Source organism: Mirounga angustirostris, unplaced genomic scaffold, assembly GCF_029215605.1.
Source record: "Mirounga angustirostris isolate CCGP_5_RB_7025 unplaced genomic scaffold, mMirAng1.0.hap1 SCAF_16, whole genome shotgun sequence".
NCBI lineage: Eukaryota > Metazoa > Chordata > Mammalia > Carnivora > Phocidae > Mirounga > Mirounga angustirostris.
The window spans coordinates 54,384,914-54,447,164 of record NW_026991724.1 but is presented as its reverse complement, the minus strand read 5'-3'; the positions used below and the strand labels follow the sequence as shown (position 1 = coordinate 54,447,164).

Here is a 62,251-nt window from a genome sequence, read left to right as displayed (position 1 = left end):
TCATTGTTTGTGCACAACACCCAGTGCTCCATGCAGAACGTGCCCTCCTCAATACCCACCACCAGGCTAACCCATCCTCCCACCCCCTCCCCTCTAGAACCCTCAGTTTGTTTTTCAGAGTCCATCGTCTCTCATGGTTCGTCTACCCCTCCGATTTCCCCCCCTTCATTCTTCCCCTCCCGCTACCTTCTTCTTCTTCTTCTTTTTTTTCTTAACATATATTGCATTATTTGTTTCAGAGGTACAGATCTGAGACTCAACAGTCTTGCACCATTCACAGCACTTACCAGAGCACACACCCTCCCCAGTGTCCATCACCCAGTCACCCCATCCCTCCTACCCCACCCCCCACTCCAACAACACTCAGTTTGTTTCCTGCGATTAAGAATTCTTTCTGAGCACTTTTTCAATATTACCTCCTCGAAGCTTCATGACATCCTTATTATGTGTGTCTTGCCTTTATTTCATGGATGAGGAAACAGAGACACAGAGAAGTAAAAAAATTTCCCAAAGCCTTAGACGTGACTGAAGATATCTGTCATATGTGTATTTGACAATAAACTAGCAGCCAGAATATATAAAGAACTACTACAAATCAACAAGAGACAACTCATTTTTTAAACTTGGCAGAAAGACCTGAACAGGCACTTCACACACACACACAAAAGGATATCTGATAATCACGTAAAGAGAATATCCCACCTCTCCCAGACCTGGCACAATGAGAGGATAATCATACTACTTGACTATTTTTTTTTTAAAGATTTTATTTATTTGAGAGAGAGAGAATGAGAGACAGAGAGCATGAGAGGGAGGAGGGTCAGAGGGAGAAGCAGACTCCCTGCTGAGCAGGGAGCCCGATGCGGGACTCGATCCAGGGACTCCAGGATCATGACCTGAGCCGAAGGCAGTCGCTTAACCAACTGAGCCACCCAGGCGCCCCCATACTACTTGACTATTGCCTCTATGCTCCAAAGCCACCCTTTGCTACCAGCTCTGCAAAAACAGAGCTGGAATCTTTAAATATCCTCCCTTTGCAGTGAATGGGCTGCTAAGCTTTGTCAGTAGAGGGAGCCTGAGGGACACTGCAGAAGGAACAGGGCTTTTCCCTTGTTCTGACTTTGCCTTGGGCTTCCTCTTGCTCTTATCCTCTGGTCACCAGTGACACACATGGGGCATATTCAGTGGTGCTCACTTCCATCAGGTTTCATCCATGTGGATGGCATCTCATCAAGTTTCAGTGTTTTCCCAATTGAGGCCTTCCCAGTGTGTCCCAGAAGCTGGCTTTCCAGCCTCACCCTGCCAGCACTTGGGAGGGGTGTTCTCTGCTTGCTCAGCATCTGTGGACCAGCTCCGGTCTGGGCAAGCCAGCCACCTTCCCCACCGTCCAGTGATCCACAGCCACATATCTTACGGTGTGGGCTGCGCCCCAGCCTTGGTGGGGAGGGCCCTTTCCAAGTTCCTTCCTTCCTCGGGCATCCTCCCTGAATCCTACAATATTCCTCTACCCCTTTACAGAATATTACCTGTTAGAGTTAATAATTCCTTATATTAAAATTTCCCTGTTCAATTTGAAAAAGAAAATGCTTGGCAGGGCAAGTTACTTAATATTTTTGTGCTTTCGTTTCATCATCCAAAAAACGGAAGGTAATAATGATTCCTGCCCTTGGGGTTGCTTGAGAATGAAGGGAATTTCCTGACATTGCAACAGCACCCATCCCAGCACCCGGCCAGGAGGGAGAGCTCTCATGATTTCTGCTGTGCAGCCGTCTCCCTCTGTATCACCATCCCCATCTGCCCGGGCTTCCCGTGACCGCTGAAACAAATTACCCAAACCATGGCAGCTTAAAACCACACACGTCGTTCCCTCCCAGTTGTGGAGGCCAGCAGTCCAACACCAGTTCCGCCGGGCTGAAAGCAAGATGTCAACAGGGCTGTGCTTCCTTGGGAGGCTTCTGGGGTGGGGCAGGGGAGAATTTTTTGGTTGCCACCTGCACTCCTTGGCTTGTGGCTGCGTGGCCCCAAGCTCTGCCCCTCATGTAAGGGTATTGTGATTGTATTTAGGGCCCACTTGGGTCATCCAGGATAATCCCCTCCCCTCAGGATCCTTCATCTAATCATAACTGAGAAGGTCATTTTCTCCTTCATAAAGTAGCATTCATGGGTTCCAGGCATTAGGATCAGATATCTTTGGGGACCATTACTCAGCCTCTCACTGCATCCCTCCTCCATCCTCCACTCCCCTGACACAGGCCTGGGAGGCTGACCTCTACTGATCACATCAACAAGCTCCCCTGCCCTTTGACTTCAAGGTGGGTTTGGCAAAAGGGAGGCACAGGCTGAACCCTGGAGGGTGGCTGGAGAATGCTGTCTTCCTTGCCCACTGCCCTCCTTGGTTCCTGTCGGGTTGCCCCTCTGCCCAGCACTGGTTCTCAGGGAGGCCCCAGGGGCACATTTCTCCCCCTGGTTCCACCAGGATGCAGCAGAATCTGGAAGGACTCTTTCCTTCCTATGTTGCTGGATCCTGGGAGCCCTAACCCTGAGCACACCTCTGTAAGCGTCATCTGTTATCAGAAGTTGCTTGAGGATCTTACTGGAGGGGACTGTCCCAGTGCTAGCTTAGGCTTTGTTATTACTGAGTGAGTGTTCATCAGGTGCTGGGCATTGCAAGATGTTGAGCAGCACCCGGGACTCGAGCCCTAGATGTCAGGAGCCCTCTTCCTGCCACCCGCCCGTAATGGTCAGTACAACCCAGAGTGTCTCCGGGGAGGGGCAACGTTGCTCCCAGGGAGAACCACTGCTCTGGGGGGAAACACAGGAACCAAGGACAGTGGTTGTCTCTGGGGAGTGGGATGAGGCAGGAGTCTTGCTTTTTCATTTTGTTCCCCTTTGTAACTTGTTTCTGCAAAGCCTCTTTGAAAATGAGGAGCTCATTAAAGCCACAGCTGGAAGTTAAAATAAGAACAGGTGGTGTTGGAAGTGGCCCACGCCTTGTGTTTGTGGGTTCTCAGGGGGCTCTTGGTTGGGTCCTGTGGGAACTGCAGCATCCTTCTGGAGAATTCTTGCATTGGCTTTTTCCCTTTCTGCAAACACACCGGGCACTCAGCCCCCAGACCTTTGCTCGTCTCTACCCTCTGCCTAGGCTCTCTTCTTCTAAGACCTTCACCTCCTCAGAGAGCCTTCCACGGCCACCCTTGGCCCCTAGGCCAGGGGCACCCACTGTTTTCCTTACCACCCCTTACCTGTCACGTATCCCATTTATTTATTCCTGTCCACTTGCTCAGTGTCTCCTCCATGGGACTCTAAGCTCCCTGAGGGCAGGGAACTTGTCTCTCCCGACGGGTGTTATGCCCTCCGTGCCTCACACACAGTAAGGCTCGCAATACATTTTTGAAAGAATAACTCCTTAACCTCTTCACTGGCTTCCACCCCACGGAAGGTCAGCGATGGTCACCCACTTCGTAATACATTTTCCTTTTTCCTGCCACTCTCGGGTCCCTGGCACTGTGCTGGATGTTGGTAACAGCAGCTGAGGATGCTCACTGCCTGGGGCGGGTGTGGGGGGGTGTCCAAGCCCTGGCTCCAGCACCTCGACCTGTGTTCAACCAGGCAGCCTCCTTAATCTGAGTCTCTTTGTGCCTCTCTATAGCATGGGGATAACAGCAGCCACCTCACAGGGCGGGGGTGGGGATCAAATGGTGGGACAGTCAGCTTTACGCGTGAACGTGGCTAGACCAGAGTCCCCTGTCAGTCAAACTCCAGCCACTGTTGCCCTGAAGGTATCCTGTACATGTGACTGACATCTCTCATCAGTTGAGATAATTCTCAGTCATGCGGGTGGGCTTGATTCAGTCAGTGGGAAGGTCTTTAGAGCAGAACGGAGGATTCCCAGGAGAAGAAATTCTGCTTGGGGACAACAGTTTCCCGTGCCTGAGAGTCTCCCGCCTGCCCTGACAGCCTGCCTGCCCGGCGGATGTCAGACCTGCCCAGCCAGCCCCACAGTCACATAAGCTAATTCCTTGCAATGGATCTCTTAATACAGGTCGGCTACTGGTTCTTTTTCTCGGGTTGAACCCTGATGGTACAAATGGGAGGATCTTAACGTGCTTAGAGTAGGATGTGGTGCACACAAAGAGCTCAACAGACACGAGCTGCCATTCCAGGGGCTCAATGCCCTGCTCGGTGCCAGGTAGCCATGAACACATTCCCACCTCACAGTGACGCAAGATGTTATGCTCCCATTCTGCAGATGAAGCTGGGAATGGGGTACATGACCAGCCCACACTCGGGGCGGTGCTGGGGTCCCATCACAGGTAGCCCAGCTCCAGCGCCCCGTGACCGACCACGAAGGTTCATGCTCCCACAGCCCCGCTGCAGTGACCAATGGGGATCCCTACCCTGGAGAGGCAGGGACAGCGGCAGCCCTGTCCACCACCATCTTCCAAACCTAACAAAGTGCAGGCACACAAAGTGTTAACTGAGAATGGAACCCGATTGGGACTGCTGAGAGAATGAGATGGGTGGGGAGCAGGGACTTGCTCCCAGAGAGATTCCTTCTCCAGCCTGCTCCAGCCTTCAGGTCTCCCGCATCAGTAGAAGCCATCCTGATGGACTGGGCTCCCAGGAGTGGGTGGGAAGGACCCTCCCCTTTCTGAATGTCAGCTGCCTTGTGGGAAAAGGTGGGGGACTAGCTCCCGTCTCATAAAGTTGAGGTGTGGCCTTAGGGAGGTTTCTTTCTTTTTATCCCCCTTAGGGAGGTTTCTTAACCTTTCTGGGCCTCAGTTTCCTCCTCTGTAAAATGAACATGACCACCAGACCCGTTCCGTGGTGCTGCTGGGCTATGTGAATGAAGAAGGCCCGAGGGCTTGGAGTGCACTGGGTGCCATCATCATCTCCTGAAGGAACAGGGGAAAGGTATTTATAAAGTCCACTTCCCCCATGATCTCCTCCTCGGGTCGAGTGAGGAAATAGCAAGATTTGGCCAGTGACATGAGTGACTGTTGACCACATAATCGGAGACCGGGAGTTTGTCTGGGGAGTGAGTAGTCGCCTCAGGCTAGATGGGGACGAAGTATCCTCCTCTGATGGATAATGGGTTTCAGCAGCTTAGGCATTCACCTCTGAGCCTCAGTGACCCCCCCCCCACTCTCAGCCCCCCCTCCCCCCGAGGCACCTGTGTCCCAGTCTGGACAGGGACGTGCTGGTCTCACGCCTGTGTCCCTGCAAGGCTCAGCATGAGTGTGGCACCTGGGGGCCTGGGGAAAACGTGTATTAGATGACAAACAGAGGGAACGGGCGAGACAGGGATGGTGACGGAGGCAGAGAGTGACGAGGAGGGGTGGGGGGTGAACCAGAGACTCTGGAGAGAGGTCGGCCAGGCAGCCACTCCTTGGCTGATGATCCACTTTCCAACCTCATCTTCATCTGCGGAGCTGCTCCCTCCACCCACCTGTGGGGACAGCACGTTTTTTCTTGAACTAGGTATCCCTGTGTCCATGAGTCTGTAACTGGCTGGGTGACCACTGAGGCCGGTGAGCAGGGGAGAGTCCTCCGGCAGGCCTGTGGTGCCTTGCCTGGCTCATTCTTCCCTGCTGTCGCCCCCTGTTTGTGCTGTCCTCACTGGAGCATCCTCCCCCCCCCCCCACCCCCGCTTTCCGTCCTGTGGCTTCCCTGCTCCCAGCATGTCTGCCCAGCTCAGGTGGTAATGCTCTGGCGAGGCAAGACCCGGGAGGGCCTTGCGGGCAGGACCTGAACCTCACTCTTCTGTGTCCCCGACCCAAGACCTGCCACATGGGGACACCACAGCTGTTTGTGACAGCACGCGTGAATGAATTCCTGGAATGTCTTTTTCCACCTAAATAATTCTTCCTCATCCTTCCAGACCCAAGCCGCTGCCCAGGGTCTAGGGATTCTTTTTCCACTGGGCAAGGTGCTCGCATTCTGAGTACCACCACCTTTGGGCAGGAGGTGTGTTTAGAGAAAAGGTGTCTCCTCCACATCTATGCTTCTGATCAGACTTGCAAACAACAGGTCCACATATGGCTTTTCGGCGGCCCGTGCTGCTTCTTAAAAACAGTTACTAATAGTTTGAATCCAGAAATTTCACACTGGAATCTAGATTTCTGGATTCTTCTGAAAACAAACAAATGAATAGATGAAACAGAAACCAGAAGACCCAGCAGATCTCATTCCTGCTGGGGTAGGGGGCAGGTAAGAGTTGGAGCTGAGTTCGCTGCTGCTGGCGCCCCCTTCAGGTGGGGTCCCTGCTCTCAAGACCACCTGGTTCCCATAGGGGCCAAAAGCACTCACTTTGTTACCTGCCGGACCCCTGTGGGCTTTTGAGTTTGCAGCCTCCGCACTATAGTCTTATAAGGTCAGGAGAAAATAGCCAGGGGACAGGGACGACTGCTCCAGGGAACAAGGGTCCTGGGATGGAGGGGTCCTGAGCAGTGCACAGTCTTGCTGTGTGGTCCGAGGCACTGTGAGCCTCCATTTCCCCGTTTGCAATGTGGGGGGTGTGGAGGGCAGGCCTCATGATCCCCAGTGTCCCTGCAGAAAACCTTTGGGGTTTCTTTAGTGTTTCAGGCGCTTCCCTCCCGCGGGTCTCAGTTTCCCTCTGTAGAGTGCAGAGCCTAGCTTTGCTTGGCAGTGCCCAAGGCTGCAGGAGGGTCACTGTCACTCTGGGTCACAGTGCCCATGTGGACAATGGCTTTAGCCCATTTGCTAGTGCTGTCTCCCCCCAGGCTCCTCTGTATGTCATCTGTGCTCCTGCAGGTCGGCCTGCCTGCCCAGACCGCGCTGCTCAAGGGCAGGGAGCAGGCACGTCCCTGGCAGGGGAACGGGCTGACAAACAGGCCCGGCTCATGGGAGTCCTTGTGGGGTGAATGCGTGAGCTCCTGGCGCTGGTCTCTGGTCTTAGAGTCTCACATGGAGTTGCTGCTCCAGCTCTGTAGGTCTGTGAGGTCTAACTGGGCCGGTGGATCTAGGCGTCTGCAAGCCAGGCGTCGGTCTTGATCTGTGTGGGAGTTTTCCCGTCCATGGTTCGTCCTTCTGGCTCAAGAGCCCTAGACTGTGGGGGAACCAGATCCTGGCATTCTTCTGTCTTGGCCAAGCCCTTCCCCTCTCTGGGTCCCCACCAACGGAGGGATAGGATTAACTCCTTGATGCCTCTGTCACAGGCAGACCCGTGCCCTCCCCTCGTGGCCCCCTTCTCCCCCACAATTCATATGTTGAAGTCCTAACCCCCAGTACCTCACACTGACTTTATTTGGAGACAGGGCCTTTAAAGAAATAATTAAGTTACCATCCACCATCTCACCATCCACAGCAAAGGGGGCTCTGCTGCTGGGAAGGGGACTTGGCTTGAGGAACCGACAGACACTCGGGGAAGGCCCAGTCCTGCCAGTGGCCACACCTTGGAATGAGGAGGAGAGATGGCCGGCAGTGCAGAGAGGGTCTCTGACCCTGAGGGGTTGGGTTTGCAGGTCCAGGGGCCCCTGACAATCTTTGTTTCTAAAGAGTGTTCCCTGGTGGTGCCAGTGGGCAGTGGGTGAGTTCAGGCAGCTTGTTGAGTTCAGCTGGCCTCAGCTGTGCATCAGCCTGGCTGGTGGCCAGTCCCAGCCCAGGGACTTACCTCCATCTGATGCCCGGCGGTTTTGGCTTCAGACTTCACGGCTGTTTCTGGCTCCTCCAGCAGCTCTGGTTTCTGAATGATTGGGACCTCTTTGAACTTGACACTGGGCCTGTCCTCCCACCACTGAAGTATCTTCATTCTAAGGTAATGAGCCCTGTGGTTAATACTGTGCTCAGTCTCCCTGTTCCTAGAAGGAACCCTGGGCTGGGGGGTCAGAAGACCCTTTCCCTCCACTTCCTGGTTCTGTGACCAGCACCCCCCTCTCCTTATCAAACAGGCATACAAATCCCTACTCTCTTGGCCCGGATCCTCTTCCTAGCCTCTTTTCCAGCCTCCTGCCCCAGAGCTGGCCTGCATTTCCCTGCCCAGTCATCCCATGGCTCCCCAGCACCCCCACAACAAAGTCCCAGCCCTCCAACCAACCCAGTGGCCCTTCATGGTGGTGCCTTTCCTCAGCTTCTCTCCCAGCCCTGTAATGTCTCAGTATGTATATGATTTTTTTTCCAGACTAATTTTTTTTGCACCTTTCCTCTTTCTCTTAATATTTCCACTGTATCTGGGCATATTAGTACATTGACAGCTTCCTCAGTCTTTTTCACAGCTGCGTAGTGCTCTGTTGTGTAGATGTACCACTGATTCCATAACTGGTCCCTTTCCTTTCTTGCCCTGGCAACTGCAACTGCCCTGCTCCCTGGTCCCTCTGCTTTGCCCAGTCTGTCTCCTCCCCAGGAGTGGGATTTTGTTTGTATTCAAGTGTGGTGAAGCCAACAGATCGGGGGATGGCTGCATTGAAAAGATAGTTTGTTATTCAAAGTTCCCAAGAGGTGGGAACCCCTGGGTGGCTCAGTCGGTTAAGCAACTGCCTTCAGCTCAGGTCATGATCCCAGGGTCCTGCTTCTCCCTCTCCCTCTGCCCCTCCCCTTGCTTGTGCACTTGCTCTCTCTCTCTGACAATAAATAAAATCTGTTAAAAAATTTTCAAAGTTCCCAAGAGGGGGCACACCATGCCACACAGGGCCACACAGGGAAGCACCAGGGTTGGTCAGGAGGTAGGAGTGAGGGGGAAGCACGTGTGGGAGCTTTTATTGTGGTTTCCATGGGACTGGAGTTGCACAGTAGGCAGGTTTAGGCCTGGCCCACACAAGTACCTCACCTACCTGGACATTAGTTGAGGATGACCCTGTGACTGAAGCAGGGACAATCAGAGTCTTCTCTGGAATTGATGTGTCTCCAAGAGGAAGACAAGTCCTGTTTCAGCTAGAGTTGCTGAGATAGGATACAATCGTGTGGCTGCTCCTGGCCATTTTGCCACTAGGTGGAGAGAGCCTCCAGAGGTCAAGTAAACACAGAAGGAAGCAGAGCAAAGGCATAAGGATGGCAGACTCTTAATAATGTCATTTGAAGGGGCGCCTGGGTGGCTCAGTTGGTTAAGCGACTGCCTTCCAGCTCAGGTCATGATCCTGGAGTCCCAGGATCGAGTCCCGCATCAGGGTCCCTGCTCAGCAGGCAGTCTGCTTCTCCCTCTGATCCTCCTCCCTCTCATGCTCTCTATCTCTCATTCTTTCTATCTCAAATAAATAAATAAAATCTTTAAAAAAATAATGTCATTTGAATACCTAGATCCAGTCATGCTTGAAGTACAGATACTCCCTGTTATAGGCTGAATTGTGTCTTCCTCATCCCATCCAATTCATTTGCTGAAGTTCCAAAACCCAGTACCCCAGAATGTAACTGTATTTGAAGACAGGGCCTTTAAAAAGGTAATTAAGGTAAAATGAGGTCATACAGATGGACCCTAATCCATGTGACTGTATTTGGATAGGGCCTTCAGTGAGGTGATTAAGTTAAACTGAGGCTGTTAGGTGGGTCCTAATCCAATATGACTTGTGTCCTTGTAAGAAGAGGGATGGGGTGCCTGGGTGGCTCAGTAGGTAAGTGGCAGACTCTGGATTTCGGCTCAAGTCATTATCTCAGGGTTGTGGGATCGAGCTCTGCACTGGGCTCTGCACTCAGCACAGAGTCTGCTTCTCCTTCCCCCTCAGCTCCTCCCCCCACTCATTCTCTCTTGTTCTCTCTCTGAAATAAATAAATAAAATCTTTTTTAAAAAGAAGAAGAAGGACAGACAGCAGGGGTGTGTGTGCACACAGGGATGACCATGTGAAGAGGCAAGAGGGTGGCCATGTGCAAGCCAAGGAGAGTCTCAGGAGAAACCAATCCTGCTGACACTTGGATCTTGGACTTCCAGCCTCCAGAACTATGAGAAAATAAATCTCTGTTGTTGAAGTCTTAGACTTAACAGATGGTCAATATGTTCCTGTAGCAGATTACATACAGATGGCTACAAATTTCTGGCATTCCTCCCATGGAGAAATGGGGTCTATTCTCTTCCCCTTGAATCTTGGCTAGTCTGTGACTTGCTCTAAGAGAATATGATGGAAGTGACATTATCAATTCCAGGCCTAGCCTTAAGAAGGACGGGCAACTTTTGCCTTGGAAGAGACCATGATAGACAAGGCCCTGACACTGCATGGAAAGCGAGAGGGGCCCAGCTGAGCCCAGCCCTCTGGCTGTCCACAGCAAAATGCCAGGCATGTGAGTGAAGGCATCTTGGACCCTCTGGCCCAGCCCGGCCCAGCCCAGCCCAGCCCAGCCCAGCCCAGCCCAGCAGCTAGCTAAGTATCACCAAGTGACCTCAGTGGATACCACAGGAAGCTGAAGAATCATTCAGTTGGGCCCTACTCAAATTCCTGATCCATGAAATTGTGCTATATACTAAAATAACCATTGTTTAAAGTCACTAAGTTTAGGGGACTGTAATATAGCAACAAATAACCGTAACTGTTCCCTTTTTCCTTAAGTTTGCTGAATTCAGCTCTTGTCACTCACAACTGGAAGAGTCCTAACTAATGTGACTTATCTCCTTTAACCGTTATCCCTTATGCAGTATTCCCCAAAACTTTTCCACCTATGACGGTTTAAATCCCAATACCCCATGCTCTGGCCAGTTCTGTCCTATTCAGCTTTCTCATGCTCCCATCCAGTCTTGTGTTCCTGTTCTTTGATCTCACAGATGGAGGCTTCAGATCCAAGACACCACATTCCCTAGCCCTCATGAAAGCCTTCTTGTTTTTTCTTCCTCACCTCCCTGCCCCACAGGGTACAATGGCTACCCACTCAAAGTGCTCTTTCCCTCCAGCTTTCACATCTCTCTTGTCTCCCACCCCATCATCCTTTCATGGCATCCTGCCTGCAAAGACCCAAACCTAGATCAATGCCACCATTCACTTTCTCTTCCAACGACCACTACCGGGAGGAAACATCACACAGCGATGACATTGGTGTCGCTAACAATGAGCAATCTCCAGTCACTGTTGGACCTTTGCTGCTGGTCACCAATTATTTTCCTTGTCCTCATGTGCATCCCACTCATTCTCCTCAGCGGCTATTCCAATCGCCTCATCACCATCACCACTCTTCTTTTTTTTTTTTTTTTTTTTAAAGATTTTTATTTATTTATTTGAGACAGAGAGAATGAGAGACAGAGAGCATGAGAGGGAGGAGGGTCAGAGGGAGAAGCAGACTCCCTGCCGAGCAGGGAGCCCGATGCGGGACTCGATCCCGGGACTCCAGGATCATGACCTGAGCCGAAGGCAGTCGCTTAACCAACTGAGCCACCCAGGCGCCCCACTCTTCTTGATCCCTTCCCCTCACCCCTGCTCCCACCCACATCACTTTCAGCAGATGGCCTCACCACCCTCCTTCACTGTGGAAAAAAAAAAGCCCATGGGGAGGAAGGCCTCACCCCACCCACCAGAATCATCAATGTTACCTAAAGCGAACAAGAAAAATATAGAACATCTGCCATTGGATTTTGAGAATAATTTTGAGAGTAAGGATAACTGACTGCTTTAGGCAGTGCCATTTTAGTGGCATGGTGCTGGAGAGCAGATTGCAGGAGACTGACGAATGTGAGGGTGATGAGAATCAGGCAGTGGGTGTAAACTCTTCTCTCAAAAAAAAAATTGGATGGTACATAGAGGGAGTTTGTGGGGCTGAGGTAGGAGAGGTTTGGGCATGTTTATATCCTTCAGAGAAAGAGCCAGTGAAGAAAGAATGATTGAAAATTTAGGAGACAGAAGGGATGATTAATGGGGTGTGGAGGAGATGGATTCCCAGGCAAAAGAGGTGAGGCTAACCTTGGACAGGAAGAGGGATGCCTCTTTCTCTGAAAAAGGCAAGGAGTAAATCACCAGTGCCCGTGGCAATAACTCTGTAGGCGTTGGGGAGTTGCTTTTTTCCTGTGAAGTAGGTAAAACTTGTTGCTGAGTAAGGGGGAGGAGATAAGAGAATCGGGGAAGGAAAGAAAACGTCTGTAATACAGACAGGGCACCACGTTGGGGAAGGAAGGCTCTTAGGGGTGTGTGGGAGGATGTCTTTCTTTTTTTTTTTTAAGATTTATTTATTTTAGAGAGAGAGAGTGGGGGGGATGGGGGGGATGGGCAGAGGGAGAGGGAAAGAAGCAGACTCCCCATTGAGCAAGGAGCCCGATGTGGGGCTTGATCCCAGGATCCTGAGATCATGACCTGAGCTGAAATTGAGAGTCAGACACTTAACCGACTGAACCACCAAGGCGCCCTGTGTGGGAGGATTTCTAGGCAGTATGGATGCTACCCTCCCCTGCAAGGATGGAGATTCTGAAGGCTGGGGTCCCCTTAGTATCTCCCTTGTATGGATCTCTAACCTAGCACTTGCTTACTTGTCTATATCCTTGGAAAATGCAGGACACAGGGCAAGAGGAAAAACAGAGAAAAAAAGAAAGCCTGAGAAATATTTTTTTTGAAAGTCTGAGAAATATTAAATGAGAAGCCCACAGTGAAAGGCAAGGGTGGAAGCAACATATGAAACAATGATTGAAATTTTCCAGGGTTGATAAAAGACACCAGAGCACAGATGAAAGAGGCCAAAAAGATGTACATAACAGCAAACAAACAAAAAAAGATATCCACACTTAGTCACATCAGAGTAGAACCATTAGCACCAATAGTATCCAAAAGCCCAGATGGCTGTGGGGGCCCTGAAAAGGCGCCCAGCCCAGTGCCAGGGAAGGGTTTCTGGAGCACATGATGGAAGGGCTGTGAGCTGAGCCCTAAATGATGAGTAAATGTCAGCCAGGTGAGAGAGGGGAGCAGGAATGGGAGGTGAAGTGCAGAGAATGGCACTGAGCAGAAGTCACAGTACAACCAGAAAAGATGACCTTGATTTAAAGGCTAGGTATCTGTGGAACACTGCCTTCATCAAGTGTAGAATACACACTCTTTTTAAGCCTATGTGGAATATTTATAAAAACTACACAAAAATTGTGCCACAAAGAAAATAACTGAAATAATGCATAGTATTAAATCCACTTACTGGATTTAAGCTAGAAATAAAGAAAACAGGATTATTAGAAAACACTGGTGTGTCTAAGAAAAACTCTCCTGGGTCAAAAATCATAATGGAAATTAGAAATATTGTAACCAAGTGATACTAAAATCGTTTAATTAAACTTTGTGAGATGCAGCTAGAGTCATGCTTAGAGGGAAATTTATAGTCTTAAATGCAAATACTGGAGAAGAAGAACGGCTAAATTAAATGATATAAGAGACCATGTTAAGAGGGCAAAGAAGAACAGACTGGAAGACTGATGATGAAGGAAATAAAGAACATAAATAAATGTAGTAGGTGTTGGAAAAGGCTTGATATGAATTTTAACCTGATACTCACGTGAGGAGGACAAGGAAGAAGAAGAACAGTGTGGAGACAATGGATCCATACACAATGCCCTGGGTCAGCCCTTTCACGAAGGCACTGGAATCTGAATGCTTATCTGGAATCAGAGGGAAGTGAGAGTTGTTTTTTTTTTTCCCCCTAAGGCTGTGAAGTCTGAGCCTGCACCCATCCTCATTTTGATCCCCATGTGTTGTCGTTCTAGCCCAGTCAGTAGACCCCTGTGTACCTACCTGGTAGGAGGAAGATACGTGCAGCATGGATTCCATATTGGTTCCTCCCCTCACAGCGGAGACTCATGAGTATGTCTGGCTCCCCGATGAGGCTGATGGTGCTGTTGTTCCAGGTGCCAAATATGGTGGAAGTCACCTGGAGGACCTTATCTGTGTTGTTCACACTCACAGGGACACCTTCCAACAACCACTGCATAGAGGGTGTGGGGAGCCCATGGAAAGAACAACTGCACTGCAGAGTCTTCTCCAAGGAACAAGAGGAATTGAGCAGTCTTGTGGGTGCTATGGGGAGAGAAGGTCAGCAGTCAGCAAGGCATCCTGACTTCCTTTCTCCACTTTCTCTGGGACCCAGCTTTTTCCTTATTCCTGATTCCCAAGTCGCTTCGGAAAGACTTTCTGGAAGCCCACAGAAGCTGGGCTTCTCAGACCAGCTCCCCTTCATCCTCTTCCTCATCTGTGTCTAATTCTGGCTCAGCTCTTACCTCTGGTCTTTCAGCCACAGAAGCCCGGTAAAGATGCGACAGCTTCCCAGACTCCTCCCACCCAACCCCACCCCAGGACTAAGGAATTTCTCCTGGGCCCACCATTTCCCCCAGACTCTGGATCTTCCTTTGCCCACCAGCACTCACAGACCACTTGGAACGTGACCACAGCATTTTCAGTGAACATAGCTGGGGAGAAATTCAAACGACATCTGAGGGTGGTGCTATAATCCTAAGGCTTCAGGGTGAAGTGCAGCAATAGGAGGAGGAGTTGCTGGAGCCATCTGTGTTGGAGAACATGGTGGGCCAATTCCAAGAAAGGAAAGGGGCTTTGCTTTCTTTTCAGGTGCCTTTGATGGTACAAGTCAAGGTCATAGGATCCCCAGCCACAAGAATCTCTAGGATGTGGAGCTCTGGTTTCTGGGTCTGGTCTGAAGGGAAAGACAGATTGGACTGAAAAGAGGCACTCTCACGGATACTTCAATGATGCACAGTGTTTCCAGGTTACAAAGTGCTTTCTCACCCGTAAGTTCACTTGGTACCCCTCCCCTACTCAGATAACCTCATGGAACCCGAGACTGTTACTGTTGGTTAGATTTTCACAAGTATATTTCCCTTCTCTGCACGGTCTAGGTGAGCAAACTGAGAGGAGACTTGCTTAAGGAGGCAGAGCTTGAACCTGAACCCTGGACTCTCAAGACTGAGGGTGAGAGAATTTTCCAAGATCTACATTGCCTATGATTCCTTACCTGTCCCCTAGCTCAGACCTCCTAGGGTCAGCTCCTACGCTGCATCTTCCCTCCCAATCCAACTCTCCCCTCAGGCTCTGCCCCTTTCCAGCAGATCTGCGATCACTTCCGCCCTCTACCTCTTACTTGCTGGATGCTGTGGGGTAAGTCACTTCCCCTCTCTTTGCCATTTCTATTTGGAAAAATAAAGTTATCAATTGCACCTATATCACTGTATTATTGTTGTAAAAATGAAATGCCTAGGATTTTATAAAGGCCTATGAAGTAAAAACCACACAATTACCAGAACATCTTCTTTACAAACCACCCATTGAATGAGATTGAATGTCATCTGATATGGAGAGTTTGATATCCTCCTACAGGAAGGACTCTTGTGTTCTAGATCTGCACAGAGTAAATATGTCATGCTGTTCCTTTTAAGTACATTGTGGATCAGCAGGGTACAGTCTTGTTCTTCAAGATTTCAAATAGTGCGGAATCTGCCCTTGGTGTTATTATCTATGGTAGCACTGGGTTGATTTATAGCTGCATGGGAGCTGATATTTTTATTGAGCCAGTAGGCTATGGGTACAGAATTGCTTGGGGATTCCTTGGGAAGTTCAAATATTCCAAGGATTATACCTCTTCCACTGGTATCTTCTTGACTTCCACCAAAACATGAGAAAGTAACCCTGTGGGGAGGGATTCAAGTTGAAAAACTGACGTACCTGGTGTCTGTCCTCCAGTATCCCACTTGTGCATTAAAGGATTAACCTTACCCTAGGAAGGTCTGACCCTTTCCCAGCTCTAGGGAGGTAACCTCTAAGCCCTTGGAATGTCCTCCTGATAAGAGTGTCTGTTTACCTAGGGCCATGGGTCATGCCAGATAGGCTATATGAACAAAGTGATTTGTGGTGGGGACCTTGGGCCACATGTGGTATCAGCCTGACCTCTGGAGAAGCTGGAGACTAAGGTCAGCCATGCCTATGGGACCAGGCCCCCAATAAAAACCCTGGACACTAAAGCTCAGTGAGTTTCCCCCTTGGCAACACTGGGCATATCGCCAAACATTATTGCCAGGAGAAGTAAACACTGTATGCACAACTCTACTGGGAGAAGACAACTGAAAGCTCACGCCTAGTCTCTCCTAGATCCTGCCCTACATGCCTCTTCCCTCTGCTTATTTTAATCTCCATTTGTTTGTTGTAATCAACTGTAACGGAAAATACAACAGTTCTGCTGAGTTCTGTGAGTCCTTCTTGCGAATCATTGAACCTGAGGGTGGTCTTGTGGACTCCTAAGTGTGCCAGCCCAGTTTAGCCTGCTGGGGTTTTTTGTTGCTCTTATTGTTGGTAGTAATTTTATCTTGTGAAGTTGGCCATGTAGCTCCATTTCTGAATCTCAGTTTCTCAATCAGAAAAATGGGCACAGTACTAACAGTGCTGCAATGTTGTGAGAATTAAGAGATGTTAACTACAAAAGCACATGGTGCCCTAGAATAATTGTAGATTGTAACTTAGCTTTTGGCTCTCACTGAACAATTATTCTTTCCCCTGCTTTCTTCATTTCCCAGGTGGCAGCTCCCTTATGTACAAAATGGAGGGAGGCTGAACTTCATGGCTCCTGAGGCCACTTTTAGAAATGCCATCCTAAAATTATGGTAGTAACACTGACCTGTGTAAGTGTTTATAGATTTTCCAACACCTTCATAGAAATTAGGTTAAGCCATCCTTATAATGGTTTTTTATAATCCCTTAGACAGATGGAAAACTGGGGTTCGGAGAGGTTAAGGGCCTGCTTCAGGTTATAGAGAAAGGAGTAACAGCATCAGGCCCAGAACCTGGCTTTCCACATGTTAAGTCCAGTATTTCAAAACATCACCACCGGGGTCTCAGCAGTCTTGGTTCTGGAGCACCATGCAATTTCTCTTCTCTAAGATGTGACTTAATTAACACCCACCATACAGATGATGGTGTTGAGAGAGCAGATGTGTATACGTTTATCACTGAAGTTCTAGAGTGGCATGGGCTGGCATTAAAATAGAACTAAGAGGGGCGCCTGGGTGGCTCAGTTGGTTAAGCGACTGCCTTCGGCTCAAGTCTGATCCTGGAGTCCCGGGATCGAGTCCCATATCGGGCTCCTTGCTCGGCAGGGGGTCTGCTTCTCCCTCTGACCCTCCCCCCTCTCATGTGCTCTCTCTATCTCATTCTCTCTCTCAAATAAATAAATAAAATCTTTAAAAAAAAAAAAAAAAGAACTAAGAGTCAGAAGAGCTGGGCACTCCAATAGTGAAATTTCTAGTGACTTGTGGCAAGTTGCTGAATCTCCCAAGGCCTGTTTCCTCATCTGTGAAATGAGAACAATAATTCCTCAGGGAGTTGTTGGGTAGATGAAATGGGACACACTGTGGGTCACAGAATAGGCACATTGAAGACGTTCATTACTTATCATTTATCAAGTACTTAATTCTCTATGTCTTCACCTCTTCACCTTACTTCAGCCCTTGCCCGTCTTCCACTCCCCACCCATACCCACCTCACCCCTACCCTTTTTTCTCTTCCTCAGACCCGTCCCACCCTGCTTCTCATTCCATTTACCCCACCATAACAGCAGCAATCACATCAGCACCAACAGGATCTCAGGGACAAGAGAGGGCCAGGACCTATCCTGCTGCTAACTCTGGCCTCATCCATGTTGTGGAGGACAGGATTTGGAATGGATGAGGAGAGGGTCAGCAGTAAGAGGCAGTAAGGGGAGGTAGAGGTAAATTCATGGCCTACTGGGGGCTTTTGTCTCTTCGATCACTCTTAAATTCTGTTCACCTTGAAAATTAGGAGCCTCCTGGGAACAGATGTTAAGGAGCTTCAAGGATAGAACAGTGTCTCCGAGACTCTCTCTGAAGCTTCAATACCATGTCTTTCTTCTTTCTCCTCCAACCTTCACCCCCAGGTCCTTCCCTCTTTGAAGAGCCTTAACTGCCAGGCTGAGAAGCTTGGCCTCTCTCCCAAGTCGATGGGGGAAGTCATGAAAATCATTTTCAAAGGTTCTGAACCATGGGGAACAGGTTTGGGTGTCATAAAGACCACTATGAATCTGCATCAAGGAGAAAGAAATAGTTCAAGAGGAAGATAATGTGGCCTGGGTTGAAATAGTGGCTATGTGGGTGGAGAGGACAGGATATATTTAAGGGGTATTTGAGCGATAAAGGACATTTCTATGTCTACAGGATAAATTCCAAACTCCTTTGCCTTGCCTTTGAGGCTGTTCATGATTTTGCCCCACACTTGCCCTATCTCCACTGCTTCCTTCCCTAGCCTCTGCTATTCTTTGCTTGCCAAAGAGAAAAGTACCTTTCCACATATATTCTATACATTCCTGTCTCTGTATGTTTAGTCAGGCCACTCTTCTTTTCACGACATCCTTCTGCAACTCTCCCCTCTGCCCACGTTCAAATCCTATCTCTCTTTCTAAGTCCAGGTCAAATGTATCTTCCTTCAGGTAGCCTTCCAGGATCTCCACAACCAGAAAGAAGCCTCCATTCCTAGACTCACTTCAACACCCCTATCTGTCCATCGCTTTTAGGGCAATGTCTCAGACAAACTCTGAGAGTTGCCCTACCTGATAACCACCCTCCTGTGTATCCTTATAATTTCAGATTTGTTCAGGTGATCAACCCCCAGTTAAAATAAAAAAAAAATAAATAAATAAATAAAAAACCTCTATTTCTCTGCCTCCTCTACATCCAGGAATGGCTCTATGACGTAGTTGTGGCCAATGAGCCAAGTACAAGAAAAATGTCTTGTGCAAATAAAAGCCTATTCAGCCTTTACCCCACTTTCTTTACCATTACAATTGAGCTCCGAAGGTCTGTTTTTTGCATATAATATTAGCTAATGGAATTCCAGACCCTGGTTTTAAAAAAATAAGTTTTCATAATAGAAGGAAACAAGTCTTAGAAAGAATTGAAAAAGATGTTCACGTCCCCTGAAGCTATAAATCAGAAGATATTGTTCTGTGTCATAAAAGGGTTCAAGGAATCTGATTTGATATTGTACAAAACTGAGAATGTTTATTAGAATATAATTTATGTTCTCCTTTACAATATACAGTTTTGTATGAATATTCATGACTGTTACTGACTTGTTCTGTTCTCCGTTGATACAAATCCGCCCTTGGAAGAACAATTTAAACAAAGTAGTCTTATGAGACTCTAAAGACATTAGAAATTATTCCATGTCTTATGAAAATGATATCCAGATAAAATGGAATTCTGACCAGTTGTCTTATTTGATAATTTATTGCTCTGGTAACAATAATATTAAAACTGACATCTCTGTTTTCTTATATTGTACACCTATCTGTAAGATTGTACTCTTCTCCCACATGTGCTATGCAAATAAAAATCTTGGACTCTGCTAGATTTATTATTAAGCAAATATTTTGAGAGACTTGTCTACTTAGAATACCAACCATGAGGCTACCTGCTGAAGACTTTGGGGACTTCTGCCTTTCTGATATCAGCACCACTTTCTCTTTGTTGTTTTCTTCTTTTCCAAAACGCGTCCCCTCTTTCTCCTCCTCCTCCTCTTTCCCTGGAATATGGATGGGATGCTGGAGGTGGAGCAGCCATTTGGCAACCATGAGATAACCATAAAGATCAAAGCCACAGACTAAGGATGTCACTGACAACAGTCTAGGGGTTCTGGTTCCCTGACAGCCTTGTGGAGCTGCTACATTCACCTTGTACGGCCTACTAACATGCTTCCTCTTCATTTGGTTGTCGCTCTAGTTGGGAAATTGATGAACTATCCTACCAGTGGAACTAGCCAAGAGTGAGATTCTTGAAGAAAGATCCTACATCAAAGAGATCTTTGTGTCCTCCACGGTCTTAGAAGCTTTCTTGTCTGATAAATATTCACTGAAAAAACTGTATAAGCACAAGTCTTGATGATTTTCCAACTATTAGTTTCCAGTTTAATTCCACTGTGATCAGAAAACATACTTTATATGATTCCAATTCATTTAAATTTGTTACTGGTTTTATAGCTCTGAACATGGTCTAAGTGTTCCAGGAGCTGATGAGTACAATGTGTATGCTACTGTTGTTGGATGGAATATTCTATAAATGTCACTTAAGTCAATTTGGTTGATGGTATTCTTTTTTTTTTTTTTAAGATTTTATTTATTTATTTGACACAGAGAGAGAGCCAAGCACAGGGAGTGGCAGGCAGAGGGAGGAGGAGAAGCAGGCTCCCTGCTGAGCAATAAGCCGGACCTGGGGCTCGATCCCAGGACTCTGGGATCACGACCTGAGCTGAAGGCAGATGCTTACCAACTGGGCACCCCAGTTGATGGTATTCTATATCCATACCAATTTTTTCATCTGCTTGCTCAGTTACTGAGAGGGGAGAGTTTATTTGCCTAGTTCTCCTTTCAGTTAGATTAGGTGTTTTTTTTTTTTTTTAATTTTTGAAATTAAAATTTTTAAAGATTTATTTATTTATTTATTTATTTGAGACAGAGAGAATGAGAGACAGAGAGAGCATGAGAGGGGGGAGGGTCGGAGGGAGAAGCAGACACCCCCCCGCCCCCCCCCCGCTGAGCAGGGAGCCCGATGCGGGACTCGATCCCGGGACTCCAGGATCATGACCTGAGCCGAAGGCAGTCGCCCAACCGACTGAGCCACCCAGGCGCCCCTGAAATTAAAAATTTTAATAAGAAATTAATTCTCAGAATCTAATTGAATATAGTGATTTATTTACAACCTCAAATCAAGGATTGAGGAGAGCTCTGGGGTGGTTCCAGACAGGGCTTTGCCAGTAACTTGCTGGAAACTTTAGACAAGTGCCGTCCCCCCTCTTGTTTTCCCCCATGTTCCCCATCTGTAAAATGAGCAGGTATTACTGCCCAGTGTGTAACGGTCCTTCCGACTTCAGAATTCTGATTTCTTCCAAGTTTCGTTCCCTTTTCCAGGGCTTGGCGCAGCCATGGGTTTTCTCCACAAGAAACCTCTCTCCTCTTCCCGCTAAACAATCATTTCCTTTTCCAGACTTACCACCTCGTCTTGGGTGCCCACAGCTCCACCCTGGGCTGTCCTCCGCTGGACAGTGGAGACGTCTCCACTCCGCTATTTCCTTGACAACTCAACGTCCTCTTTGAGTTTGGTTACGTGTATCACGTGCCCGTAGCCAAACTCACCGATTGGCTGACTTGCTCCTTACAGGCGCTTACTTTCCAGAGGGATGAATTGATTGGCTGGTTTAACGCCTCCCGACGAGCCGGGTCACCTGACACATGCAAGGAGCATGCGTACAACAACTGAGTGACTCACTGGGAAGAGGTGACCTGTGAGTCTCCAGCCTCGCCAACGTCCCGAGGGCCAGAGGTCACGTGGGGCTGCCGCTCCCCGAAGCCCCGCCCCTCAGGCATAGCAGTGAGCACGCGCGAATCTGTCCAGAGCCAATCAGGGCCTGGGGATGCGTGTGGGGGCTGCCGGGACACGGAGACACGGCGAAGTGGAACCGTTGGTCTCCCGGGCTTGAGGCCGTTCGGAGCAACCGGCGCTTCGTTTATCTTGAGCCAGAAGTTCTAGACCCCCACCGGTCCTGGAGACGCAGGACCGTCAGTGTGTAAGGGACACTCCTTCCTCACGCCAGTACTTGTGGGAAAGCGGGTGGTGGGGTGGATTGGAAGCCATCGACCGAAGAGCGGAATGCCAAGTGCTTGACCCTCAGGGCCCATCAGAGGGCATCTTGGGGCCCCTTTCCCTTCCCGCGAGCAGGGTCCCATCCCCGAACAAACCGAGATGCGGGAGGGAGACCCAGTTCTCCATTCTCTGTCAGAACCTATCCTTGACCTAGTCCCGACCCGGTTCCCATCCTCTATCCCGTCTCTCTTCTGGATGGCATTCTCCAGTCCTTAGGAGCCCGCTTTCCGAAATGGCGAAGCCCGAGAGGAAATAACCCTCCCTCCGTGAGTGAGGATAAAACATAAACTTCTCACCAGAGTCCTTGAAGCCCTGAAGGGTCTGGCACCTCGGGATCTCACCCTTCCATCTGAGCTCTGGTGCATAGACCAGACCCGTCTGGGCTCTTGGACTCGCATCCCAGAGCCTGGCATCTCCTGTTGTGCTGAGCAGCCCCTAATAATCCGTTCGGTCTCAGCACAAATGTCACTTTCTCAGAGGGGCCTTCTCTGATTCTCTAATCCAAACTCGGTTCCTCCCCTGGTCCCTTACACTTCCCCACAGTGTTAGGTCCTTTGTCTTCCTAGCACTTGTCAACATTTTAAGCGGCAGTTTTACCTTTATTTCTTCATTGTGTACCTGTGTAGACCGCGAGCTTCACGGAGGCAGGGCCAGTGTCTGGCTTGTTCACCTCCTTATCTGGCACAAAGTGGATGCTCCTATTTCTGTGGAATGTGTGAACCGCATGCCAAAAGGGTGCCTATACACGTGAGGACTTATGTAAACAGCTGCTCGTGAGTACGGGATGACCATCACATTGTGCTGGATGGAGAACCACTGGATTTACACGCAAATAATGCCCCAGGGAAGAGATGACCCTTTTTGCAACCTCTGAAAATTACCAGCATCTGGCTCCGGAAGGGAGTATCATCCATTCTGAGGGGAACAGTACACAGCTACGGTCCATTCTCACGCCAGATTCCTGTTCTCATTCCTTGTATGCCTGCCTTTCAGCCTGGCCAAGAAGTATTGCAATAACATCCTAAGTGGGCTCTTTGCGTCCAGTCTTCCAAGTACATCTTCAATAACGACTCCTAGAATGATCTTTCACTATGTATCTAGCCACTCCTTTTTTTTTTTAGTTTCAGTGGTAGAATTTAGTGATTCATCAGTTGCATATAACCCCAGTACTCATTACATCAAGTGCCCTCCTTAATACCCATTACCCAATTACCCTTCCCCCCACTGACCTCCCCTCCAGCAACCCTGTTTGTTTCCTAGAGTTCCAGTGTCTCTTATGATTTGCCTCCCTCTCAATTTTCATTTTACTTTATTTTTCCTTCCCTTCCCCTACATCCATCTGTTTTGTTTCTTAAATTCCACATATGAGTGAAATCATACGGTATTTGTCTTTCTCCAACTAACTTATTTAGCTTAGCATAATACCCTCTAGTTTCATCCACATCATTGCAAATCTGGCCACTATTTCTTTGCTTCAAACCTTGCAATGGCTTATCCATTCATTCATTCATTCATTCACTCACTCACTCAATTATTCAACAAACATTTTTGAGAGTCTGTTATATTTTAGGAACCATTCTAGGTGCTGGTGGCAAAACAAGACAGACAAGACCCCTGTTCTTGTGGAACTTACATTCTAAGGGAGTCAAGATTAACATCCTACCAGATAAAGCTCCAGTGCCTTATCTTGGCATTCAGGGACCTCAGGAGCTCACTGTTCATCCTGAGCTCCAGTGCATAGACCCCCCTGTGGGCTCTTGGACACATTTTGTGTCTTTTCTCCACCTCCACCTCTGGACACCACTTTTCACTTACTCTCCACCCATGTATGCCTCAGGGCAGTGGTGAAAGGTCTTATCCAAAGACACATAGCCACTAAGCACTGAAGTTTGTATTCAATCCATAGACGATGGCTCTAAGCCTGGTGTTCTTGTATGTATGTTCCAGGTTCTGGGCATACAGTAGGGACTCCAAAGCTGCTTTCTGGTGGACCATGGTCTCATATTTATTTTCCCTTCCTTTGACACCATCCCAGGCCAAGGCATATTTCTTCTAGTTAACCCGAACAGCAGATCATAGAGTTTGCTTTCAAACGTTCTAAGACCAGGTCCCAGAGTAACCCTATTCAATGGAGAATCAGTGTGAGGGACAGGTGGGGCTTGAGGGGTCCTTGTGAGATGAGGAGACTCCGGGGGCTTTGGGTTTGTCATAGACTCCAGGGTTGCTGAGTATTCTGTAGACTGTGGTAATTCCATGGACAGTGGGGACTCCAGGTAGGCATGTAGTCTTCACAGGCTTCATCAGTTCCAGTTTATTTTGCTTTTTTCTGGAAGTTTAGGGTAAGGGATGCTACAGAGCAGGGCAAAGAAAGAGGATGTTAAACAGGTCTAGAAGTGAAGTATCCAAATCTTAAAAAGAAAGAATCCTGTCTCTCTCTTTGAGCACAGAATTACAGTAATGTGGAGCAGGCACTGGCTTTACCTTTTTCAGAATCTCGTGATTGGAGTCTGCAACTCTGTCTTCTCCTGCTGGTCCTCCGTGTGCATTCCCAGCACCAGGAGCCCACCCAGTGTTCCCCAGACTCCTCTGGGAAGTTCTGCTTGACTTCCCCAGGTAGGGTCAGTCCCTCCTTCCTCTGGGCAACCATAACCCCCATCTCGGCCCTGTTACTGTAAGGCTGCCTTTCCACCAGCCTGATTGCTCTCTGAGGGCAAGGCCTGGGTCTCACCCATTTCTGAGACACCAGCATGGAGGTTAAGAGATACTGTAGGACATTTTGGTGGAATTTAACAGATGCATGATTTACCCACAAAGTGTATAAACCAGCTCCTAGTGCAGAGTGCAAGGAGGGCAGCAGGGCATTCCTGGTTCTAGAGAATTATAAATGGTAAATAACAGCGAGGCCTGTCTCTTCCAAGTCCTGCTGAGGATATGGGGTTCAAGGTAAATGAAGGAGTACCTTGGCTTTGGGCTGGTCTCCAAGCACTTCAGGCTAACACGGGCCTGTGGCATCTACAGACTGTGTTGACCACAACCTGCCAGACACTCAGAGTTTGGTTTGGTTTCTACTCTGATGCCACAACCACTGTTCGGGGCTCTTTTGACCCCCTTCTCAATGTGGATTCAGTGTGAAGGGGGGTGTGTACACACTGCTGATTCTAATTAGTCTTTATTTCTCTTAATTTTCATCCTTCTTCCCTTTATCATCTGTAAGATAATCTGCCAGCATATTCTGGCATTCTCGATGCCCTATAAGATTGAGGATGATGATTCCTTTAAACACTGTATGTGTCTCTCCTTGTGAGTCTTACTGCCATTATTCTGATAGACTAGACTCCAGGCACAATGGATACCCACCAATATCTGCTTCTCTGAAGATGGGCTGATGGTGGATTTTCCTGGCTCTTGAGGCTTCAGAGGCATCTTGGCTTCTTGGCTTGCTCTGACTTTAGGGTTGTTTGTTGCTTTGACCGCTGCAACTTTCTTTGACAGCTTCACTCTGATATATTTCATTCTAAGGAAATGACCCCCCTGATCAGTTCTGGCTCTCTGCCCCTCAGTGGGCTCTAACCTTGACCAGAAGTTCTGGTTTAGAGCTTCAGTGACACCACTGGCTTGCTGTGTTGTTGAGGGCAAGCCACACAGCCTCTCTGGGAATCGGTTTCATCCTCTGTAAAATGGGGAGACCTTGCTTATCAGGCTGTGGGGCTCAGATGAGGTCAGCGCTGAAAGGGCTTTGCAAACTGTAAAGGGTTGTTATTGGTCTTTAAGTCCAGCTGACTGTACTTTAAAAATAGCTCCCCAGTTTGCCCTGCTGCCTTGTGCCTCTTTCTTCTCACCCCTTACAGTCAATCAGTCCCAAGTCCCATCTCTCTGACTGCCCCTCATCACTTGCCTGGCTCAAACCTGGCTCTTCGCTGTGTAGTCTGTGGCACCAACTTCCTGCCTGGTTTCAGGCCTTGGGCTCTTGCTCTTTGGTCTGCGTACAGACACCTTGCCCTAGGAGCTTTCCTTCCCACTTTAGCACTGTTCCATGGCTCCCAACTGAGGATCGAGTCCGAGATGCTCGGACTGGCCAGAGGCCCCTCTGCCAAACTCTCTGGCCTGACCTCTGGCAACTCTGCCCTTCTCATTCTGGGCTTCTAGCCAACACATTTAGCCAACTTTCAAGAGTCTCTATGAACTAACACCAAGAAGCCTTTTCAACTTCATCTTTAGCCATTTCTTTCACTCTCTACGCACCTGACATTGCACAAAGACACTGGCAATTCCTCAAATGTGTCTCTGGGGTACGCATATACTACTTGCCACCAAACAAATGACAGCCCGCTTCAGACAGCACCCCCCAGGACTCCGCTGTCTTCTCCAGGGCTGCCACTTCCTCCTTTATGCAATTTGCTGAAAACCTCTGTCCTTTGAACCTCTTAGTGGCTCAGCATAGTGCTGATGGCCCTGGACTGTGGTGACCACATTAGGTGCCTTCTTCCCTTGCCAGACCCTAAGCTCCCTGGGGCAAGGGCCCTGTCTTTCCCCTTCCATGCCAGCCTTGCAGGGCCTGCCAGGTAGAATTTCATCCCTGGTACTCACATGAGTGGGGTGAAGCAGAGGAATAGCAGGGCAGTTGCGATGGCTCCATAGACAAGGCCCTGGATCAGCCCGTTAATGAAAGTCTTGCCCGGCGAAGACCTCTCTCCTGGAAAAAGATAGCCTATGAGAAAGACTTCTCTTCTGAGGCCTTGGAATCTGAGCCAAAGCTCTGCTCCCTCCCCATCCCACTCTTCCTCACCCAGTCACTGGCCCCCTGGACCCTCACTTGGTAGTAGCAGGATGCTCAAAGCGTGGGTTCCATTTTTGTTCTTCCCCTTACAGAGGAGCCTCGTGCTCATTCTTGGCTGCTCTGTCAGGCTGATGGTGCTGTTGGCCCAGGGGGCAATTATGGTGGAAGTCACCTGGAGGACCTTATCTGTGTTGTTCACACCCACAGGAGTACCTCCCATCCACCACTGCACAGAGGGTGTGGGGATGCCATGGAAGGAACAGCTGCACTGCAGAGTCTTCTCCAAGGAACAAGAGGAATAGAGCAGCCTGGCCGGTGCTGTGGGGAGGGAGGGTCAGCCGTCAGCAAGGCATCCTGACTTCCTGTCTCCACTTCCTCCAGGACCCAGCATTTTCCTTATTCGTGATTCCCAAGGAGCTTCGGAAATACCTTCTGGAAGCCCAGAGGGGCGGGGCTTCCCTGATCAGTTTCCCTTCATCCTCTCTCCTCACACTGGACCTAATGGCAAGGGAGCTTTCTGAGGATCTACACTGCTTCTGACCCCTTACCTGACCCCCCGCCAGCCCCAGGCTAGACTTCCTCATCTCAGCTCCTACTTTCCTCTTCCTCCCATCTCTCAGGCTCTGCTCCTTCCTAGCCCCACCTGTGATCAATTTCTCCTTTGTCTCTTACTGTCTGGATGCCATTGGCTAAGTCACTTCCCCTTTCTTTGTTCTTTCCCAGTTTGGAAAACAGGGGTATTCATTGAACTTGTATCCTATTATCATGGATGTAAGAATGAATGCCCTAAGGTTGAGAGTGTACCTAGCTGAATATATGGTAAAGTGCTACCCATTCAGTAAACAGAACACCTTTCTAGACTTCTTTCTTCCCAGTCCCAGGCGGCCTTTGATTGAGTATTCATCCTAAGCAGAGATTGCTTTGGCATTTTCTGGATAAGAACATTCACGACTGCCTCACTCTACATAGAATAGGTAGGATATATTGTCCACTTGGTGACTTTTGTCGGTTAATAAGGAATAGTCACACTCTACAGGGTTTCCAATGAGGAATCAGTTCTTAGCATTTCCTACTTTTTCACTGGAGTTGTTTGAGGTTACTGGAAGAAAGGGGTTAATTTTCTCTTAAACAGTAGCCCTTGATTTTGACTTTTCATCTGGGTCACTTGGGGGGGATGAGGAATTTGCAGGGATTCTCCCCCACTGCTGTCCTCTGGATTATTTATTTTTACCATCTGGGAAAGCATGCCTATGGACAGTGGCTGACAGATACGGGAAACCTGACTAACCCTGGGCCTTCCAGCTCCTAATGCTCTCATACCTTCAACCACCTTGTCTGAGTGCCCACCCTTACCCCCAACTCCACTCCCTGGCCCACTCTGCTATTCACCTCAGCCACTCCCAGCCCTGCCAGGACCCGGCACACAGATGTTTCGTCCATGTTGGTTATTTGGTACTCTACACCCTTATGTCCTCTCTTCTCATACCCTTGCAGCCCAGCCCGCCCCAGTCCTGGAGCCTCAGGCACCTCCAGCACTGTCTTTCGTCCCACTCACCCAGCTGCGGCAGTGGTCCTGCCATCTACAGCGCGGCAGTGGTCCTCAGGATGAGGAGGGGCCAGGGCCTTCGCCGCAACCGGCTCTCACATCAGAGCCGTGTGGTTCAGAAGATGAGATGACGAGTACCTGAAAGAGGATGTGGGGATGGGAGAGCAGAAAGTATTCTTAGCAAGCCAGGGGCTTCTGTCTCTGGTCATCCTAGAGGACTGTTCACCCTCAGAAGCAGGAATTATGTGGGATGAGACGTTCAAGAGCATCTAGGGACAAGCAGCACTCCTACGATCTCTGTGAGGCCTCAATTCCATGTGTCCTCTCTCCTCTGGTCTTTCCCTCCCAGTCCCAGCCCACTTGGGAAAAGCTCAATTACAAAGTCTTTGGGTTCTGTCTCAAAGCTAACAGGGATTCATGGAAGGGCTGTGTACCTCAGAGGGACAGGGCCAGTCTGGGTGTTTGGAATAACCCACTGGGGACACAGGAGAAATGGCTTAGACTGGAGCGACTCAGGCCAGGTGGCCAGGGAGGAGCCTGGAGCGGTGGTTGGGAAAGAATGACATGCTTGAGTTAGTGTGTGGGTCGTGAGGGATGGAGAGGATGGGACAGCCTTAACAGATCCTTTGGGAAAATGAAAATGGACAGGAATTCCTACTGCTGATAGGAAAAGTTCCAAACTTCTTTGCTTTGCAAATGAGGTTCTCTACAGTTTTACCTCACCCTTGCTTTCTGTCTCCCTGTGCCTTTCCTAACATTTTCCATGCCGAAGGGAAAATGCTGCCTTCTCCAATTTCACCCTAATCATCCTTCTCCCGTCATTCAGGGATTTCTCCTGTTCACAGCTTTTCCTCTTGCAACTCGGCTCTATCCACATTCACATCCTACTTCAATTTCAGAGCTGAGTTCAGTGCCACCTCCTGCATGCAGCCTTTCCTGATCTCCCTACCCAGTCAGAAGTGAGTAAACCTCTCCCCTTCCAGAATTACCAACTTGTTTCATTTGTTGTTTTTTGAGGAAAGAAGCAGTTTTTTCCTTCTACTAGAGTTGTTTGTTTTTGTGCAGCCAGATACCAACTACTTACCCTGCTCTTCGTTCCTAACAAATCCAGCTTTGCTTAGGGGTGCAATGTTCTAAGCCAAAGCACCACTTTGTCTAGACTCCTTTGTAGTTAACGTGGGGCACGTGATGTTGTTTTAGTGGAAGTGAGCTGGGGATTCCTGGGAAAGTTTTCCTTTCCTGATATTCTCATTTCCTTCTTCCTTGTTCCTTCCTCCCCCTTCCTCCCTAAAATACGGATAAGATCCTGGAGGTAGAGCAGCCACTTGGCAACCATGAGGTAACCGTGAGGATGAATGCCACTCCTGAAGGGCATTCTTGCAGAACAGTTTGAGGAGCCTGGTCCCTGATGGCCTTGTGGAACTGCTACACCAGCTCCACACAGCCTACCTCTGTGCATCTCCTTACATGAGGAAGACACACTCTTACTTGGTTAGGTCACTTTGGTTGGGAAACTAACGAAATATCTTAGAAGAGAATCTACCTGAGACTGGGCTCTTTAAGGGAAGGCCCTACATCAAACAGACCTTTGTGACCTCAGAAGACCTTAGAAAATGACCTTTGATAGCCACTGATAAAATGTCCAAATGTCAATCTCACTTTTCATGAAACTATCCTCCCCCACCCACTTTTTTTGGCAAAGCATTGATTTAAGAGCATGAGCCCAGGATTTGAGCACCGATTATGTAACCTAGGTCACTGATTCACTGGAGGACCACAGACGAATCCTTTCCCTCTCTGGGCCATGAGTCCCTCATCTCTTCATCAATTCCTGGACAAGGTAGGATGAGGGGACGTTTCCCCAGTCTATAATACCTTGTGGCAGACACTGCTGGCTTCTGACCCAACAGGTTTCCCAGCACCATTGTCCCTGTTGCCTCCACTGCAGAGACTGAAGATAATAAATATTAATGTTCCCAAGTCCCTTACAGGTGTGTCCTGGTAGTCAGGTGACATGGTTCTGGTCAAAGAAAAAAACCTTCCCAACCATATTGATATTTTACTGTCCAGAAAGGTCACTTAAACCGAGAAGGGAAAAAGAAAGCGAAACCCTAAAGTTGAACACAAGCAAGAAATCTAGCAAACAAATGAAAACAACGATAACAGAACGATTCTGGAAGAATATCTATTTCATGTAACCTTTGAACGCAGGGCTCTAGCTGTATGGTCTTAAGGGAGACAAAGAAAGCTACCAGTATTGATATTGTAATTTTGAACCTATTTGTGTTTTAAAGACTTTCACAGTAAGGAAAAAGAGAAACAATATAAAATAAAATAACTTAAGAGAAGAAATTAAAGTTTAATTTAATTAAATTAATTAATTTATTTATTTTTTCTTTTTAAGATTTTATTTATTTGACAGAGAGAGACACAGTGAGAGAGGGAACACAAGCAGGAGGAGTGGGAGAGGGAGAAGCAGGGTCCCGGCCGAGCAGGGAGCCCGATGCAGGGCTCGATCCCAGGACCCTGGAATCATGACCTGAGCAGAAGGCAGACGCTTAACGACTGAGCCACCCAGGCGCCCCTAAAGTTTAATTTTAATTGGCAATATTGGTACAAACACTTGGTTTAAAAAAACGAATTCTATTTCCATATTCTGTTCATTGAAAGAGCCTAGGAGCAATGACACATCCGTAGTGATAAACATGCCTAGCACCTATATCTTGGTTTCTAAATAATGTTCATCAGTGTGCTGGAGCCCGCATAAACCAACTTAAAAAAAAAAAAAGCTGATCATTAAATTTTTAAGAATATTGCAAGCTGGTTATCAAACACAGTCATTATTATAATTTAAATGATATAACTCATAAGCACATTATATTAAAAACAAAGATAATAATTAGGGGCACCTGGGTAGCTCAGTCAGTTAAGCGTCTGCCTTCGGCTCAGGTCATGATCCCAGGGTCCTGGGATCGAGTCCCACATCGGGCTCCCTGATCAGGGGGGGTGTCTGCTTCTCCCTCTCCCTCTACCCCTCCCCCCTGCGCATGCTCTCTTTCTCTCTCTTGCTCGCTCGCTCTCAAATAAATAAAATAAAATCTTAAAAAAAAACCCTAAAGGTAATAATTACTTGAAACTGATTACTTCCTAATTTTTCTAGTACATCTCACTGTTATCTGTGTTCTTGAGGTTATTTACATCTATTGTATTATATCTATTGTATCTGTAGGATGGAAATACTACATAATGGTATGTTACTGGATCTCTTCCTAACTCATAACAACATGAGCTGGTAGCTTGAAACTGTCTATGGTGAGTGTCTACACGGCGGAAGTTGGCAATGCTACAATTCAGGACTTATTTTTCCCTTTGAAGATCTCGTTATTAGATATTAGCATACCATTGCTAATATTTCCCACTCAAAGGAAACCACTCATCTTGCAACAGTCTTCCATAAACCAAACAGCTCTTTGTTGGTGATTTGAGAGCTATTCACTGCTACCACCCAAGTGGCAACAGGATCTGGCAGCTCCTCAGGTGTTAAAAGAGGGGAAGAAAGACCACCTGCTCCTGAATACGTTGAGTACCTCCTCATGTTCCCTTGGTAGCTTGTTCCTCTATAAACCATTTCCATTTTATTACTGAGCTCTTCTGGGCGTGGCCTTCCTAATTAGCATGTTTATCCAACACTGCCAAAGATAATCACGAGTATTTCAGGTTTCAGGATTATTTTACTTCCTTTAGTCCCACGGGCAGTTTCAATCAAAGCCCAATAGCCAACTCGTGGTGTCTCAAATGGAAATTTTCTGATTTAAAAAAAATCCCAGTGGTCGCCACTGGGTGGTGCTCACTGGCTTTTGTCATAAACTGCAGTCTGCATAAGGACTCCAAGACTTCATTCTAGTAATTTTATGGTGAGGGGCTAGCCATATTCCGAAATGTAAAATATGTGTCATCCAAAATCCAAATAAACCAATCAAACACTAGGCTTCTGACATGTTTTTTTTTTTTTTTCCACCAGATATCCTATATTTTTCAAATTAATAACCTGTGGGGCTTGGGCAAGTTTATTGGTTCCCATTTAGCATGTCCAATCAATAGTGGTTGAAGGGAGAATTTACATGCCTCCTGTTTCATAATACTAGGTAAGGGAAACGTTCCCCAGTCAGACACAGTATCTTTTTTTTTTTTTTTTAAAGATTTTATTTATTTACTTGAGAGTAAAAATGAGAGAGAGAGCATGAGAGGGGTGAGGGTCAGAGGGAGAAGCAGACTCCCCGCTGAGCAGGGAGCCCGATGCGGGACTTGATGCGGGACTTGATCCAGGGACTCCAGGATCATGACCTGAGCCGAAGGCAGTCGCTCAACCAACTGAGCCACCCAGGCACCCCAGACACAGTATCTACTTATATTTAGATAAAGGAGGAGACACAATCGCTTTACATAAAATCTGTTTAAGTATTCCATTTTTCATCTAAAAATCACTTTAACCCCCTCAATCCTTGTATTCTCATATCTTCCCAAGCTAACTACAATTCTCACTAGGACTCACAATGCATGGGCCTCCCAGCTTAAGGAATCCCAGATATATCTCTTCTCCAGACCACTTTACCACTAATGTGCCTATGGCTTTGAGTCTCCAGCTGGGCATGGAGCCAAGGAAACCTACCAATTTTTATCTTGATTAGATAATGGAATCATCATCTCAGGCAATCTGAAGTTAGGGTCCCATTGTCACATTTGCGTTCTGGCTTTTGAAATTCCTCTAACCTAGGGTAACTAGAACAGACTTGATTAGGATCCTTCAAAGTTGAGGGACCAGCTGGTCCACCCAAACTCCAAGAGCCCTGCACTAAGACCTTTGTTTTGATCCCATCAATGTCCACTCTATTTCTTAAGAACTGTTTAAAGATTTCCCTCTCCATTGGGATGAGTCCCTTTGACACTCCCTTCATCTTTCCTGTTTTTTAAAAAGATATTTATTTATTTAAGAGAGAGATTGCATGAGTTGGGGGAGGACCAGAGGGGGAGGGACAAGCTGAGTGTGAAGCCCAACATGGAGCTTGATCCCACGACTCTGAGATCATGACCTGAGCCAAAATTAAGAGTCGGATGCTTAACCGACTGAGCCACACAGGGACCCCTCCCCTACATCTTTCTTCATTCTCCTGTGAATCACTCTAATTTTCCTTGCTACCTATTGTTTCAACATGGCTTTTCCCTTTAGTAGCAGCCCTGTGGCTAGCAGCCATAGCTCAGACGGGACAGAACCCAAGCTTGGCCCAGTGTCAGGATCCACCCCAGCCCTTTTCTTTACTTTCATTTTAGCAATTACGGATAAAAATAACCAAAGGATTGTATATTTAGCTTGTTTCTTAAGATTTTGAATTTCTTTATGCATCCAGTGAGTCAACTCTTCCAGAGTTGGATCCATAATTTAAAAAAAAAAAAAATTGGTAACATTAACCTCCTGTGACTCATTGCAGAACAGTTGCATTTTCATGCCCATAAGTGACTTTGGGGACATGAAAGCTTTATCTTCCCCTGACTTCATATCCTTGCTCTTCCCAAAATTTATGTTTCACTGAGCCAGGTTTTCACAAATCTAATTTCTGATGCCAACTGCAAAGTTAGTGAACAGTCCAAAAAGATGCCCTCACTTCTGACACCAACTGCAGATTTCAAAGGCCTCTAAAACCACCCTCACTTCTAACACCAATTGTGAGTTTTAAGGTCCTCAAGACTACTCAAGCTGTTGTACTCACGATTATTGTTTATTGCAACTAAAGGATACAGATTAAAATCTGCCCAGGGAAGAAGCATATAGGGCAGAGTCCAGGAAATTTCCAACCAGAGAGTTTCCAGCTGCCCTCTCCCTGTGGAATCATGGTCAGTATAACTAATATTTCCTGGTAATGATGTGTGACAATATGCATGGAATATGACAACCGGAGAAGCTCACCTGAGCCTGGTGCCCAGAGTTTTTATTGGACCTTAATCATATGGGCATGATTGACTGCCCCCATGGCTGACCTTAAGTCTCCATCTCCAGCTCCTTCTTTAAAAAACAAAAAAGATTTTATTTATTTGAGAGAAAGAGAAAGCACAAGCGGTGGGGGTGGGGGGGGGCAGAGGGAGAGGGAGAGAGAAGCAGAGCCTGACATGGGGCACGATCCCAGGACCCTGAAATCATGACCTGAGCTGAAGACAGCCACTTAACCGACTGAGCCACGCAGGTGCCCCTCCCTCTCCAGCTCCTTCTTGGTGAGCTGATACCGCATGATCCAAAGACCCCATTCTAAATCATATGATTACATGATCTGGTGTGGCCAGCCCCTGCCCCTAATCACACTTTCAGACTATTCAGTGTGATGCCCCCCAGGCAAACAAAGACACTCCTGTCAGGAATGACATTCTAGGGACTTGGAGATTATCTTCCAGAAGCCAAGGGCAAAGGCCAGAACTTTCTTCAGGCTAGGTTAAATACCTTTCTACACAGAGTGATAAATGCCAAATCCAAGGTAGCAGTTATTTCCAGGTTTGAGTGGGAAATATATTTGGGGAAAGGATAAAGAGGCAGTGTTTTAAATTTTAAGTTGGGTAGCAGATACATGCTCTTGTAATACCATTTTACACCTTTCTATTTGTCTGAAATATTTCATAATATGTAAATGAAAATTTGATCATTGTCACTTATATGAAAGTTGTATATATGTGTATTATATGTAAATATATATGCTCATATATAAGTTATATGTTCATATATAATACATAAATACATAAACATAAATAAAGCAAAGATCTGGAAAGATACAGAGTATGCTGGTGCATACTCTTGACTTGAACCAACCAGGAGCGGCGGGCAGTGCCGTGAGAATGTGGGTTCCCGTTTTCTTTCTAGGGAGGCTTTTCTTGATGTTGCTAACGAAGACCCCTCCACTCTCTTCACTCTGATGGCTCAGTTCCTCGTTCTACTCATTAAACACTTTTCTTAACCATTGAACATTGGTATTGTTTGACACATAAGTATGCATTCATGTATTACAACCAATTCTTTTCATAAAGATGACTCAGTAAATGAGAACAAAGACAGGATTGCATAAGTAGGCCATCACGAAATTTTAGAATATTTTAAACTAATCTATTTAGCTACTAATACCCACCAATTTCACATGTACATCATCCCATTTATCCTCCCAAGAACCTGAGACACTGAATATACAGACAATGGCCATACCATATATGACCCTCGAGCCTCAGCTATCTGGCATATATGACTCTGATTTTGCACTTCGAGCAAACGAGTCACTTTGCAGCAACGAGTTCAGGAAGCCGAACCACAATCTCTGCAGCAACTGGCCCCGAATGGTCAGAACTTGGTCAATGAGCACCAGGTTCCCTATTTTTTGCCCCTGCTTCCAGCTCAGAACCAATCACAGAAAGTCAAATCTGCGCCCAATCCAATCACATAAGATGCCCCCACTTCTAACTGGCTAAACTTTAGCTTCCCCATGATCACAATCTCTAATCCGACCCTATCTGAAACTTCTTTTTCCCACTGTGCTGCCTGCCTTTGAGTCATTGGCCGAATGCAAGGGATGGTGGCTGACTCTCTTGTTACAGCAAGCTCTGACTAAGTAATTTGTTTGTTCTCATTTGGGTAGTCTTCATTTATTTCCAGAAACCCTGAGGAATTAAGTCTTATGATTTCCTCCTTATGGGGGAGGAAACTGAAGCTTGGAGAAATAAGGCATTTTCTTTTCTTTTTTTTTTTTTATTCTTATGTTAATCCCCATACATTACATCATTAGTTTTAGATGAAAAAATAAGGAATTTTCTTAATGCACTGAGCAAGTGTAGTTGGAGACAGATTTAAAATTCAAGTTCCTCTTTCTCCACACCAACTTTTTTTTTTTTTAAGATTTTATTTATTCATTTGAGAGATAGCACGAGTGGGGCAGGGGAAGGGCAGAGGGAGAGGAGAAGCAGAGGTCCTGCTGAGCAGGAAGCCCAATGTGGAGCTCAATCCCAGGACCCCGAGATCATGACCTGAGCCAAAGGCAGACGCTTAACCGACTGAGCCACCCAGGCATCCTGGCACTGTTTTTAAAATATATTCAAGATCTCAGCACTTATCAGTCCCCTCCACTGTGGCCACCCTGGCCCAAACCACCATCCTCTCTCACCCAGATTGCTACAGTAACCTGCTCACTGGCCGTGCTGCTCTACCTTTAGTCCCTGTCCATTCTATTCCCCACAGTGGCAGCCAGAGGGAACCTATCAACGTCTCAGCAAGATCCTGCCCCTTCTCTGCTCAAAACTCTCCAGTGGCTCTCATCTCACTCAGAGTAAAAGTCAAAGTGCTGCACAAAGCCCTCTCCCGTTGCCTCTCTGTCCTCACCTCCTGCCACTCTGTGGAGGCTCTCTACTTCCAAACACAGTCTGCTTCCTCTAATGAGTCTCAAGAAGCACAATACCTAGTGACAGCACTCTCACTCATTCCCTCCAGCAACCAGCACTTTGAGCTTTATGCCAGGCACTGTCCTAGGCATAAGGCGGGTAACCAAGAATGAGACAATCCCTGTCCTCATTCTAGTGTGGAAGGCAGACAATAAACAAATTGGCAATCAAGATAATCTGATAGCCATTAAGTACTACAGAAGAAAAATAATGCAGGATAATAGGATAGAGGGTTATGGGATGGGGGACAGTGGGGAAACAGTCTAGGTAGGGTGGTCAGAAGAGTCCTCTTTGAGGAAGTGACATCTGAGCAGAAACCCAGAGGGAGGAAAGCCACATCTGCTCCCTTTTTGCACTGCCAAATCCCCCCCCTTCTCTGATTTAAAGCCCCGTTTTAGATGTTGGAATGAGCCCTGTCTGGGTCCTGTCCCAGGCTTTGCAAGTAAATCACTGAATGGCCTTGGTCCAATATTTTCTCCTCTCTGCTTCTCCTTTGATCTCCTCATCTGTAACACGAATGGGGTTTATGATTTGAGATGCAGTGATCCGTCCAGCTCTAAAATTCTGGTTTCTTCTTGCTCTTCTCTGCCAGGCTTTAGACATGGCATGACTCCTCATGCACCCTCTCTTCTCCCCCCACCCCTTCCATTTCCCTTTGCCCATCATTTCTCCTCTCCATTTACCTTTGGCTCTGTTCCAAGGGCTCCAGAAGATTCTTTGTCCTCAGCACACTTCCGACGGTGCGTTTCCTTGCCAGAGCCCAAGTGGTATAAAGGGCTTTCCCGACTTGCTGTGGAAAAGACTCACTTGTGGATGCCTGACCTACTCAGGCTGCCTGGAAAGCTGATTTTCTAGAAAAACCAAAGGCTAACAGTGAAGCTGATTAACTGGCTTACTCTTGGGATAACCGTGGCACCAACGACTGAGTGCCTTACAGGCGGATTAACTGATTAAGAGACTGATCCAGAGGGAGCATAATGAACTGACCAACAGGGCAGGCTACCAAGGGGGTGGATTATCTGACTAGCTCATTAATTGGTCTGCGAGGGGACTACCTGTTGACTCCTAACCGCACTAATCCCATCATCAATCAACAGGCCACCTGGTGATCCGCCTGGCTGCCCTTGAGGCTGACCAGGTGACCCACTTGATGGCAGGCTGGACGCTGTCGGGCTCCCGGTGAACGACGGGCTCCAGAGCCAGCGGCGGCTCTCGAGGGGCCTCCGCGGCTGACTGATCCCGAGGAGGTCTCCGTCCCCACAGCGAGGCTCGAGGGGCCGCTCGGGAGCCTGACCGTGTCTCTCTCCCACGCCCCCCCCCCCCCCCCCCCCCGCACAAACCTGACTGTCGAGCATGGGATCGCCTGACTGACAGAGAAGCCCCGCTCTCCTGGGAGCCCAGTTGGGGCAGTTCCAACACAAATCGCGCGCTCAACGGTTGCCAGGAAAGCCAACTGGCCCGGACGGCTCGCGAGGCCAGCCGCCTTCCACCTGCGGGGCGCGGAAGGCTGCGCAGCGGAGGGAGTCTCCCTTGGTCCTGCCCCCCGGCCTTGCATGGGCGTGTCCACCCTGCAGCCAATCAGCGGTTGCATGGGCCTATGCTACAGCCAATCAGCGTCCGGACAGGCCTATACTGCAGGCAATCAGCGACTACACACCTATGCCTCAGCCAATCAGCGGTTGCATGGGCCTATGCTACAGCCAATCAGCGTCCGGACAGGCCTATACTGCAGGCAATCAGCGACTACACACCTATGCCTCAGCCAATCAGCGGTTGCATGGGCCTATGCTACAGCCAATCAGCGTCCGGACAGGCCTATACTGCAGGCAATCAGCGACTACACACCTATGCCTCAGCCAATCAGCGGTTGCATGGGCCTATGCTACAGCCAATCAGCGTCCGGACAGGCCTATACTGCAGGCAATCAGCGACTACACACCTATGCCTCAGCCAATCAGAGGCTGCACGGGCCCCTACCCTGCGGCCAATCAGTGAGGCAGCTGCAGCCCGGCAAGCAGGACTTGAACCAACCAGGAGCGGCGGGCAGTGCCGTGAGAATGTGGGTTCCCGTTTTCTTTCGAGAGAGGCTTTTCTTGATGTTGCTAATGAAGACCCCTCCACTCTCTTCACTCTGATGGCTCAGTTCCTCGTTCTACTCATTTTTTTTTTAAGATTTTATTTATTTATTTGAGAGAGAGAGAGAATGAGAGAGAGAGAGCATGAGAGGGGGGAGGGTCAGAGGGAGAAGCAGACTCCCCGCCGAGCAGAGAGCCCGATGCGGGACTCGATCCCAGGACCCTAGGATCACGACCTGAGCCGAAGGCAGACGCTTAACGACTGAGCCACCCAGGTGCCCCATCTTTTTTTTTTTAATAAAGATTTTATTTATTTATTTGAGAGAGAATGAGATAGAGAGCATGAGAGGGGGGAGGGTCAGAGGGAGAAGCAGGCTCCCCGCCGAGCAGGGAGCCCGATGCGGGACTCGATCCCCGGACTCCAGGATCATGACCTGAGCCGAAGGCAGACGCTTAACGACTGAGCCACCCAGGTGCCCCATCTTTTTTTTTTTAATAAAGATTTTATTTATTTATTTGAGAGAGAATGAGATAGAGAGCATGAGAGGGGGGAGGGTCAGAGGGAGAAGCAGGCTCCCCGCCGAGCAGGGAGCCCGATGCGGGACTCGATCCCCGGACTCCAGGATCATGACCTGAGCCGAAGGCAGTCGCTTAACCGACTGAGCCACCCAGGCGCCCAGGCTCCCTGCTTATGGGGAGCCTGCTTGTCACTCTCCCTCTCCCTCTGCCCCTCCCCGCGCTCATGGTCTGTCTGTTGCACTCTGTCTCTCTCTCAAATAAATCTTTTTATTTATTATTTTATTTTTTATTTTTTTTAAAGATTTTATTTATTTGACAGAGCACATGTGCACACGCACAAGCAGGGCGAAAGGCAGGCAGAGGGAGAAGGAGGAAGACAGAGGGAGAAAGAGAAGCAGGCTCACCGCTGAGCAGGGAGCCCGATGTGGGGACTCGATCCCAGGACCCTGAGATCATGACCTGAGCCGAAGGCAGTCGCTTAACCAACCGAGCCACCCAGGCGCCCCCCTCGTTCTACTCATTAAGCACTTTTCTCAACCATTGAACATTTTCAAAGCACTGCTACTAAATTATAGTTTTGCTTACGGTCTGACTACCTCACTAGAATGCAAGCTCACTGTGGGCAAAGTTTTGTTCTTTTTTCACTGTGGTTTCTTGCATGCTTGGAATGTTGCAGATATTTAATATTCATCAATACGTTTTCATTTAATCATGAACAGGCCGAGGGGGAAGGAACTCAGAGTTTCCTATTAGCAGTATTAGACTCATCTTGCTGAAATATAGCTCTGACCATGTATCCCCTGTATGTCTGTGCTCTATCTCCCCTACTAGACTGTAAGCTCCTTCTGGGCAGGATCTGTGTCAGACTCGTCTTTGTATTTCCCATAGTACCTATCAATAAATATTTCTTAAATGGACAACAACAACAAAAAAGTTTCATGTTAGCCATGTGTTTAGTTGGTCAGATACTGCCAGAGAATTTTCCAAAGTGGACAAACCAGTTTATACCCGTGGAGCAACCCATGAGTTACAGATGCTCCACATCCTTGTCAACACCTGATAATAACTAATCTTTGATTTTAGCCATTCTGGTGTTTGTGTAGTGATACTTTATTGTAGTTTTAATTGCACATCCCTGAGGGGTAATGTTATTTTTATGTTTTTTTAATTGAAGTTTAATCAACATACAATGATATATTAGTTTTAGGAGCACAATATAGTTGTTCAACAATTCTATACATACTCAGTACTCATCACCCTAACTGTGTATTTTAATTTTTTTTTTAAGATTTTATTTATTTATTTGACAGAGACACAGCGAGGGAACACAAGCAGGGGGAGTGGGAGAGGGAGAAGCAGGCTTTCCGCTGAGCAGGGAGCCCGATGCGGGGCTCAATTCCAGGACCCTGAGATCATGACCTGAGCTGAAGGCAGATGCTTAATGACTGAGCCGCCCAGGCACCCCCTAACTGTATATTTTAATTCCCATTCTCTATTTCACTCATCCCCCCCCACCACCACCTGTAACCACCAGTTTGTTCTCAGTATTTAAAAGTGTATTTTTTGTCTTTTTTTCTTTGTTTGCTCATTTGTTTTGTTTCTTAAATTCCACATATGAGTGAAATCATATGGTATTTGTCTATGTCTGACTTATTTCACTTAGCACTGTACCCTCGATGTCCATCCATGTTGTTGCAAATGGCAAAATCTCATCCTTTTCTATGGCTGAGTAATGTCCCATTGTATACATGCACCACATCTTCTTTATCCATTCATCTATCAGTGGACACTTGGGTTACTTACACATCTGAGCTATTATAAATAATGTTGCAGTAAGCACAGGGGTGTATATATCTTTTTGAATTAGTGGGTTTTTTTCCTTTGGGTAAATACCCAGTGTGGAATTACTGGATATATGATAATTCTATGTTTAATTTTTTGAGGAAATTCCATACTGTTTTCCACAGTGGCTGCAGCATTTTGCATTCTCATCAGCAATGCACAAAGGTCCCAATTTCTCCACAACTTTATCAACCCTATTTTTTCTGGTTTTGATAATAGCCATCCTAATAGGTATGAAATGGTATCTCATTCTGATCTTGATTTGCATTTCCCTCATGACTAGTGATGTTGAGCGTCTTTTCATGTGTTTACTGCCCATTTATATATCTTCTTTGAAGAAATGTCTATTCAAGTCCTTCACCATTTAAAAAATTGGGTTATCATATTTGTTTTTGAGTTGTAGGGCCTCTTTCTATATTGTGGATGTTAATCCTTTATCAGATATCTGATTTGCAAATGTTTCCTCCCATTCTGTGAGTCCTTTTTCACAATGTTAAAAGTATCATTAGAAGCACAAAAATGTTCAATTCTGATGAAGTTCAATTTATCTCCTTTTTCTTTTGTTGCCTGTGTTTGTTGTCATATCTAAAGGATATTGGTCTGTAGTTTCATTTTGGTATCAGGATAAACTTGACCTCATTGAATGAGTTAAGAAGTATTCCTTCCTCTTTGATCTTTTTGGAAGAGTTTGAGAAGGGGTGGTATTAATTCTTCTTTATTATTTTTTTTCTAAAGATTTTATTTTTAAGTAATCTCTACAGCCAATGTGGGTCTCAAACTTAGAACCCCAAGATCAAGAGTCACACACTCTACCAACTGAGCCAGTCAGGCATCCCTAGTTCTTTAAATGTTTGGTAGAATTCACCCATGAAACCATCTGGTCCTGGGCTTTTTGATTACTGATCAATCTTACTAGTTATAGGTCTATCAGATTTTCTATTTCTTCATGATTGAATCTTGCTAGATTGTGTGTTTCTAAGAATGTGTTCATTTATCTAGGTTACCCAATTTGTTGGTATACAATTGTTCATAGTATGCTTTTATTATCTTTTTTATTTTGATAGAATCAGTAGTAATGTCCTCACTTTTATTCCTCATTTTGTAATTTGAGTCTTTTTCTTTCTTAGTTGATCTAGCTTAAACGTAGGCCAATTTTGCTAATCTTTTTCAAAGAACCAACTTTTGGTCTTGTTGATTGTCTCTATTGTTGTTTCATTCTCTTTCAATCATCTCCATTTTAATCTTTTTATTTTGATCCTTCTGCTAACTTTGGGTTTAGTTTATTCTTCTTCATCCAGTTCCTTAATATGTGAAGTTAGATGGTTTATTTTATTTTATTTTATTTTTTTTATTTGAACCTTTCTTTTTTTTTATTCTTATGTTAATCCCCATACATTACATCATTAGTTTTAGATGAAGTGTTCCATGATTCATTGTTTGTGCATAACACCCAGTGCTCCATGCAGAATGTGCCCTCCTCAATACCCACCAGGGTAACCCATCCTCCCACCCCCCTCCCCTCTAGAACCCTCAGTTTGTTTTTCAGAGTTAGATGGTTTATTTTAAATATTTCTTCCTTTTTAAGGTAAGCATTTACAGCTTTACATTTCTCCCTGAGCACTGGTTTCACTGCATCCCATGAATTTTGGTATGCCATGTTTTAGTTTTCAGTTGCCTGAGGTATTTTCTAGTTTTCCTTGTGCTTTCGTCTTTGACTCCCTGGTTGTTTAGGAGCATGTTTTTTATTTCCACATATTTGTGAGTTTTCCAGTTTCCCTTCTTGTCATCAATTTCTAGTTTCATTCCACTGTGAACAGAAAAGATGCTCTGCATAATTTCCATCTTTTTAGATTTATTCAGACTTGTTCTGTGGCAAGAGGAGTCCTCCTTCCTCTATTGCAATAATCCTCCTTTTTTATTGCAATAATCCTTTTGAACAAAGTCTCTATTTAAATCCATTCATTTTTTATGTGGCAGACTGAAGGATGAAGCCCAGCCTCCTCAGCCTGGCTACAGGGGGCTCTTGGAGAGCAGATGCCAGCCAGAGTTTCCAGGGGGAAAATTAACCTTGTGTCTACCTCAGGTTCCATCTATTGCAGACTGACTGTCCTTGCTCAAAAAGCTGCCGAGTCAACCTCCACTTCCTTGCTTTGTACCTGATGTTATCACTCCCTGGGCTGCTTTTCCTCTCCTCAGCTTGGCCAACTCCTGCTTGCCCCTCAAGGTGGAGCTTGAAAGGAGTTTCCCCTCAAAAGCCTTTTCTAACCCTCTTCCCACCGCTGAGGCAGAGGTCAGAGCTTTCACCCTTGTGTCCTCAGACCATGGGCTCTTCTTATCTGCTTAATATCCTATGCCCATCTTATAGTAGCCTCATCGCACTGTCCCTTCCCTGAACCCCACCGACGAACTTGAGCTCTTCTGAGGCAGAAACTGTATCTTCTTCCCCTTGGTGTTCCCAGAATATAATAGGCATGCGGTAAAAATTTGGAGAATGAAGAAATGGGGAGAAAAGTAGGGATTTCTCAAGGCTTCCTTCATGAATGTTATGCAAAGGAATGGAAATGTACTTAATTGTCTTGTAACTGACCAGGAGTGAAGTGGTGTTTGTGGTAACCTTGAAAAGAAGAACTAGAGAAAGTTGGCCATTCTGTTGAAACATCTGTGTGAGTGCAAAGGAGGGTGGCCCTAACCCAGTGGTTCTCAACCGGGGAACTTTGTGCACCCTCTCCCCCTCCACAGACATTTGGCAATGTCTGGAGATATTTTTGGTAGTCAAAAATGGGTAGGGGAAGCTCCTGGCATCTTGTGGGTAGAGGCCAAGGCCGCCGCCTACCATCCTACAGTGCACAGGATAGCCCCCCCCCACCATGAAGCCTCATTTAGCCCCTTATGCCCAAATATCAATAGCACTGAGGTTGTTAAGCCATGCCCTAATCCAATGCATGGGAAACTGCAGAGCTGGGGCGGGGGGTGTGAGATAGGGAACGCAGCTTGTCTGAGGAGGTGGATTTGAGCTGGATCTCAAAGGATAAGTATGTGCGATAAAGATAGAGAAAGGAGACACTATCACAGTGAGATGAAACCGTGCGAACAAAGTAAGGAGAGCATAACAGGGCATGGGATGTTCCGGGAATGGCAAGGATGTGGCTTAGGTGTGTGAGGGATGGTGGCTGAGAGAAAGGGGTGAGGCAGGTGACAGTGAGATTGTGGAAATTCCTGAGTAGCTCTCCCTGGAATTGACCCCTCATCTGGAGGGAGAGGGGCAGGCATAGAAGGGTGTTTAGCAGGGAAGGGACAGATGGGCTGACAGGGAGACCAGAGGCTGGGGAGGTAGCTGTTTTAATGGACCTAGGGAAGAAAGGTCAAGTGAGACCTGATCTGGGCATGCAAAGGAGGGGGCAGATCAGGAACTTGGTGACTCATGGGAATGGGCGTTGAGACAGGGGGAAGTGAAACAAAACCTTGATGTGAACACCTGAAATAGGCCTTATACTTCTCCTTTGCTCACTTGCACATTAATGGCCTTTCCCTGGGACCACAGGGTTGGTCGCCCACTTGATTAGGGTGCAGTGGAGAAACTGACAACATGCGTCTACAGGTTGAAGCCTACAGGTTGTTCGACCAGTCGAATGATTACCTGGGCAGCATTTGGCCCTTGGCTGAGTGCTCTTTGACCAGGATCCAAGAGCTGCTCACCGCACACCGGGCACAGAACCTCCCCGTGTGCATTAGGTCAGTGCATTCTCAAAACCGCCGAATGAGCTAGGGAATGTTGTTATCCTCATTTGAGGGAGAAACAAGTGGAAGCAGCAACAGGTTAAGTGGTGAAGTGGGCGTTTGAATCCTGGCAAAATGACTTTGAAGAACTTAAATTATTATTTTTTTAATTAAGGGGAAATTCATGTAACATAAAATCAGTGATTTTAAAGTGAACGATTCAGTGGTATTTAGTACATCCACAACGTTGTGTAACCACCACCTCTATCTGATTTTAGAATATTTTCATCATCCCAAAAAGAAACCCTACACCCACAAAACAGTCACCCTCTCCACAGTCCCTGGCAGCCCATAATCTGCTTTCTGTCTCTATGAATTTACCTATTTTACATATTTCATATAAATGAAATCGTACAATAAGTGACCTTTGTGTCTGGAGTACTTCACTTAGCATATTTTTGAGGTTCGAGTATGTTGTATGTATCAGGGCTTCAGCCTTTTTTATGACTGAATAATATTCCGTTATATGGATAGACCACATTTTGTTTACCCATTCATCCGTTGATGGGCATTTGGGTTGTTTCCGCCTTTTAGGTATTATGAAGGGGCTTAAACTTTTAATCACTGTCCCCTACCACCTTCACAAAGACCACTAAGACGGTCTCTAGACCCGTGGATTAAAGCTATGGTGGAGAGATGAATGGGATCTGTGGGGTTCCAGAAGAGGGAGTTCCAGAGTCTTCCCCAGGATAGCAGGAAGGGGGGCAAGAAGGCTTCATGCTGGAAGTTGAGCCTTGAGTACTACTGGACCTGGTTTCTCCTTGGGGCACTTTATACCACGCCCAAGGGGACCTCACGGCCTCCAGTGGGGGAGGAAAAGTTGCAGACTCACCAGATTCAGGAAGTGGTTCAGATAGTGTCCTCTTAGAGGAACAGCCAGAGAGGAGTGTAAACTGGTGCCTATGAGATTGGAGAAGAGGAAGAGGCCTGTTTCACAAGAGCCCAGTGAGTACCAGGCCAGAAACTGTGTTCTGGTGGGAAGCTGCAGTTAATGGAGGCATGGGAGCATGATGCTCTCCTTGCCAAGATGGTGGGTATCAGGCGGCATGCCCTGTGGAACATTCCCACATCCTGGATGGAGAACCAAGGGGAGAACCAGACTTGAGGGGAGACATGGAGCCAGTTTGGGATGCATTGAAATTGAGGAGCCTGTGGTCCTTCAGGGAGACATGTCCAAAAAGACATAGGGATTTAGAGTCCAGGAGAGAGCCCTGGGCTGGAAATACAAGCTGGAGGCCCCAGCAGAGCCCAGGCATGTCGTCCCCTTGCACTCAAGTGCAAGGCATTTCAAAGGTCTCCTGAGCCCACTTCATGTGCTGTGTCCAAGGCTGGGCTCTGAAAACACAGGGCCGGACATAGTCCCTGCCCTGGGGGAGCTTTTAGTCTGGTAGAAATCAGAGTTAGGTAATTACAAGATAATCTTTTAAAAATCTTTTTTTAAAAATGATTTTATTTATTTATTTAAGAGAGGGCGCACACGCGAATTGGGGCGGGCAAAGGGAGAGAGAAGGGAAGAGAAGCAGACTCCCCTGAGCCCGGTGCTGGGCTTGGTCCCGACCCTGAGTTCATGACCTGAGTGGAAACCAAGAGTCCTACGCTTAACTGAATGAGCCACCCAGGTGCCCCATCTTTTAAAAAAATCTTAATGTAAATTTTGTTGAAGAGTACTTTTCACAGAAAATACAGAAAAGGGCACAAATCACAAATGTTTTACTAGAAAATCTTTCAGAGAGTGACCACATCTGAGCAGTTAGGACCCAGATCAAGATACAGATCTTTACCAAAAAACCCCAGGAGGTCCTCGCTGGCCCCTTCCTTTCACTACCCACCGACGGTAATCAGTATCTGGACTTCAAATACCAAAGATTAGTTTTGTCTGTTTCTAAACCTGACATCAAAGATGTCACATAGTGAGGACTCTTGTGTCTGGATTCTGTCACATTATGTTTGTAAGATTCTTACATGTTGTACAAAGTTGCTATTTGCTTCTTCCATTGCATGAATACTCTGCAGTCTGTCTACCTGTCTTACTGTTATGGGCATTTGGGCAGGTTCCATTTTTTTATGGCAACCATGGCAGCCATGAACATTCTCGTACACATCTGGCGAACATTTGTATGCACTTCTGTTGGATACACACCTTGGAGTGAAATTGCTGGCTCCGTGCTCAGTTGTTAGTAGAGAATGACAAACATTTTCCCAAGGGGGTTGTACCAATTCTCACTCCCCCCACCCCTGGCAATGTATGAGAGTTCCAGATGCTCCACATCTTCACCAACACTTGATATTCTTGCACAGGGGCCATGCTAATCTTCTCTGTATCTTTCCAATTTTAGGATATGTGCTACTTAAGCATACTTGATACTCTTTAAGAAAAAAATGTTATTGTGGCAAAGTATAACATAAAATTTACTGTGTTTTTTTTTTAAGATTTTATTTATTTATTTGACAGAGAGACACAGCGAGAGAGGGAATACAAGCAGGGGGAGTGGGAGAGGGAGAAGCAGGCTTCCCACGGAGCAGGGAGCCCAATGCGGGGCTCGATCCCAGGACCCTGGGATCAGGACCTGAGCCGAAGGCAGACGCTTAACAACTGAGCCACCCAGTCTCCCCTAAAATTTACTGTTTTAAGCGTACAATTAGTGGAATTAAGTGCATTCACATTGGGCAACCATCACCATCATCCATTCCCTAGATGGATGAAATTCTGTACCCATTAAATATTAATTGTCCATCTACCTCCAACCGCCCAACCCCTTGGTAACCACTACATATTACTCTTTTTTTTTGTGGTAAAAAACAACAACAACATAAAATTTACCATCTTAAATATTTTTAAGTGTGTAGTACAGTAGTGTTAACTACATGCACATCATTAAGCTCTAGGAAATCTTCATCTTGCAGAACTAAAACTCTACCTACTGAAAAGCAGCTTCCTACTTCCCCTCCCCTGGAGCCCCCTCTACCTTCTGTTTTAAGAATTTGATTACTTTTGGGGGGCCTGGGTGGCTCAGATGGTTAAGCGTCTGCCTTCGGCTCAGGTCATGATCCCAGGGTTCTGGGATCGAGTCCCACATCGGGCTCCCTGCTAGGCGGGGAGCCTGCTTCTCCCTCTGCCTCTGCCTCTCTCTCTCTGACTTTCATGAATAAATAAATAAAACATTTAAAAAAAAAGAATTTGATTACTTTAGATACTTGGTATAACTGGAATCATGCAGTATTTGTCTTTTGGTGATGGCTTATTTCACTTAGTGTAATGTCTTCAACACTTGATATTCTTGATAATTGCTTTTTTTTTTTAAGATTTTTATTTTTATTTATTCATGAGAGACAGAGAGAGAGGCAGAGGGAGAAGCAGGCTCCCAAGGAGCAGGGAGCCCGATGCGGGACTCGATCCCAGGACCCTGAGATCATGACCTGAGCCGAAGGCAGACGCTTAACCATCTGAGCCACCCAGGTGCCCCTTGATAATTGCTTTTATTATTTTAGCCAATGTGGTGGCCTTTCAGTGGCCCAGCACTGGAGTCTTTACTCACATTTCCTTGACAACTACTGACGTTACCCACCTTTCTATATGCCTATGGGCCCTCTGAATATTTCTTTTTTATTGGGTTGTCTGCCTTTTTTTTTTTTTTACTGATTTTCGGAAGATCCTTATGTATTCTTATTACACTGCGGATGAATCGTTTGTTAGATACATGTATTGAGAAATATCTACTCCTGCCAGAGAGTTACATTTAGAAATAGATTTACTTTTAAAAATAATACATGACACCTCCCCCCCCAAAAAGAGAAAAGAAAACAAAAGACAAAATAATATATGTTCAAACGTTGATATCTCCCTCCATCCTGAGGTAGACTTGACACATAAGGATATACTTAACAATGCCAATGATGCATTTTTTCCCACTGAACAATGTGCCCAATGAATATTATCCCCCATTTTACAGAGGAAGGAACACAGGAAGGCATGGGGAGGTGAAGTGGCTTGCCTGATGTTTGAACACAGGAATCTGTGACTTTCAGCCACTCCAAGGAGTGTCACATTCCCATTTATAAACTTTGGCTCAGAGGGCTGTCAACTTCTAAGGAATCAGAGTCTGACATACATTTCTTCAGAGATGTCCTGTCCAGGCTCCAGTCAGAGCTGGCCCTCCTGGAGGCAGGGGGCGGGTTGGGGTCGTCATTTCTGGATCTTGATCTCTGCATACTCAGGGGTCTCCCGCTCCTGAAAGTTGTGTGGTTTCAGCCCGTGGAAGCTGAGGCTGGCGTAGTAGAGCTCCTGCTCCTTCTCAGAGGGAGAGGTGGCCCCAGCTGCGGGCAAAGGGTCTGAGGGGCTGTCTGACCAGGGTTTGCTCAGGTGATCCTGAGTGGAATGAAGGGAAGGCACTGGAGTTGGCCTTTGAGTCTGGAGAAGGGAAGTGGGGGCTGGGGGGCACTTACCCATTTATCCACTTCATGCCCATTTCCTGAGCATCCATCCATCCATCCATTCATTCACTCATTCATTCATTTGTATCTTTAACACATTTTCATCATAATGGCATTGAATCCTTACAACTCCCCCCACTCCCCTGTGGATAATATAACTGTTATCCCCATTTTACAGATATGAAAACAGAGTAAGCAAGGTCAAGAAACTCTTCAGCACACACGACCTCTGACCTCAGACAACCTATCAGGGCAAGGAGAGAGTATCCAATTGTCACACATACACACACATACACGCAAATGATCTAATTGCAATTTGTGATCTGATGCACAGAAGCAGCACTCACCCAGGGGCTCCCAGGGTGCTGGGGACAGGCCTCTGATTATTACAGGGAGGCGTGATGACAGTCTGCCTGCATAGGGCAGGGGAATATTTAAACTGGAGCGTGAAAAGTGATTAGGGGTCTGGCCAATGCAAATGCGGAGGGTCAGAGGAAATCATGCATGCAAAGGCACAGAGTCACAGAGAACGAGCCCTGCCTGGGGATAAGGAGCTAATTTCGTGGGCAGGGGCAGGAAGTGGGCTGAGGACTTGGCAAGGGACAGGTCACAGAACACCGGACCAAGGAAACCAGACTACGTGTCTACCAGTCCACATGTGGCTACTGAGTACGTGAAACATGGCAATTCTGAGCAGAGGTGTGCCACGAGTATGAAATAAACCCTGGATTTCAAAGACTTAGTGTGAAAAGAAGAAGAAAACGAAGGAAGAATGCAGACTATCTCATTAATAATCTGTACATTGATTCTTGATGATATGATGGTGAAATAATATTTTGAATATATTGGGTTAAATAATATATTACATTAAAATTGATCTCATGCTTCTTTCTACTTTCTACAGGGGTTACAGGTGTTTGGGGAATTTCTTGCCCAAATCTTGGGAGGAGAGGTGGAGAGGTGGAGTCGTGGAGGTGAGGCCAGTGGCCCAGGAGGGAGACAGTGAGGGCTCAGCAGAGAAGGGGCTAAATGGAAAAAAAAGCTTTGCTAAAAAGGGAAATGGGTGGGACTTGGCCCATCACTGGCTCTGGTGGTTGGAGGAGAGGGGAGAGGAAAAGGTGGCTCTGGGGTCTCTGAGCTGAGTGCAGCCAGAAATCCTGGGGAGGACCAAATTTTGGGGGTCGGTGAGGGACTCATCTTTTGGCATGCTGAGTGAGCTGCCCCATGGTCCATCCCAGGAGAGGTGTCCAGGTGGGACGCTAGATAGAAAGAGAGGCCCTGGCCACTCACCTGGGAGACGGTATTCAAGGCTGGATCGACGCCATCCCTGCACGCTGCTTTCTGGTTGGATTTCTGCCTGTAGGTCTTCACTCTGAGGGGAGAGATCGGGGCCTTTCAGCCTGGCTGCTCGCTGCTGGGAGCCTGGAAGGATGACTGACTGAGGCAGGGCATGAAGAATGATGTTTGGCTGCAGACACCAGGAGGAGAACGCACGCTCCCTCCTCCCTGACAGAGGGAACCCCTGTGGGGAAGAGACCACTCCCGGCCTCCATGTCAGGAGGCTAGATTCCTGATGCCTCTTGGACGAATTGTACTCTTCTCTGGCTGCATCACCTCGCCAGGTTTCTTCAGCTCTGGGCTTTGAGTTTGGGAGATTCTTTGAGTCCCCTCCCTGCCCAACCTCATGAGGCCTTCACCCAAACCAGGGCCACCACTCACGCGAAGAAGATGATAAGGCAGATACAGAGAGCAAGCAGGGCTGTGACTCCAGCTCCCCAGATGGCCCCCTGAATCACACCTGTCCTGGGCCCTGGTCTCCCTGCAGGTAAGAGACCTGGGGTAAACTCCAGTCCCGCCAAGCTGGCACCTGAGCATCCAGCCTTCTGGAATCCATGACCCAGGGGTGTGCCCTCTTCTACCCAGGACTGGCTCCTTTGTCCCCCACCCCTCTCCGTGATCCCAGCCTCCTGTTTCCCTGGCCCCTTCCTCAACCCCTCCCCCGCCAACCTACAGATGACTCTGACCTCTAGTGCCCCTTTGTCTGAGTCAGAGCCACTTCTCTCCTCAACGTCTTCTAGGGTCCTGGTTCATGCGCCCCCCTCCCCTGGGCATCACCCTTCATACCTCCCTGACCTGGCAGCACCAGGATAGCCATGCTCTGTTTCCCGTGGGCGTTCCGGGCCTCGCAGCTGAGTCTGAGGCCAGAGCCCAGCGGCCCGCTGAGGCTCAGGGAGCTGTTGGCCCAGGGCCCCGCCGAGCTGGAGGTGATGGTCCAGGAGGCGTTGCTGTGGTTCCCCTCCAGCAGCCCCTCCCCCAGCCGCCAGCGCAGGGTGGGGGCCGGCTGGGCTCGGGAGGAACAGCTGCAGTGCAGCCCCTCGCCCTCCCAGGAGCAGGAGGGAGCAGACAGCTTCGGGGGGTCTGTGGGAAGACAACAGAGTATCAGAGGAAGACCCCTCCCCAGGGCCCAAGCATCCTTCCCAGGTATGTTCCAACTCACTCTTCACAAGGAGGCTCAGGGATGCTTCCAGGGACCCCAACAGGTGCTGAGCTCTGCAGACGTATCTCCCATGGTCCCCCAGTTCCACCCGGGGCAACTCCAGGACCCCAGGATTTGAGGGTTGTGAGGGCTGCAGGGTCAGGCTACCCCGGGTCCAGCTCACCCTAGCAGAAGGGTTGCTGTCGTCGGTGCAGACCAGGTGCAGGGGCTGGCCCTCCTGGACTGGGAGAGACGAGCCGTTGCCTAGAGCCTCAGGTCCTGGAAAGACAGAAAGAAAGCTAAGCCCTGGCCCTCACTAGGGGTGTTCTCTCTCTGTCTCTCTGTCTCTTTCTCTGTCTCTCTTTTCCTCACATCATGTAAATCTGTTTCTTCTCTTCCACCGCATGATCATTCGGTCAGCCGAAGGGGACAGGGCTGAGAGCAGGCACCACAGCCTTTGCAAGAGGCCTGGGTGCGTTCTGTCTCTCACTAAGTTCACTAAGACCTGTCTAATTTAGTTGTGTCTGAGAGTCCACGGTCTTGTGAGCGAGACACCCAGAATCAGGTGTCATCAAGCAGCATGATGTGTTTTGTGATGGGGGTACAGTGTGCTCGGGGAACCCTGAGGATGGGAGTTCAGTGAGATTGTCAGGTCAGGGAGGGCTTCCTGGAGGAGGAGAGGCTTTTAAAGTGGAGCATGAGAGGGTCCGGGAGCTGGCATGGAAGGACATTGCTGGAGGCAGGCACAGAAAGTGCAGCTACAGCTAGGGTGTGAAACGGCCCTGCATGCTCAGGGAAGAACAGATAGTCTGTAAGCCTTGAGCGAATGTGTATGTTTGGGAGTGTTGACATATGATGCTACTGAGGATTCAAAAATAATAACAGATTGGGGAAAGACAGAGGTATGAAAGGAAATATTGATGCATGTAACTGGTTTACTGGTACGTGTTTAACAACCAACTCATCGGGGAGGGGAGGGAAAAAATTTCTGATTTGCCAGTTTCCTTGGCATAAATACTTCCTTCTTGGCCGATTTCAAGCACCCAACTAAATGTCACTGAACGCAGAATTGGGAAAACGTGGACACAATTGGCTCTTGCCAGCCAGTGAGAGCCAACTCCAGTACGCCACTGAATGCAAGACCTCCCCTCAAAAAACCATGTTTTTGTCTAACAAAGTCACCATATACTAAGTCAAAAGGCCATTATTAGGCTGGAAATAAATCCCTTCAACTAACACACAGCTGACTTCTTTAATGTAAAAAGAGCTTCTTCAAATCATTAAGAAAAAGTCCACAAAGAAATACAAATGATTCTTAAACATAATGAAAGATACACAACCTGTTTACAAAATGATAATTCAAGTTAAAAGGACAGTGAATTCACTTAAGATCTCAGCAAGGATGAAAATGTTCAGTAGGTTGGGATTATAAACAGAACAACTTCCATACAGTGTGATTTGGCAGTATCTGTAGAAATCACAAACCTACCCTTTGATTTGGGACTTTTCTAGAAAAATTATCTTACAGACACATGCACACATATGGGGAATGTTTATACAAGTTATTTGTTGCAGTATTATTTGCCTTAACAGAAATCTGGAAACTCCATGGCTTTCCACCAATGGGGACTCATTAAGGAGTTTACAGTATAATATACTTCTAATTGGAAGACCATGGAATCTTCAGTAAGAACGAAGAAGTTTTCCTATGTACGCATGGAGACAGTAATGTACCAGCGTCACATACTTAGTTGGGACAAATGCGTCGTGGCAGTATTAAGATTTTTAAAGACAAGGAAAGCTAGACGAGGGCTTTATGGAAACTCTCTGTACAATGTAAACCTAAAATTACTCCACCATGAAAAATTTATTAAAAAATAATAGCTAAGTGAGGGGCACCTGAGTGACTCAGCCGGTTAAGTGACCAACTCTTGATTTAGGCTGAGGTCTTGATCTCAGGGTCCTGGGATCAAGCCAAGCCCTGTGTCATAGGGCTCTGGGCTCAGTGGGGAATCTGCCTGAAGATTCTCTCTCTCCCTCTCCCTCCACCTCTCCCCCAGCTCCAAAGCATGTGTGTGTGCGCGCGCACGTGTGCTCTCTTTAAAATAAATAAATAAATCTTTTTAAAAAATGATGGCTAAGTGAAATAAGTCAGCTGGAAGAAAGACAAATACCAGGTGATTTCACGCATATGGGGAATTTAAGAAACGAAACAAACAAGCAAAGGCAAAAAAGAGAGAGGGAGAGAGAAATCAAGAAACAGACTCTTAACTATACAGAACAAACTGATGGTCACTGGAAGGGAAGGAGTGAGGAATGGGGAATCAGGTAAAGGGGACTGAGGAGGGCACTTGTTGTGATGAGCACCAGGTGATGGATGGAAGTGATGAATCACGATATTGTATACTTGAAACTAATATTGCACTGTATGGTCACTAACTGGAATTTGAATTAAAACTTAAAAAAATAATAAAGACACAGAGCATATATATAGCATGGTTATGTACATATGTGTGTGTCTTTAAACGTAGATGCGTAGATTATATTTGGAGAAATAACCAAGAGGGGAGGTACATAGGTGCTGAATGTTATTTTATTCTTTTTTTATTTTTTATTTTTTATAATTTTTTTAAAGATTTTATTTATTTATTTGAGACAGAGAGAATGAGATAGAGAGAGCATGAGAGGGAGGAGGGTCAGAGGGAGAGGCAGACTCCCTGCCGAGCAGGGAGCCCGATGCGGAACTCGATCCCAGGACTCCAGGATCATGACCTGAGCCGAAGGCAGTCGCTTAACCGACTGAGCCACCCAGGCGCCCACGTTATTTTATTCTTATTCAGTTTTGCTGGGGACTGGATTGTGTTCCCTTCAAGATCATATGTCCAAGCCCTAACCTCCAATATGGTAGTATTTGGAGGTATTTAGATGGGCCTTTGGGAGGTGATTAGGGTTAGGTGAGGTCATGAGAATAGGGGCCTCGGGATGGTATTAGTGCTCTTTTTTTTTTTAAAAGATTTTATTTATTTATTTGTCAGAGAGAGAGAGAGAGAGCACACAAGCAGGGGAAGCAACAGGCAGAGGGAGAAGCAGGCTCCTCGTTGAGCAAGGAGCCAGATTCAGGACTCGAACTCAGGACCCTGGGATCATGACCTGAGCCAAAGGCAGACGGACACTTAACAGACTGAGCCACCCAGGCGTCCCTGGATTAGTGCTCTTATAAGAAGAGATACCAAAGAACTCTCTCTCTTAGTTGTGTGAGAGAAAACACCACCAGAAACCAGCTGTTTACCAGGGAGTGATCTCTCACCGGGAACCACATTGGCTGGACCCTTGACGTTGGACCTGCCTCCAGAAATATGAGGAATAAATGTCTGATGCTTAAGCCCCTCAGTCTGTGGTATTTTGTTATGGCAGCCTGAGCAGACCAAGATACATTTTATGCTTACTGTTTTAAACAATAACATTATAATGTGGAAGGGAATTGCAGGAGGGGGCAGGGTCCAGATCTGAGGGGAATGGGGCAAGGTTTGGGAGGGGAACATAGCTGGGGCACTGGGGACGGCCACCCCATCAGGCTTGGAGGTCATGCAATACCCTTGAGAGCAGGGTCAGTGGTGGGGAGAAGCCAGTTTGTACGCTGAGGAGCCAGTGGGGTGCTCCCCACCTCTGCTGTCCCCACACCTGATCTGAGCCTTTCTCCCACCCAGCTCTGCTCTGAAGGGCGGAGACAGACACTGCTTGCACCACAGCCCAAGAGGAAAGGTTGTACCCTACCTGTTCCTTCTCTTCGGAACACACTGATGGTCAGGTTCTGGGGTGCATCTGACAGATAGACATAATTGTTTTCAGAGGCAGGAAGGTGGATGTTGGCCCTTTCCCCCCAGAAACTTCAGAAATGAGAAAGGTGTGGTGTCGGGTGTTTTCTTTCCTTCCTCCCCAGGATTCTAGACCCTGCCTCCCTCTCCCCAACACCCACAGCCCTCAGGGACCCTGGTGTTCTGGCCTGGCACTCACAGGACACGTTGAGCTGGATGGTCCTCTCCGTGTTCACACCAGCTCCGGGGAAGGCCACTCGACAAGTAAGGTTGGTGCCGTGGTCCTGGGGCCTCGGGGTGAGGGTGAGCACGGAGGAGTGGGGAGTCTTGCAGCCCCTGGAGGTGAGGGCGACCCCGATCCAGGAGAAGGTGGGGGGTGTCCCCCTCTTACAGGCCCATAGCACGCTACAGGTAATGTTCTTGGGGCGGCCAGATTCTAGGGGCCCCTGGATGTGGATGTCAGGTATCTGTGTCAGAGCTGAGGAGGAGAGAGACAGAGATCCTGGAGTGGGACCCTGAGTGTGCCCCTGGAAGCAGCCTCTACCCCAGGCCAGCCGTCTCCTCCCCAGCCAGGATGGAGACCAGGGGGTCCCTTCCCAGCCCTGCCCCAAGAGCCCTCAGGATCCATGCATGGGACATGTGTCCTCTCCTTGACCCCGTTCCTTACCGGTCACACGCACGGAGAGCTGGTTCTGTAGGTAATTATATTTCACATAAGACCCTCTCTCCACCCTAAAGAAGTATGTCCTCGAGTCCCTTCTCTGTGCATCTCTGATGTCCAGGGAGCAGTTGTTGTCCCGGGGGTCCCCGAGGAGGTGGAATCGGCCCTGGGTCTCCTCCTGCACGTCTCGATCGGGGTTGTTTGTGGCCACTAGAACATCCTGGCTGTGATCACTTCCTTCCTGGAACCAGTAGCCATAAGCTGGGTCATCGTCAGTGTATTCTCGTCGGGGGTGGGAGAATTTGCAGGGCACATGCACACACAGGCCCTCCTGCACCTTCACGGTCTCCTGCACTTGCAGCCGGAACACTGAACGCTGATCCAGGGACCCTGTGGGGAATCGAAGGTCAGCAGCAACCGCCCCGCCCCTGGCCCACTCACCTGCCCACAGCAGGGGCAGAAAAAGCAGTGGCAGCAGCAGCGACAACTTTGGGGTAAGAGTCATGGTGCTTTGGTGTCACAGGACAGAGAGGAAGCCCCAGGAGGAAGCCTAGGGCTGATGTCTGAAAAGTGACCACAGAAGAGGAAGTCGACGCCGGCACACTGCCGATGACCGCATGGACCTTGAAGATACCTTGACGATTTACCACTCCCACTTTCCAGGGTCCCCGCCATCCACCGCCCCCCACGCCCGGTCCCTGCCCATGGCCTCTGTTCCCACCAGGAAGGCAGACACTACCTGGCCAATTACAGCTTCTAGAAGCCCCAGAGGGTCAGTCCTGCTAGTTGTGGGACACAGCAGGGGTGAGCAGGGGAACCTTGAGGCATGAAAGATGGGGATAGGTTCCCCCCCACCCCAGGTGAGGGAGGTGATGTGTAATTAATCAATGAGCACGACACCTGCATCATGAACATCTCCTTTTTTTAAAATTTTTTTATTCTTATGTTAATCCCCATACATTGCATCATTAGTTTTAGATGAAGTGTTCCATGATTCATTGTTTGTGCATAACACCCAGTGCTCCATGCAGAATGTGCCCTCCTCAATACCCACCACCAGGCTAACCCATCCTCCCACCCCCCTCCCCTCTAGAACCCTCAGTTTGTTTTTCAGAGTCCATCGTCTCTCATGGTTTGTCTACCCTCCGATTTCCCCCGCTTCATTCTTCCCCTCCCGCTACCTTCTTCTTCTTCTTCTTCTTTTTTTTCTAAACATATATTGCATTATTTGTTTCAGAGGAACAGATCTGAGATTCAACAGTCTTGTACAATTCACAGCGCTTACCAGAGCACTTACCCTCCCCAATGTCTATCACCCAGCTACCCCATCCCTCCCACTCCACCCACCACTCCAGCAACCCTCAGTTTGTTTTTCAGAGTCCATCGTCTCTCATGGTTCATCTACCCCTCCGATTTCCCCTGCTTCATTCTTCCCCTCCTGCTACCTTCTTCTTCTTCTTCTTCTTCTTCTTTTTTTTTTCTTAACATATATTGCATTATTTGTTTCAGAGGTACAGATCTGTGATTCAACAGTCTTGCACAATTCACAGCGCTTACCAGAGCACTTACCCTCCCCAATGTCTATCACCCAGCTACCCCATCCCTCCCACCCCCCACCACTCCAGCAACCCTCAGTTTGTTTCCTGAGATTAAGAATTCCTCATATCAGTGAGATCATATGATACATGTCTTTCTCTGTTTGACTTATTTCACTCAACATAATACCCTCCAGTTCCATCCACGTCGTTGCAAATGGCAAGATGTCATTCCTTTGGTGGCTGAATAATATTCCACTGTATATATATACCACATCTTCTTTATCCATTCATCTGTTGATGGACATCTTGGCTCTTTCCACAGTTTGGCTATTGTGGACATTGCTGCTATAAACATCGGGGTGCACGTACCCTTTCGGATCCCTACTTTTGTATCTTTGGGGTAAATACCCAGTAGTGCAATTGCTGGATCATAGAACATCTCCTCCTTTTAGGGCCATGGAGTCAAAGGGGAAAGGGACAGACTCTCTCTCTGTTCTTCAGAACTTCCCTAACACCCAAGGAGACAGAGAAACTCCAGGCTGCAGCAGCTCCTATTGGTACAGTGTGAGCTAGTAGAAGCATGGGCAAGAGTTTGTAGGAAACGCCATTGCTCTGTGCGACTAGAAGGCGAGTTCCCAGGTATGAATGGCCGGAGTGGATGGGGGAACCAGGATTCCCAGGGGGCCTGGGGCTTCCTGGATGGCTCCCAGCCCCCTGCTCCAGGCATACTGTGGTGTCGCCTGCACCAGGCATGCCTGAGAGCTGGGCATTTGCAGCAAGATTATAGCACAGCATGACGTTGAGGGAGAATGCCCAGCTGTGCTTGGCCCTCCTCCCCTCCAAGCCTCAGTTTCCCCAGAGGTCACATGGTGGGATTGCAATACTCAACTCTTGTCTGTGGGAGAATGTGAGGACAGCGGTGGGCATTTTCTGCAGACTTGGGTGTGGCCGTCTTGCACATCAAATATCTGGCCCTGTGTCACTCTGAGTCCTGCTTTTGGTAAGAAGGTCCTGGTGGTCAGCTCTGCCCTGGGGCTCCTTCATCTGAGGCCTCCCACGAAGGGATCATGTGTACCAGATGGCTTCAGGCTCGGGCCCGTCTCCCTCATGCTCACTGTGCCATCTTGGGAAGGGGTTTAACTCTGCATAGCTGGATGCCTATACTCACAGGGTGTTATGGGCTGAATTGTGTCACCTTAAAATCCATATGTTCATTTCCTAACCCTCAGTACCTCCAAATATGACTGTCTTTGGACATAGGTCTTTAAAGAGATAATTAAGGTAAAATGAGGCCATTGGGGTGGGCTCCAGTCCAAGAGGACTGGTGCCTTTATAAGAAGAGGGGATTAGGAGAGGCGCCTGGGTAGCTCAGTCGGGGAAGCATCTGCTGTTGGCTCAGGTCATGATCCCAGGGTCCTGGGATGAAGTCCTGCATCGGGCTCCCTGCTCAGCGGGGAGCCTGCTTCTCCCTCTCCCCCCGCTCATTCTCTCTCTCTAGAAAATAAATATAATCTAAAAAGAAGAAGAAGAAGAAGAAGGAGGAGGAGGAGGAGGAGGAGGAGGAGGAGGAGGAGGAGGAGGAGACGCGCCTGGGTGGCTCAGTCGTTAGGCATCTGCCTTCGGCTCAGATCATGATCCCAGAGTCCTGGGATCAAGCCCCACATCGGGCTCCCTGCTCTGCAGGAAGCCTGCTTCTCCTTCTCCCACTCCCCCTGCTTGTATTCCCTCTCTCGCTGTGTCTCTCTCTGTCAAATAAATAAATAAAATCTTTAAAAAAAAAAAAAAAGAAGGGCTCCTGGGTGGCTCAGTTGGTTAAGCGATTGCCTTCAACTCAGGTCATGATCCCAGAGTCCTGGGATCGAGTCTGCATCGGGCTCCCTGCTCTGCGGGGAGCCTGCTTCTCCCTCTCCCACTCCCCCTGCTTGTGTTCCCTCTCTCGCTGTGTCTCTCTCTGTCAAATAAATAAATAAAATCTTTAAAAAAAAAAAAAAAGAAGGGCTCCTGGGTGGCTCAGTTGGTTAAGCGACTGCCTTCAACTCAGGTCATGATCCCAGAGTCCTGGGATCGAGTCTGCATCGGGCTCCCTGCTCTGCGGGGAGCCTGCTTCTCCCTCTCCCACTCCCCCCGCTTGTGTTCCCTCTCTCACTGTATCTCTCTCTGTCAACTAAATAAATAAAATCTTAAAAAAAAAAAAAAGAAGAGGAAGAAGAAGAAGGAGAAGAAGAAGGAGGAGGAGAAGGGATTAGGACACACACACGTACAAACAGGAGACCACATGAGCACAGGGTGGGGAACCAGCCACCTACAAACCAAGGAGAGAGGCCTCAGAAGGAACCAGTTCTGCCCACAATGTCTGGCCTCCAGAGCTGTGAGAAAATGAACTTCTGTTAGTTAAGCCACCGGGTCGGTATACTTCGTTATGTTAACCCCAGTAAACCAATGTGTGGGGTTTTCAAGAAGACGGATGTGTTCATACAGGTCAAGTGCTCTGTGCAGGTGGTCTGGCCCACTCTGGACACAGTCCACACAGTGGCCATTTTGTAGGATGGGGCCACTCCAGGGACGGAGGGGAAGGGAAGGGACAGGTTTGGTAATTGGAGGAAACATCTGCTGTTCTTCTGTGCTCTGATCTCTGCCTTGCTCTTACTTAAACCCGGGCACACTTCTTCTCTCCCCAGGACAGGACGGTGTCCCTGGGCCTCTGCTCCAGCTGGCCTCTCTGCTGGCTGAGCCCATCCTCCTGCACCTGGGCGCCTGTCTCCCGTTTGTTGAGCGGTGGGTCCTGGAGGCTGGGCTGAGGTAAGGCTGACCTTGGTCTATCGGTCTATTTGGCCTGAGAATCAGGGCCCCAGGCTTCCCAGGGCAAAGCTCCCAGCGTGAGGAGCCAATGGCTAATGCCTCGCCTTCTGTGGCTGTGGTGGAAGTTATGTATGAGTGTGTCTGTTGTGTGTGTGTTCTGTGTTTGTGGTCTGTGTGTACCTGTCTGAGGTGTGTGTGTGTCTGTGTGTATATGTGTGTGTGTGATTTCTCTGTGTGTATATGTGCACGATCTCGAATGTCATTTTCTCAATGACGATATCCGCAGACAACATATTGGAGAGTATAATCCATTTCATATTCCCTCTGTATCTTTCTCTTCTGTTTTTCTTCAACCTCCTTATCACGAATCAACGTAACACATGGTCTACTTAATTATTCCTCGTCTGTCTCTCCTGCCATTAAAATATAAGCTTCACAAGGGATCTTGTTTCTCCCATTTATTGCTGAATCCACTCTGGCTAGAAAAATGCTTGGCATACATTAGGTGATCAATGAATATTTACTTTAGGAATTGTAAGGATATTAGGACGCCTGGCTGGCTTGGTTGGTGGAGCATGTGACTCTTGATCTTGGGGTTGTGGGTTCAAGCCCCATGTTGGGTGTAGAGATTACTTAAAAAATAAAATCTGTATTAAAAAAAAAGAGTTGTAAGGATATTTAGAATAAGCAAAATAAGATTTCTGGCTGTCTCCAATGAAAAAAATATGTATTCTTTAGAGTATACCCTTCTGGGGTTACCTGACTCTAGCATTTTATTATCTTTGAACTATTTTAAATGCTATAATTTATAGATAACTAATAGCAATGCAAATAATTCTTGTCCATAGACATACATGTACGTTCTGTCTGCTGGTGGGGAGATTTGAATCCCCCCACCAAGCCACTTTTACGTGCATTCACAAATTCATTTCAATATTCCCTTGCTCCATATAAATTTGGGCATCTTTAATTTCTGCCCTGGTTCCCTCATTCATAATGAGTTAAATGAAATGGGGAGTTGCTGTTCAATGGGTATAAAGGTTCAGTCCTGCAAGGTGAAAAATTTCTAGAGATCCTCTGTATAACACAGTACTTACAGTTAACACTAGTGTATACTTAACATTTTGTTAGGAGGATAGATCTGATGGTATGTGTTTTTTTGCCACAATAAAAAATCTTTAACACATGTTTATTTTATATCTATGAGGGTCATGATGTTGCCTTAAAAAAAATCTTCCTTTGATAGAATAAAAAACAAATTTGTTTGCGCCTCTGTGCATGTGTTGTCTTTTTGGCTTGTGGTGTGTTCTAGGTATTAGAACCTGGTCCCTGCCCCCTGAGCCAAATAAGATGGACCATGTAACTGCTTGAGTTCATCTTAAAGGATTTTGCTATTTCCACTTGGGCAACTGGGAACCAATGGAGGGTTAGAAGCTGAAAATGACTCTTGGGCTTTAGAATTCCCTCTGGCTTCCCTGTGGAAAACATATTGGGGGTGGGCAGAGAGCGGGTGAGAAGATGAATTTCCTTGACTGTGTATTTATGTTTCCGAGATAGAAAGTAAGTCCTTGGAGGCAAGAATGTGCATTTCTCACAAGCAGTGTAGACTCGCTTTGCACACAATAATGATAAATTTCATAGTAGGTGATAAATACGTGTCAAGTGGCAGTTTTTACATAAAGGTAAACACACAAATAGCAGAATCTTGCTTAAAGTATTGTTTCAATTTTGGTAAAAAAAAAATCACATATAGGTGACTTTCCTCTCCTTGCATCTACTCACTCACAACCATAGGAAAAAGTTTGGAAGACCAGAAATGACAGGTGACCAAAAATTTGTTTATTTGCTTTTTTGTGTAGGGGCAGGGCAAAATCAACAAAGTGCTTCCCTACTGTGTGGAGGTGGGTTAGGGGTGAGGAGAGAGGTTTGGGAGACAATGAACATAGTGCTCCCATGCCTGGCCCCTCCTTTTGGGATCCCATGTCCA

The 62,251-nt window shown here is 47.5% G+C and overlaps 2 protein-coding genes and 1 non-coding gene across 3 annotated transcripts; all 3 read right to left on the bottom strand.

Moving 5' to 3' along the window:
* Positions 1-24,034: 24,034 nt before the first annotated feature.
* Positions 24,035-27,905, bottom strand: SIGLECL1 (SIGLEC family like 1). The gene is made up of 5 exons (XM_045890464.1): positions 27,881-27,905; positions 26,362-26,643; positions 26,136-26,241; positions 24,906-25,062; positions 24,035-24,082 (listed from the first exon to the last, which is right to left on the bottom strand). Exons 1-5 carry the CDS (start codon positions 27,903-27,905, stop codon positions 24,035-24,037), a joined length of 618 nt encoding a protein of 205 aa, XP_045746420.1.
* An 18,891-nt stretch (positions 27,906-46,796) lies between these two features.
* Positions 46,797-46,900, bottom strand: LOC123841260 (U6 spliceosomal RNA). The gene has a single exon (XR_006790186.1). It is a non-coding gene; the product is annotated as a U6 spliceosomal RNA (small nuclear RNA).
* A 640-nt stretch (positions 46,901-47,540) lies between these two features.
* Positions 47,541-56,432, bottom strand: LOC123841259 (sialic acid-binding Ig-like lectin 5). The gene is made up of 8 exons (XM_064580606.1): positions 55,934-56,432; positions 55,466-55,744; positions 55,226-55,273; positions 51,473-51,730; positions 51,100-51,393; positions 50,695-50,794; positions 50,266-50,347; positions 47,541-48,910 (listed from the first exon to the last, which is right to left on the bottom strand). The coding sequence occupies exons 1-8, from the start codon at positions 56,430-56,432 to the stop codon at positions 48,728-48,730; spliced, it is 1,743 nt and encodes a 580-aa protein (XP_064436676.1). The 3' UTR covers positions 47,541-48,727.
* Positions 56,433-62,251: the final 5,819 nt, after the last annotated feature.

Excerpts from the sequence above, each read along its gene's own strand:
- SIGLECL1 (XM_045890464.1), bottom strand. The coding sequence starts at position 27,905 with ATGGCAGGACCACTGCCGCAGCTGG. Across the intron at positions 26,644-27,880 it reads AGGACCACTGCCGCAGCTGG|CACCGGCCAGGCTGCTCTAT; the intron begins GTGAGTGGGACG and ends CCCTCCCCACAG. Across the intron at positions 25,063-26,135 it reads CTCTGCTTCACCCCACTCAT|AATGAAATATATCAGAGTGA; the intron begins GTGAGTACCAGG and ends TCATTTCCTTAG.
- LOC123841259 (XM_064580606.1), bottom strand. The coding sequence starts at position 56,432 with ATGACTCTTACCCCAAAGTTGTCGCTGCTGCTGCCACTGCTTTTTCTG. Across the intron at positions 55,745-55,933 it reads GCTCTCCGTGCGTGTGACCG|CTCTGACACAGATACCTGAC; the intron begins GTAAGGAACGGG and ends TCTCCTCCTCAG. Across the intron at positions 51,394-51,472 it reads CCTGAGCCTCCTTGTGAAGA|ACCCCCCGAAGCTGTCTGCT; the intron begins GTGAGTTGGAAC and ends GTCTTCCCACAG.